The sequence below is a fragment of the Prionailurus bengalensis genome, chromosome X, assembly GCF_016509475.1.
Source record: "Prionailurus bengalensis isolate Pbe53 chromosome X, Fcat_Pben_1.1_paternal_pri, whole genome shotgun sequence".
NCBI classification, from domain to species: domain Eukaryota; kingdom Metazoa; phylum Chordata; class Mammalia; order Carnivora; family Felidae; genus Prionailurus; species Prionailurus bengalensis.
In genome coordinates, this window is record NC_057361.1 from 60,609,269 (window position 1) to 60,681,357 (window position 72,089).

At 38.7% G+C, this 72,089-nt stretch overlaps 1 long non-coding RNA gene across 6 annotated transcripts; it reads right to left on the reverse strand.

Annotated features, from left to right (window-relative positions):
* Positions 1–25,514: 25,514 nt before the first annotated feature.
* LOC122477532 lies at positions 25,515–59,974 on the reverse strand. Of its 6 annotated transcripts, none has more exons than XR_006295715.1 (7): positions 45,151–59,974; positions 43,596–43,688; positions 37,453–37,650; positions 36,806–36,947; positions 35,205–35,412; positions 33,918–34,047; positions 25,515–32,809 (listed from the first exon to the last, which is right to left on the reverse strand). It is a non-coding gene; the product is annotated as an uncharacterized LOC122477532 (long non-coding RNA). The 6 variants fall into 6 exon arrangements; XR_006295716.1 differs by lacking the exon at positions 37,453–37,650 and adding an exon at positions 35,502–35,504 and having other exon boundaries at positions 36,806–36,984; positions 45,151–59,030; XR_006295714.1 differs by lacking the exon at positions 37,453–37,650 and having other exon boundaries at positions 35,209–35,412; positions 36,806–36,984; positions 45,151–59,029.
* Positions 59,975–72,089: the final 12,115 nt, after the last annotated feature.

Genomic DNA, 72,089 nt, shown 5'->3' on the forward strand with positions numbered 1-72,089 from the left:
TTACATTCAGAGTAAATATTGAAAGATATTAATTGAATGCCACTGTCTTTTCTGTAGAGTTGGTGTTTCTGGTGATGCTCTCTGGTCCTTTCTAGTCTTTGTTGCTTTGGTCCTTCCCCCCACCCCACCCCCACTCAAACAGTCTCCTTTATAATTTCTTGTAGGGCTGGTTTAGGGTCACAAACTCCTTTAGTTTTTGCTTGTCTGGGAAACTATCTCTCCCATTTTGAATGACCACCTTGCTGTATACAGTATTCTTGGCTGCATATTTTTTCCATTAAGCACATTAAATATATCTTGCCACTCCTTTTTGGCCTCCCGAGTTTCTGTGGACAGATCTGCTGTGAACCTGACTGTATTCCCTTATAGGTTAAGGACTTTTTTCCCTTGCTGCTTTCAGGATTCTTTCCTTGTCTGTGTATTTTGTGAATTTGATGATGATATATCTTAGTGATGACCAGCTTTTTTTTTAATTTAATAGGAATTCTCTGTGCTTCTTAGATTTTTATGTCTGTCCTTCCCCAGAATAAGGAAGTTTTCAGATATAATTTTCTCACATAAACCTTCTGTCCCTTTTTTTCTTTGTTTGTCTTCTGGGACTCCTATGATATGAATGCTACTATGTTTTAATAAATTGTTGAGTTCCCTAAGTCTGCCTTCATGATCCCTGACCTTTGTTTCCCTTTTCTTTACAACTTCAATATTTCCCTTAATTTTATCTTCTATATCACTAGTTCACGCCTCTGACCTCTCCATTCTGTTTTATGGCCTCCATTAGGTTTGCATCTCAGTTATAGAATTTTTAATTTTGGCATAACTAGATTTTACTTCTTTTATCTCTGCAGAAAAGGATTCTCTGGTTTCTTCTATGCTTTTTTCAATTCCAGCTAGTATCCTTATAATTGTTGTCTTAAATTCTAGCTCAAGGGCTCCTGGGTGGCACAGTCTGTTGAGCATCCAACTCTTTTTTTATTTTTTATTTTTTTTAATGTTTATTTATTTTTGACAGATACAGAGACAGAGACAGAATGCGAGTGAGTTAGGGGCAGAGAGAGAGGGAGACACAGAAGCAGAAGCAGGCTCCAGGTTCTGAGCTGTCAACACAGAGGCTGACACAGGGCTCAAACTCACGAGCTGTGAGATCATGACCTGAGCCGAAGTCGGACGCTCAACCGACTAAGCCACCCAGGCGCCCCGAGCATCCAACTCTTGATCTCGGCTCAGTCCATTATCTCTCACAGTTCATGGGATGGAACCCTGCCTCAGGCTGTGTGAAGAAAGCTGGGATCCTGCTTAGGATTCTCTCTCTCTCTCTCTCTCTCTCTCTCTCAATAAATAAATAAATAAATATGTAAATAAACTTTAAAAAATAATAGTAAAAATAAATAAAGTAAATATGAGTTTGGACATCTTACTTATATCTGCATTGAGTAAATTCCGGGCTGTCATTTCTTCCTATTTGCTTTTTGAGGTGAATTCCTCCATCTTGTCATTTTGGAGGAAGAAGAAAACAATAATAATAATAATAGAATCAACTAAATTAATTAAAAAATAAAATAAAATAAGTTAGATCCTGCTGGGTTTTGGACTGCTTGTTAAGAGAAGCTTGATAGAAAAAAAGAGAAAATTTAAAAGAAGAGAGAAAAAAATTAAAAATTAAAAAAATAATAAAATAAAATAACTGGGAAAATTTTTGCTCTTTTTGTATCCAAAAAAACAAAGGAAAAGTAAAACAACAACCACAACAACAGAAAACAAAGAACAGAAGCAACAACAGAACAAAATAACAAACAAAAAAAAACGAATGAAGGTAGATCCAGTTTCCACTGGAGCTGAAACTTTTCGGGAGCCTATGGTCAGTAGACTAAGCTCATGGAAAGGATTTATGCTTCTAGGAGAAGGGCTTGCTGCTCTGATTCTCAGGCCAACTTGCCCTAGTGGAGTTGTGCCTAGAGGACATAGGGCAGGGATTGGTGTAACGGCTCCGTTCTCCACTTGATGGAGGTGTTTAGCACACTGGGGTTGATCACTATTGGTGGGCTAATGGTGAAAATGGCTTTATCCTATTCTCTAGTCTCCAGAGCAAGAAGTTCATACCCTCACAGACATACGATCAGTCACCCTTCCCGTGTCCCTGACTTCTCTCAGCTCCCTGCCTTCCCCTTGTCTGTGTCTGAGCTGTCCACTTACCCAGCAGTGCCTGTCTCCAGACTTTTATCTCAGGCATGGCTGTATTTCAAATCCCTACACTTCAGAGACCCCTGCAGTTCTGACCCTCAGTGATCTTCTGGGAGAAGGTCTCGCCACACTGTGGCCAGGGGCAGCTTGTCCCAGGAAACAGTTGAGTCAGTGTGCAGAGGCAACTGCTCAGAGTTTATGGTAGGTAAATCCTAACACAGACCCAGTGCCACTGTTTGCTGCCCTCAGCCGACATCTTTGTCCCTATACAGGTGAACATGGTGGCTTGATGGCGCCCACCAACTCTTTGCCTTGCAGGGAGGCAGTATCACTTCTACCAAACGCACTCCAACAGGGCAACCTCTTCTCCCTGAGCGACCTAGGAGATCCTCAGACTGCCTTGCCTACTCCCTGGGCTCCACCCTGCTTCCTCGCCTCAGCACCAGGAGAGACTGAGCTCTGAAACCTCAGACTCTGTGCTCCGCTATTGATTAAAAAAAAAACCTGGCAGTATTGAAACCTTCTTCTTTTTCCCCCATCAAAGGTTTGGGGGAATAGTTTTCTTGTGCAGTCCCCAGTGCATGTTTTCACTCTTTTTCTCTAGCTGCTTTGGGGGGTGGGGGGGGGTGGGGGGGGTACTTTCTTGTGCAAACCTAGTGCTGCTGTCTCTTCCCCTTTCACCTCTCCGTGAAAACAGCTCCCTCCTCTCTGTGGCACTGCCCTTCTGTCCCCCAATTCACTTCTCTGCGAAACAAACCTGCTAAGCTCTCTCTCTCAAATTATGCAGATTGTTTTGTTAATCCTCAGATTGATTTCCTAGGTGTTCAAAATGCTCTGATGTTGATCTAGCTCTGTTCAAGGGATGAGATAAGCCCAGTGTCTGTCCCCTTACTACTCCTCCATCTTAATTCCTCCTCCCCATCTTGTACTTTCAAAAAAAAAATCTTTTTCTTGTATTATTGCATTAGTGAGTTTGATGTTAAATAGGAGGTAAAGGCAGACATCCTTACGGCTCTAATATTTATTATTTCTTTTATTCTGCTTATATTGGATTTACTTTGCTTGTCTTTTTCTACTTTCCTGAAATGGAAGTTTAGATAATTGCTTTTAGATCATTTTTCTAATACATGCATTTAATGCTATAATTTCTCTTCTAAGCACTAGTTTTGCTACGTCCCACAAATTTTCATGATTTGTATTTTTATTTTCATTTAGTTCAAAATATATTTTACTGTGGTAAGAACACTTAACATGAGATCTGAAGTCTTAAATTTTTAAGTATATAGTATCATTAATGATAAGCACAATCTAGAGATAAAAAAATCTCTAGAAATTATTCATCTTGCATAACTGAACTTTCTTTCATACCTTTTGAATAGCAACTCCTTATTTTTTTCTTCCCTTTAGCGTCTACTCTCTGATTGTAACTATTTTAGATGCCTCATTTCACTGGAATCATGCCATATTTATACTTCTGTGACTGGTGCATTTCACTTAAAATGTGCTCCAGCTTCATCCATGCTGTCAAATATGGCAGTATCTCTTTCAATTTTAAGGCTAAATAATGTGCTGTTGTATTTGTATATCATATTTTCTTTATTCATTTATCCGTTAATAGACATTTAAGTTGTTTCCATACCTAGGCATTGTGACTACTCTTGTAATAAACATGGAAGTGCAATATATCTCTTGGAGATCCTGATTTGAATTTTCTTGGATATATACTCAGAAATGGAATTACTGGACCATATAGTAGTTTCATTTTTTATTATTTGAGGAAACCCTATACTGTTTTCCATAGAAGCTGGACCATTTTACATTCCCACCAACTGTGCACAACATTTCCAACTTCTCCACATCTTCACAAATAATTATTGTTTTTTTGCTTTTTCAAAAGTATTATTATAGCCATCCTAAGCAGTGTAAGGTTGCATTTCATTGTGTCTTTGATTTACATTACCTGGGTGATTACTGATATTGAATATTTTTTCATCCACCTGTTGGCAATTTGCATATCTTCTTTGGAGAAATGTGCATTCGCATCTTTTATCCATTTTTTTATCAGGTAAATTGTTTTTTGATACTGAGTTGCAGGAGTTCTTACATATTTTGAATACTAATCCCCTTTCAGACAAATTGTTTCCAAATACTTTCTCCATTCCATAGATTGCATCTCACTCTTTTAAATGTTTGTTTGCTGTTCAAAAGCTTTTGAGTTTGGTATATTTCCACTGACCTATTTTTGCTTTTGCTTCTTATGTTTTTGGTGTCATAACCAAGAAATAATTGCCAAGCACAATGTCATGAAGTTTTCCACTTATGTTTTCTCCTAGGAATTTTAGTTTCAGATCTTATGTTTAAAACTTTAATCCATTTTCAGTTGAAAACTTTAATCCATTTTCAGTTGATTTGTGTTTATGGGGTAATACATGTGCCCAATTTCATATTTTGATGTGGATATCCAGTTTTCCTGGCACCATTTCTTGAGGAGACTGTTCTCTCCCCATTGTATATTCTTGACACTCTTCTTAAATATTCACTCTTGACATATATGCATTTTTCTGCGCCCTCTATTGTATTCCTTTGATCAGTATGTCCTTTTTTAGTATACTATTTAAATTACTATAACTTTGTAATATATTTTGAAATCAGGAAGTATGATGCCTCCAGCCTTAATTCTGGCCTTATGAAATAAGTTTTGAAGTGTGTCTTTCTCTGCAATTATTTGGAAAAGTTTCAAAAGGATTGGTGTTAATCTTTAAAAGTTTGGTACAGTTCTCCAGTAAAGAACTTTATTTGTTGGGAGGTTTTTGATTACCAGCTCAATCCTGGGCTTTTAATTGAAGGGAGGGTGATTACTATTGCAATCTCCACCCTAGTTACATTTCTATTCACATTTTGTGTTTCTTCATGATTCATTCTTGATAGGTTGTATGTTTATAGGAATTTATCCACTTTTTCTAGTTTACCAATTTGTTGGTGTATAATTGTTCATTGTAGTCACTTTTGACATTTTATATTATTTTGGCATCAGTTGTAACATTTTCTCTTTCAGAAATTTCTGATTTTAGGGACATCTGGGTGGCTCAGCCAATTAAGTGTCCAACTTTGGCTCAGGTCTTCATCTCACTGTTTGTGAGTTTAAGCCCCACATCAGACTTTCTGCTGTCAGTGTGGTGCCTGCTTCTGACCCTCTGTCTCCCTCTCCCTCTGCCCCTCCCCTGCTCTCTCTGCCCCTCCCCTGTTCTTTTTCTATCTCTGTCTAAAAAATAAATAAAATTTCTGACTTTATTTCAAAATTTTAAAATTTCTCTTGAAACTTCTTTGATCAACATGTTATTTAGAAGTGTGTTGGGGCACCTGGATGGGTCATTCAGGTAAGCATCCGACTTCGGCTCAGGTCATGATATCACAGTTCATGGGTTTGAGACCTGCCTCAGACTCTATGCTGACAGCTCGGAGCCTGGAGCCTGTTTCAGATTCTGTGTTTCCCTCTCTCTCTCTGCTCCTCCCCCACTCATGGGCTGTCTCTCTCTGTCACTCAGGAATAAATAAATGTTAAAAAAATTTTTTTAAAAAGAACTGTGTTATCTAGTTTCCAAGTAGGAAATTCCAGGTGTCTTTCACTTGGTGATATTTAATTCAATTCCATTGTGGTTTCAGAGTATATTTATATTTATGTATAAAAATTACTTTTAATTGTTACTCTTTAAGTATAGTTCACATATATTATTATGTTAGTTTTAGATGCACAGCATAGTGACTGAACCCTTGTATACATTATGCAGTGCTCATCACAATAAGTGTAGCTACCATCTGTTAACATACAAATTTATTAAAATATTTTTTACTATATTCCATAAAATATTATTGACTATATTCCATATTTTTTATCCCCAAGACTTATTTTTTATTTTATTTGATCTTATTTATTTTTTTTTATTCCTCTCCCTCTCTGTTTTTTTTTTTAATTACAGTATATTTAACATAGAGTGTTCTATTACTTTCAGGTGTATAATTTAGTGATTCAACAAGTCCATACATCACCCAGTGCTCATTAAAACAAATGTACTACTTAATCCCCATTCCCTATTCCACCCATTCCACCCCACCCACCTCCCCTCTGCTAACCATTTGTTTGTTCTCTATAGTTAATACTGTTTCTTGGCTTGTCTCTCTTTTTTTTTCCTTTGTTCATTTGCTATGTTTCTAAATTCCACAATAAATGAAATCATATGGTTTCGGTCCTTCTCTCACTGACTTATTTTGCTTAGCATTATACACTTCAGCTCCATCCATGTCATTGCAAATGGCAATATTTCACTCTTTTTTACGGTTGAGTAATATTCCACTGCGTGTATATGTATATATATGTATGTATGTATATGTATATACAAATGTATATATGCAAATATACATGCAAATATATATATATATATATATATATATACCACAACTTCTTTATCCATTCATCTATTGATGGAAATGTGGGCAGCTTCCAAAATTTGACTATTGTAAATAATGCTTCTACAAACATAGGGATACATCTATTGCTTAGAATTAGTGTTTATATATTTCAGGGGGTAAATACCTAGTAGTGTGATTACTGGATTGCAGAGTAGTTCCATTCTTAACAATTGGAGGAAATTCCATAATGTTTCCAGAGTGGTACACCAGTTTGCATTCCCAACAGTCCAAGAGAGTTCTCCTTTCTCCGAATCCTGGCCAACTCCTGTTGTTTCTTGCATTGTTGATTTTAGCCATTCTGACTGGTGTGAGGTGATACCTCATTGTACTTTTGATTTATATTTCCCTGATAATCAGTGATGTGGAGGATCTTTTCATGTATCTGTTGGCCATCTGTATGACTTCTTTGGAGAAATATCTGCTCATGTCTTCTTCCCATTTTTTACTTGGATTATTTGGGTTTGGGGTGTTGAATTTTACAAGTTCTTTATAGATTTTGGATACTAACCCTTTATTGGGTATGTCATTTGCAAATATCTTCTCCCATTCTGTAGGTTGCCTTTTAGTTTTGTTGATTTCTTCACTGTACAGAAGCTTTGTATTTTGATGAATTCCCAATAGTTTATTTTTGCTTCTATTTCTCTTGCCTCAGGAGACATGTCTAGAAAAACGTTGCTATCGCTTGTATCAGAGACATTATTGCCTGTGTTCTCCTCTAGGATTTTTATGGTTTCAGGACTCACATTTAGGACTTTCATACATTTTCAATTTATTTTTGTGTGTGGTGTAAGAAAGTGGTCCAGTTTTATTCTTTTGCTGTCCAGTTTTCCCAACACTATTTGTTGGAGACATTACCTTTTTCCCATTGTATATTCTTTCCTTTGTTAAAGATTAATTGATCATATAATTGTGGATTTATTTCTAGTGTTTCTACTCTCTTCTATTGAACTATGTGTCTATTTTTGTGCCAGTACCATGGTGGCTAGATTTCTACAGCTTTGTAATATAACTTAAAGTCTGGAACTGTGGTACCTCCAGCTTTGTTCTTTTTTTGTTTGTTTGTTTCAAGATTGCTTTAGTGATTTGGGGTCTTTGTGGTTCCATACAAATGTTAAGATTGTTTGTTCTAGCTCTGTGAAAAATGCTGTTCATGCTTTGATAGGAATTGCATTAAATGTGTAGGTTGGGTAGTACAGACATTTTAACAATATTTGTTCTTACAATCCATGAGCATGGAATGTCTTTCCATTTCTTTGTGTCATCTTTAGTTTCTTTCATCAATGTTTTACACTGTTCAGAGTATAGCTATTTCATCTCTTTGGTTAGGTTTATTCTTAGGTATCATTATTTTCAGTGCAATTGTCAATGGGATTATTTTTCTTAATTTATTTTTCTGATGTTTCATTATTAGAGTATAGGAATGCAACAGATTCCTGCCATTGATTTTGTATCTTGTGACTTTAATGAATTCAATTATCAGTTCTAGTAGTTTTTTTGGTGGAGTCTTTTGGGCTTTCCACATATACTATCATGTCATCTGCAAATAGTGAAACTTTGACTTCTTCCTTTCTGATTTAGATGCCTTTTATTTCTTTTTGGTGTGGCTAGGACTTCCAGTACTATGTTGAATAAAAGTGTTGAGAGTGGACGGTCTCATCTTTTTCCTCTTATTTTTTTCCTGTACTTAAGGGGAAAGCTCTCAGTTTTCTCCCTTTCAGTACAATCTTCACTGTGGGTTTTTCATATACGGCTTTTATTGGGTTGAGGTATGTTCCCTCTAAACTTACTTTGTTGAGGGCTTTATTGTGAATGAATGTTGCAATTCCTAAATGCTTTTTCTGCATCTGTTGAAATGATCATATGGTTTTATCCTTTCACTTATTGATGTGATGTATCACATTGATCAATTTACAAATATTGAAATACCTGAGAGCATGATTTTTATTATATAAATTCTTTTAAATTTCTTATGGTAGATTTTAGTGCCCAAAATATGGCATAGCTTGCAGAATGTTTTGTGTGGACTTGAGAAGAATGTGTACTCTGCTGTTGTTAGATGACGTATTCTGCACATGGTAATTAAATCTAGTTGATTGATGAGGTTGCTCAGTTCAACTATTTTGTTACTAATTTTTCTGCCTGCTGGTTTAGTTACTTAATAACTGTGGGGTGTTGAAATCTCCAACTGTAATAGTAGATTCATCTATTTCAACTTGTATTTTCATCTGATCTGCCTCAAATATTTTGGTGCTCTTTCTTAGATGCATACGCATTAAGAACTGTTATGGTTTCTTGGAGAACTGACTACGTTACCATTGTGTAATGCCCCTCGTAATCTCTGATAATCATTCTTGCTCTGAAGACTGCTTTAACTCAAATTAACATAGCTGCTCCAATTACCTTTTCATTAGTGTTAGCATATCATGTCTTCCTCCACTCTTACGTTTAACCTATCTATGTCTTTAAGTGGGTTTCTTGCCAACAACATATACTTGGTTCTTCAGCATTTTTTTCCCATTATGACAATTTCTGTCTCTTAACTAGTGTATACCATTGCTGTTTAAAATTAGTATTTGTATTCTTGAAATATCTATTATATTTGTTACTGTTTTCTGTTAATTGCTCTGTTCCTTCTGTTCTTAAAACGTCTATTTATTTTTGAGAGAGAGAGAAACAGAGTGCAAGTGGAGGTGGGGCAGAGAAGAGGGAGACACAGGATCCGAAGCAGACTCCAGGCTCTGAGCTGTCAGCACAGAGCCTGACATGGGGCTCAAACTCACGAATAGTGGGATCATGACCTGAGACGAAGTTGGACGCTTAACCAACTGAGCCACCCAAGCACCCTTTTTTTTTTCTAAGTAAGGTCCAAGAACAGTGCAGAGCCCAACACAGGGCTTGAATTCATGACACCAAGATCATGAACTTATTGAGCTAAGATCAAGAGTGTGGCACTTAACCGACTGAGCCATCCAGGAACCCCTGTTCTTTCTTTTTGATTCTTTACATTCACAGGTTTTCCACTTTCTCTGGTTAAAGTACTTATTTTACCTTCATTTATTCCTTCTGTAATGTTATTTCTTTCTCTATCTAGGTCTGTTTCTGACTTACAAAAATTTCCCTTTTCATGAGGAACTTTTACCATTTCTTAAAAGGCATCTCTATTTCCAACAATTTCTTTCCATTTTTGTTGGCCTGAGAAAGTGTTATTTCTCCTTTACCTATGAAAGTTACTTTTGTTGGATACATAATTCTACACAGGGAGTTTTCTTCTTTTATTGCCTTAAAATATTGTACTGGGCTTTCTTCTTGCTTGCATGGTTTCTGAAGAGAGATCCAATGTAATTCATATCCTTGGTGTTCTATAAATAAGTTTATTCCTTTAAATATCTTCAATATTTTTCTTTCCCTTTAATTTTTTCCAGTTTGAATATGATACCCTAAGGTGTAGAAATTTTGCATTCTTATTGTCAGCTGAGATTCCTGGATCTGTGGTTTGGTGCCTATCATTAATTTTGGGAATTTGTCCCAGTCATAATTTCTTTCTTTCTTTCTTTCTTCCTTTCTTTCTTTCTTTTTTCTTTTCTTTTTTCTTTTCTTTTCTTTTCTTTTCTTTTCTAAGTTTTTATTTCCATTCCAGTTAGTTAACACACAGTGTTACATTACTTTCAGGGGTACAATACAGTGGTTCAACATGTCCATATATCATGCAGTGCTCATCACAAGTGTGCTCCTTAATCCCCATCACATATTTAACCCACCTGCTACTCACATCCCCTCTGGTAACCGTCACTTTGTTCTCTATAGTCAAGAGTCTGTTTCTTGGTTTTCCTCTCTGTATTTTTTCTCTCCCTTTGCTCCTTTATTTTGTTTCTTTTTTAAAATTTTATTTAACTTCAAGATAGTTTACATACAGCATAGTATTGGTTTCAGAAGTAGAACCCTGTGATTCATCACTTACATATAACACCCAGTGCTCATCCCAACAAACGCCTTCCTTAATGTCCATCACTCATTTAGCCCATCCCCCCTCCCCTCCAGAAACCCTCAGTTTGTGCTCTGTATTTAATTCTGTTATGGTTTGCCTCCCTCTCTGTTTTTATCTTATTTTTCCTTCCCTGCCCCTATGTTCATCTGTTGTGTTTCTCAAATTTCACATATGAGCAAAATTATATATTTGTCTTTCTCTGACTAATTTCGCTTAGCATAATACACTCTAGTTCCATCATGTTGTTGCAAATGGCAAGATTTCATTCTTTTTATGGAATAATAATATTCACATCTTCTTTATCCATTCATCAAATGATGGACACTTGGGCGGCTTCTATATCTTCAATATTGTAAATAATCCTGTTATAAACAGCATTATTCTATTTCTTTCAGTTAGTGTTTTTGAATTCCTTGGGTAAATACCCAGTAGAGTATTGCTGGATCACAAGGAAATTCCATTTTTAATATTGTGAAGAAGCTCCATACTCTTTTCCAGAGTGGCTACACCACTTTGTATTTCCACCAACAGTGCAAGAGGGTTCCTTTTTCTTCACATACTTGCCAACACCTGTTTCTTGTGTTGTTGATTTTAGTCATTCTGACTGGTATGAGTTGATATTTCATTGTAGGTTTTATTTGCATTTCCCTGATGATGAGTGATGATGAGCATCTTTTCATGTGTCTGTTGGCCATTCTGTATGTTTTCATTGGAGATATGTCTGTTCGTGTCTTCTTCCCATTTTTAATTGGATTGTTTGGGTTTGGGTGTTGTGTTGCATCAGTTTTTTTATATTTTGGATGTTAACCCTTTATCGGATATGTCATTTGTAAATATATTACAATCCTGTACATTGCCTTTTAGTTTTGTTGATTTTCCTTCATTATGCAGAACATTTTATTTTGGTGAAGTCCCAATAGTTTATTTTTGTTTTTGTTTGTCTTACCTCGGGGTACATATCTAGAAAAATGTCAGCTGATGTCACACAAGATCCTGTCTGCTCTTTTCTAGGATTTTTATGGTTTAAGGTCTTACATTTAGGTCTTTAATCCATTTTCAATTTATTTTTGTGTATGGTATAAGAGAGTGGTCCATTTGTTGAAGAGACTTTTCCCCATTGGATATTCTTTCCTGCTTTGTCAAAGATTAATTGACCATATAATTGTGGGTTTATTTCTGAATTTTTTATTATGTTCTAAAGATATATGTGTCTATTTTTGTGTCTGTACTGTGCTGTCTTGATTACTACGGCCTTGTGATATAAATTGAACTCTAGAATTGTGATACCTCCAGCCTTCCTCTTCTTTTCAAGGTTGCTTTGGCTATTAGGGGTCTTTTGTGGTTCCATATAAATTTTAGGATTGTTTGTTCTAGTGCTGTGAAGAATGCTGTTGTAATTTTGATAGGGATTGCATTATATATGTAAATTGCTTTGGGTAATATAGACATTTTAGTAATATTTGTTCTTCCAATCCATGAGAATGGACTGTCTTTCCATTTCTTTGTGTCATCTTCAATTTCTTTCATTGACCAGTCTTTCGTCTCTTTGGTTAGGTTTATTACTAGGTATCTTATTATTTTTGGTGCAGTGGTAAATGGGAGGGGTTTTCTTAATTTCTTTTTCTGCTGTTTCATTATAGGTGTATAGAAATGCAGCTGATTCCTGTACATTTATTTTCTATCCTGTGACTTTACTGAATTTCTTTATTAGTTCTAGTAATTTTAGGGGCAAGTCTTTCAGGTTTTCTATGTATAGTATCATGTCATCTGCAAATAATGAAAATTTCACTTCTTCCTTACCAATATACCTGCATTTTATTTATTTTTGTTGTCTGATTGCTGTGGCTAGTGTTTCCATTATTATGCTGAATAAAAATGGTGACAGTGGACATCTTGTCTTGTTCCTGACCTTAGGGGAAAAGCATTCAGTTTTCCCCATTGAGTATGATGTTTGCTGTGGGTTTTTCATATACGGCCTTTATTACGTTGTATGTCCCCTCTAAACCTACTTTGTTGAGAGTTTTTAATCATCAATGGATGTCATACTTTGTCAAATATTTTCTCTGCATCTATTGAAATGAGTCATTGTTTCATTGCTGATTTTCTGTTTAGATAATCTGTCCATTGATGTAAGTGAGGTGTTAAAGTCCCCTACTATTATTGTATTATTATAAATTAGTTCCTTTATGTTTATTGTTTGTTATTAACTTTTATGCATTTGGGTATTTTCGTGTTTGGTGCACAAATATTTGCAATTGTATCTTTTTTTAAAGTTTATTTATTTATTTTGAGAGTGAGAGAGCACACGTGAATGGGGGAAGGGTTAAGAGAGAGGGAGAGAGAGAATCCCAAGCAAGTTCCGCGCTATCAGCAGAAAGCCTGATGCAGGGCTCAAACTCACATACCATGAGATCATAACCTGAGCCAAAATCAAGAGTTGGAAGCTTAGCTGACTGAACCACCTAGGAGCCCCTACAATTGTTATATCTTTTGTATGATTGTCCCCTTTATGATCAGATAGTGCCCCTCTTTGTCTCTTTTTACAGTCTTTTTTTTTTAAATTTTTTCAAGTTTATTTATTTTGAGAGAGACAGAGACAGCACAAGCGGGGAAGAAGCAGAGAGAGAGGTAATGAGAATCCCAAGCAGGCTCCATGCTGCCAGCACAGAGCTTGATGTGGGGCTCGAACCCATGAAGTTGTGAAATTGTGACTTGAGCCAAAACCAAGAGTCGGACTCTTAACTGACTAAGCCACCCAGGGTCTTTGTTAAAGTCTAGTTTGTCTGATATAAGTACTACTACTCTGGCTTTCTTTTCACATCTTTTTGTAGGATAAATGTTTCTCCATCCCCTGACTTTCTATCTATAGGTGTCTGTAGGTCTGAGTATCTTGTAGGCAGCATATAGATGGGCCTTGTGTTTTATGCAGTGTGCCACTGTATGTCTTTTGATTAGAACTTTTAGTCCAATTACATTCAAAGTAATTATTGAGAGATATATATTTATTGCCAGTTTGTTCCTTTTCTGTTGTTGTTTCTGAAGATTTTCTCTGATTTTTTCTCTTCTCTTTTTCATGGTTTTGCCGAATTTCTTTAGTGATATATTTGGACTTCTTTCTCTTTATACTTTGCATATTTATTAGTGGTTTATGATGTGTTGTTACCATGAGGCTTATGTATAACATCATCTGCATATAGCAGTCTGTATTAAGTTGATGGTCCTTTAAGTTTCAACTCATTAGTTACTCATCTTTCCACATTTTAGTCTTATGGTGTCATATTTTACATACTTTTTAAAAAATATACATCAAGTTAGTTAATATATATAGTGTAATAATGATTTCAGGAATAGAATTTAGTGATTCATCACTTACATATAACACCCAGTGCTGATCCCAAGTGTCCTCCTTAATACCCCTCGCCTGTTTAGCCCATCCCCTCACCCAAAACCCCTCCAGCAACCCTGTTTATTCTCTGTATTTAAGAGTGTCTTATGGTTTGTCTCCCTACTTGTTTTTATTATTTTTGCTTCCCTTTCCTAAGTTCATCTGTTTTGTATCTTAAATTCCACATATGAGTGAAATCATATGATATTTGTCTTTCTCTGACTAAGTTCACTTAGCATAATACACTTTAGTTCCACCCACATTGTTGCAACTGGCAAGATTTCATTCTTTTTTATTGCTGAGTAATACTCCATTGTATGTATATACCACATCTTTATCCATTCATCAGTTGATGGACATTTGGGCTCTTTCCACACTTTGGCTATTGTCAATAGCGCTGCTATAAACATTGGGGTGCGTGTGCCCCTTCAAATCAGCACCCCTGTATCCTTTGGATACATACCTAGTAGTGCAATTGCTGGGTTATAGGGTAGTTCTATTTTTAATTTTTTGAGGAACCTCCATACTGCTTCAGAGTGGCTGCACCAGTTTGCATTCCCACCAGCAGTGCAAAAGGATTCCTCTTTTTCCACATCCTGGCCAACATCTGCTGTTGCCTAAACTGTTAATTTTAGCCATTCTCACAGGTGTGAGATGGTATCTCATTGTGGTTTTGATTTGTATCTCCCTGATTGTGAGTGATATTGAGAACTTTTTCATGTGTCTGTTATCCATCTAGCTCTCCTTCCATTCTGAATGATTGCCTTGCTGGATACAGTATTCTTGGCTGCAGATGTTTCCCACGCAGCACTATGAATGTATCATGCCACTCCTTTTTGGCTTGGAATGTTTCTGCTAAAACATCCACTGATAAGGGCACCTGTGTGGCTCAGTTGGTTAAGCATCCAACGTCAGCTCAGGACATGATCTCATGGCTCATGAGTTCAAACCCTGCTTCGGGCTCTGTGCTGACAGCTCAGAGCCTGGAGCCTACTTGGGATTCTGTGCTCTCTCTGCCCACTGTCTCTCTCTGCCCCTTACCTGATCGTACTCTGTCTCTCTCTTTGAAAAAATAAAGCAACATTAAAATTTTTTTAATTAAAAAAAAAGGAAGAAAAATCCACTGATAACCCTGTGTGGTTTCCCTTGTATTGTAACTGTCTTCTTTGCTCTTGCTTCTTTTAATATTTTTTCTTTATCACTATGTTTTGCCAATTTAATGTCATGTCATGGTGTGGATCTGCTTTTTGTTGATTTTGTTGGGGATTCTCTGTGCCTCCTGGATCTGGATATGTTTCCTTCCCAAGATTAGGGAAGTTTTCAGGTATTATTTCTTCAAATACATTCTCTGTGCCCTTTTGTCTCTTTTTCTCTGAGACTCCTATAATAGAAACATTATTACATTTGATGGAGTCACCGAGTTCTCTAAGTTTATTCTGGTTTTGCACAATTCTTTTTTCTCTCTTTTGTTCAGCATGATAACTTTCCATCACTCTGTCTTCTAAGTCATTAATTTATTCCTCTTCTTATTCCATCCTGCTGTTCATTCCAAGTGTGTTTCTTATTTTTTTTTTCATTGGACCCTTTATCTCTGCTTTGTTATTCCTTATTTCTGTGTTAAGGGTTCCACTGATGTTCTCCCGTCTTTTCTCAAGTCTAATGAATATCCTTATGATCGTTGTTTTGAATTCTTTATCAGGCATATTACTTATTTTTGTTTTGCTTACATCTCTGGTTGTGGCCTTGTCCTATTCTTTTGTTTGGGACAAATTTCTCTCTCTTCTCATTTGTCTAAATCTCTGTGTCTGCTTCTGAGTGTTATGAAAGTGATCTATATCTCCTATTCTTCACGGTAATGGATTTATGAAGAAGAGGTCCAATGGTGCCCTGTAGTGTAGTGTTCCCTGCTCCCCAAGGCCTGGTGCTCCTGGGAGTGTCTCCATTGTATGTTATGGGCTCTGCTATTGTGTCCTGACTGCTTTATCATTCAGGCTAGTCTTTTACAGAAGCTCTCTTTCCCTGTTACGGGCAGTTTGGTCCCTGGTCTGAATGTGGTGGGGTTTATCTAGGTGTGCCCTGGTCTGCTTATGAAATGAGACCTGTTACCACTGCCACTGGAACCGAGGCTCCATAAAATTCCTGGGTCAGAAGATTTGGTGTTGGCAGCGGTTTGAGGTGGTCTTCTGGGGGAGGAGGCCCACCAGGCTGAGACTGAGGCAAGCATGACTGGGAAGGGTGGTTCTTCCAGGCTGTGGGTGGGGCAGTCGTGGTGTAAACAAGTTAGGTAGCAAGGGTCAGCACTTCACTTGTTCCTACACATGCTCCGTGGCTCTGTGCTTAGGCTGAGGGGTGGGAGGCAAATGGCATCTGCCAGTTCCTTTGTTCCCAGAATGGCCTCTCTGTGAATGCTGCCTCTCTGGGACATGCTCTGAGGTGAGAAACTAACCTTCCCACTGTGTGCCCCAGGTACTCTTCAGATTGCTGTTTCCATGCTGTATGTTCACGGGCTGTTTGCCCTGCTTTTTCTCTAAGAGCAGCCCCAATTTCTTCCCAGTTGTCCCAGAGCCAAGAACATTGACCTTTAAAACTCCAAGCTTTAAGCCCTATTGGCTGCCAGAACTCACAAAATTTACCCCTTCTCACTTTCCAAGCCAATTGCTGTGGGTATTCATTTTCCCCTTGCAGTCCACTGTGCTAGTCTGTCTCTGGCCTTTCTCTGCAACCATGGCTCTCTCCCCACCATGGCAGCTATAATCCATTTCTCTCCCAAGCTGGTCTCCATATTTCCTACCTTCTTTGATGTGGCCTCTTCTCTACCTTTAGTGGTGGAGTCTGATCTGCCAGTCGTCAAATCAGGTTTTTGGATATTTGGGACAATTTGTTAGTTATTTAGTTGTCCTTGTAGGATGAAGTAAGCCTAGGGTCTTCCTCCTCCCTCACCACCATCTTCCCCTGTGTATCTCCCTTTCTTGAAGGTGGTGGTTATTTGGTGATCCTGAGCTCTTCCAACGTTCTATATAAAGGTATGTGCCATACCTTTTCAACTCTATCACCTACTATTCTTACTTTCTAGCCCAATGATTGGCAAAATTTATCTGTAAAATGCCAGATAGTAATTATTTTAAACTTTTGGGTGATATGATTTCTGTTACAACTACTTATCTTGTTTTGTATTATTCCAGTTTCTTTTAATCCCTTTTCCTGTCCATTCAGAGACTGAAGGCCTTCTGTTCTCCAGCTTCCTCACAATCTTCTTTCAAAATATGATCTTCTCTTTAAAATGTATCCTTTAGTGCTAGGACAATAAATAAATTTCATCTTGCATGCCAACTCTTAAATTACTAATAGTAGTTACTTGAAATGCTTTGTAAGAAGGATTGTGCGGCTGCATCCAGTTGTTTTGAGTTATGGGAAGAAGAATGGGCTACTGTAAGAATGAAAATCAACACTTCAGTGGTGTAAACAAATATTCTTTTTCTTACGTGATGGTCCCAATGTAGAAAATTCTGGTCAGAGGGGAAACTCTATTTCTTAGTCATTCAGGGACTTGCTTTCTTACCACCTCATATTTCCATCTTGTAGGGAATGATTTTCATCTGTATGGCTGAAGGTAGATAGCTATTATGTCTATATTGCAGCTGGTGGGAAGAGGCAATTATACACTAAGTTTTAAAAGCCAGGCCTACATAACGTTCACTCACATTTTAGTGGTTATAACAATCATCTGGATACACATAAGTGCAAAGTAGGCTGGGAAATGTAGTCTAGCTTAGCATCCACATGTTAAGCCAAGAAGGGGAGACTGTAATTTCGTGAGCAACTAGCAATCTCTAGGAACTAAGCTTAGCAGGAATAAGTGTCAAAATTGTTTAATACTATCTTCCATGGGTTGGGAGAAAGAAACTGTGATGTATTTGCTGATCTTGCTTATGTGTGGAATGAAAATCATGTTTTCTCTCCTAGAGTGTTCTGAAGTTTAAGTCAAATTCAACACATATTTGTTGAGCATCACCTATGGGCAAGGCACTGTTGTTAGATTCTGGCAGGTACAAAACCAAAATAAACATAGTCCCTGCTTTATCACATATTAAAGAATCAAAGACTCATCTCTAAATAATGGGATCTCAGACATCAGCTATGAGGAAGGGACTTGAGTAATGAAGCATTCTTGTCCCTTGGAAGTCACACCACACAGACAATATACAGCTTTCCCTATATGTAAGCATTACCCTATAAAAGTGAGATTGTGGTATTCCAGAGGTATTAAGAAATGAACAGGAAGCACTTGGCAAGGTAAAAGCTGCAAATACCAAGGTGAGAAAGGATCAGAATACAGGCAAGGGTTACAGAAGCAACTAAAAGGCATTGGTACCTGGTTAATCAGCCTATCAAATAAACGTGCAGACTCTCCTCCCCAACAAATTAACATGTTTTGGGCTTCTAGGATATGGGAGTCCTTGCTTGATAACAGGGTCCTTCTGTCTTGCTTTCCTAAAGCCTGGTGCCCGTTCTGTGACTTCCCTTACAGGCTTATGTCCTCTAACACTGGCCATTTCTCCAGCATGTATTATTCCAAAGATACATAGGTAAAAAACGAAACAAAGCAAAGCAAAGCAAAGCAAAACAAAACAAAACAAAACAAAAAAACCTGATGGAGGAAAAAGTGTACAGGGATTGGTGTTGGAAAGAGGGAATTGAGCACTGTTTCTGGCTCAATTAAGAATGGCATAAGATGGGACAAGTGCCTGACTTAACATAATCATTGATATTGACTAGAAGCATAATCATAATATTGACTACTCTATTTCTTTTTCTCCACGTGGTATATTTATACACTGTTTAATCTAAGGGCTGCTTGTAGATCATCCAGACTTTCTTCTGGTCATTGCACTCTCCTTAGCAATGTAGGGAATGGACAAGAAATAGAAGGGACAAAATAAAGGGACTTCTGATTCCAGATTAGATTTGGAAGGGAAGTCTGTGGTTAGGGCTTTGCTTTGGCTTTTTATTAGGCTTTCCAGAGTAGCTAATGGTATGACTATTGTACATTTGAGTGCTAGTAATCAATCTAGTGCTTAAGTAGGCCATTGTTATTAGAGCTATTTTCTGTGAACCATGTAGAATTCCAGCACACTCTTTTTTTTTTTTTTTTTTTTTGCTGAAAATGGCAGGATTTACTATTTATCCTGAATTTTCCCCAAAGCCAACTTGCCATCTATAGTAATCAATGGTAATTTCTATTTGGCAATAGTTAAGTCCCAAATCTTATGTCCAGCTTCTCAAGCCTTAGCTGCCCATGACCCACTGTCCTAGAACCCAAAAATAATGTCTAGTGGTAATATCAAGAAATAGGTAGTATCTTTTAGAGAAGGTCTCCCCTTTCAGAGTGTGGATGAGCCAATATCAGTCAGTCACAGCTATATTTTTTCTCCATTCCTTTTTGAAGGCAATAGCTTAGTAAAGACAAGATAGCTAAAACCACTTCTGATCTTTCACTACATCTTGGAGCTCAAGAATAACTTAATTCCCAGCTAAGCCTTATTCTTTCCAATGATTATTCAAGCAAGAAGGGGTGATGTGAGAAGATGTATTTGGGATCATAAAATGGTTTCATGCAAGCTACTCGGACAACTACCTCTTTCTCATGGTCTTACTACCTCCCTGCAGACTCAGGTTTAAACCTTCCTCCTACACACCAAATACCATTGGTTGGATATTCAACCAGAGAAAGCCTCCAGTTCTTCAGGCAATAGCACCTGAGAGTACTCTAGCACAATGACTGGATTCTCACCTGAGCAAGTACAAGGGTGTACCTCAGACTGTTCTCAGTTCAATTCTTGCCTACCCGCAGCCACTTCTTATCCTGTTTTGTAGTGATATAACAGTAAAAAAAAAATGGATATAAAAAGAGATGTAAAAATGAGGAAGTGGAGCGAGAAAAAAGAATTTGATAGTTTCAGCCGCCTAGTAGTAATAGAAGAAAAATTATTTTTTCCCTGCTTCAGACCTTACCCCTTTCTGAACAAAAGGAAGTATGGGTCAGGATAGGAGGAAAGGGTATGAAGAGAACATTTTACCTTCCTTCAAGCTGTTCAGATTTCTTTGTAATAGGCACCAATACAAGGAACCACAACCACCCTGACTCAGCAGGGCAGGAGACATCATTTGCAGGACCCTCTAGTGTCTGGGAGATCAAAGGTTATGATCCTCTTATAGGGGATCTTTAATCACCCATTTTTGTCAATGTCTTCAGGGCTAGGAATTTATATAAATGCCAAAAGGAGATCCTTCATAACCTCTTCCCTTTCAACTCCAGGTTCAATCCTGTTCCAAAATTGGAAGATTCATCTTAATTAAAGGTGCCTCATTCTCATAATAATTTGGAGGTCACTGCATTTTTTCCCACTTGATCTTTAACAGGATTTGCTGGGAAGTCTCCTGCATCTGCTTTGAGTTGAGGTAAAATATGAGTCCCCCATGAAGAGATATAAAAAATACTCTAAGTTTTGAATCTTGTCCTTTATAGAAGGCTAACATATTTTTCACAATTCTCTCATTTGAATAGAATCTGTCGCCTTGGAACCATGTTATTACACACAGGAAAATGGCAACTTCTTCCTTATAGATCTAAGATGACCATGTGCATAAAAATAGCCTTAAAATCATAGGCAAAATGTGGCTTCTCCAAGGCTTTTTGGCCTATCCTTTGGAAAATGCTCGCCATATGTCTTTCAACCCCCAATCCCAATAAGAATTCATTTATAATGAGCCAGGGTGAATTACCAAAAAGTAGTCATACCCACTTCAACCTTATAGTTAAATTATTATTTCTAGCATTCATTTGCTTACTATGTGACACTGTTGTACTTACATGTATTTTCTTAAATTTTTTTTTCAACGTTTATTTATTTTTGGGACAGAGAGAGACAGAGCATGAACGGGGTATGGGCAGAGAGAGAGGGAGACACAGAATCGGAAACAGGCTCCAGGCTCCGAGCCATCAGCCCAGAGCCTGACGCGGGGCTCGAACTCCTGGACCGCGAGATCGTGACCTGGCTGAAGTCGGACGCTTAACCGACTGCGCCACCCAGGCGCCCCCTTACATGGATTTTCTAATTTAAAACCCAGTACAATTCCATGAGATAGGTACTGTCATCATCTCCATGTTGAGAAAACAAAAGCAGAGATTTAATGACTTCATATTCAGTAAGTGGCAACAGCAAAATATGAACTCAGGCAATGATTCCCAAAAATGTTGTACAATTGCTATAATCCTTCTTTGGGTAGTCTGTAAAATTTTATTTCTCCATAAACATAATGACATGAAGTACTCTGCTGGAGGTTAGTTGTAATTAGGGAGCACTATTCCCAACTATAAGGTATCCATAATCCAAAGTCTTTTCTCATAAGAATGTTTCCCTTCTCATAAAAGAAGCTATATGGAATAGTGAGAAAAGCACTAATTTAGACATCAAGTGATCTTAGATCTGGATTCACCTCAGCTAGATTTCTATTGTGACACTAAGTTCCCTGGACTTCTGATGCCTCATCTTTATTATGTGCATTTATATACACAATTTTTTTAGTGGTTTTTTTTTTTTGAGAGAGAGAGACAGAGACAGAGACAGAGTGCAAGCAAGGGAGGGGCAGAGAGAGAGGAAGACACAGAATCTGAAGCAGGCTCCAGGCTTTGAGCTGTCAAGACAGAGCCTAATGCTGGGCTCAAACTCGTGAACTGCGAGATCATGACTTGAGCTGAAGTGGGACTGAGCCACCCAGGCACCTTTATATACAATTCTAAATACTCTGAGAATTACATGGCTAACACCCTCCTGTACAAAATCCAATGGAATTTAATTGAAGTGAGGGAATAAAATTTCCACACTGCAGATGAGACTATCTGCAGTAATAAAGGAGCAGTTTCTTAACCTCCAGCATTATTGCCAAATGTCCCCTGATAATGGGAGGGCAGCATAGTTCACCATTATAGATGGATCCCACATCTCTTCCTCTATTCTCAAAATGTAGATGTCATTCCAGGGATATTGTCAGAATCATTGACTTAAATTTTGGGGGGAAAGGAAAAGATGAGGGGATTTATTCTAAGTCTGGGAGGATGTATCTAATCATTTCCTGTAGATTATAAAAGTGAGGCCCTCAAAAGTCATCCTACCTTTAACATTCTTCTTCCATGTATTTTTCTTCTGAGAAACAAAGGTTTTTTCATTATACCTGTAAATTCTGCTTCCTCACCACCAAGTTCCCCACAGAAATGATAGGTTTTATGTAAGTAGCTATCTGCAAGTCTGCTTAAATCCAACTTCTTTCCTACCTTAGTCTACATTCCCCTATTCCTTTGATCTTCTCTTATGCATTCAAATGATGAGAACTTTCATCACTTTAGCACTTTAGAGAAGTTATTATTTTGATCCAGAGTACACGTGGAAAAGAAATCAGAGTGGGTAAATGGAACATCACCATTAGGAATGCTGGTTAGTACTGGAAGAAAGACTGTGGCAAAACCCAGGAACTGAGGGCAATAAAAACCCCTCAAGAATTACCTTTATACAAGATATGGAAGCAACCTAAGCACCTACCATTGACAAATGGATAAGGAAGATGCGATATATGTATACAATGGAATATTATACAGCAATAAAAGTGGTGTGATCTTGCCTCGTGACAACATGGATGGACCTAGAGGGTATTGTGCAAGTGAAATAAGTAAAACTGAGAAAGACACATACCCTATGAATTGACTCATGTGGAATCTAAAAACAAAAAACAAAACGAAAAACAAAAAAAATGAATAAACAAGCAAAAAGCAGAATCAGACCTATAGATAACAAACTGATGGCAGCCATAAGGATGGAGGGGGTTGGGAGATGGCCAAAATGGGTGAAGGGAAGTGGGACATACAGGCTTCATATAAAATGAGTAAATCACTAGAATAGGGAACATTGTCAATAATATTGTTATAGCATTATGATGATGAATGGTAGCTCACTTGTGGTGAGCATAACATAATGTATAGAGAAGTTGAATTACTATGTTATACACCTGAAACTAATGTAACACTGTGGGTGAACCACACCCAATTTTTTTTTAACATTTATTTATTTTTGGGACAGAGAGAGACAGAGCATGAACGGGGGGAGGGACAGAGAGAGAGGGAGACACAGAATCGGAAACAGGCTCCAGGCTCTGAGCCATCAGCCCAGAGCCTGACGCGGGGCTCGAACTCACGGACCGCGAGATCGTGACCTGGCTGAAGTCGGACGCTTAACCGACTGCGCCACCCAGGCGCCCCCCAATTTTTTTTTAAAGATCTCCTTTATCAAGCCAAGAGAAGCAATATAGTTAAAAGGTTAAAAGTATGGAAACTGTTCCTAGGTTTCCCCATTTACCATGTAACTGTCTTAATGCTCCATCATTTGGCATAATTCCTAAGAACTGTGTCAAGGTCCTTCAGTGGACTTTCATGGCCTCCATTTTTTTAAAACCCAGTGTCTTAAAGGACCCAGCACCACGTGGACCCTGTTCTGATGTAGAGCCACTCCACCCTGTTGATAAAAAGCCTTTGGCTGGCACCTGCAAGGTCTTTTGTCCTTGGGGAGGCAATAAACCCTCTTCCCATAGCACTCAAGGAAGGGGATTGTTCTCTCCCAGTGCACCCTTGAGAAACGCTACACCTCGCCTGGTGTTCTAGGGCCAGCTCCCTCCTCCCCAGGAGTGTGGCTGCTCCAGGATTCTCTCCGGAGAAAGTCGCACACTTTTGAAACCTCTGAGTTTCAGTTCCTAAGATTGCAAAATAAATGTATTCTCTAGACCAGTAGCTACATACCAAATGAAGTGTTTTTAACTCGCCCTCACTGATGAGGATTAAAGAAGGTTGTTTGCAAAATGGAAACTGGCACTCTCAGTATTTCTCATTCCCCAGTCGTGGTCCAGAGGTTTCCCTCTTGTGCTAACTGGATGCCAACTTTTACAAGCACTCGCTTTTGACTTCACAGAAAGCATTCCCTCCCCTCCATGCTTATGCTGTTTTATCTGCAATTCACATACACACACCTAGATCCTGCCAAGCCTTCTCCCTCCAAGTGTGGTGATCTTTCTGCCTCCGCAGATCAATTTCCTGGGTGTTCCAAGTGATCTTACCTCAATATAGCTGTGTTTGAGGAACAAGGAAAACCCTAGTCCCTACTTCTCTGCCATCTTAAATCCCCTCCTCCTTCATCTTTTTAAAAGTTGCACCTATAACTAGCAGTTTTTATGCCCACTCATTGTGAACAGAATATGGCTGGCTCGATTTTAGACCCAACTTAAATTACACAATGTTCAAATTGAAATGCTAGGTTTCCTAAGTCTACTAGTTCCAGTAACACTACCTTTTCCAAAGAAATAACTGAGAAAAACTTATAACCAAAGGCAAAATAGTGACCTATTTAGGAGGATCAAGTTAATCTTGTTTGGCTTGGAACAAAACAGTAGAGGAGCACACAGTGATCACCTCATCCTTACCCCACAGAAAATATGAAAGGTGGAAAATACTACCAAATGCTTTGTCATTTTCTAAATATTGCTGCTGCCTCATTAAACTTGGCATATCTGACCTTTTTTCATTAAGCAAGACTTGATGCTTTTTATTGCCTCTCCATCCGATTGTAACTGAGAACTTTGAGGACCAATGGTATGACAAACCCAGGAGCAAGCAGAGCAAAATGACAAGGAGACTGGTAAGTCAGCCCATGAGGGAATCAGAGCTACCTAAGGAAACAGAGCCTTGCAGGACACCCAAGAATAACCTCAAGGAGCTCTTTCCTAACCTCTCCAGTTTCCCCACCAGCTTTCTCCCTGTCCCACACACCTAGTCTTGCAGGGAAATGAAAATAACCACTAAGGGCTACCTACGTACATTCCCTTTCAGAAGCAACACATCAGGATATGGGCCAATTTTATGATCTGTCACCATACTCATTTATAAGGTTAAATGAGTTTCCCAGGCATCAGTATTAAAAGCACATGTACTGAAGTTACTTGGCCCTTAAGGACTTAAGACTTTCTTCAAAGACAATATTTATTGCCTGTAAGCACTGCAGGGAGTCATACACCTATGAAGTCACCAATCTAACATTTGAGTATTTAATCATTCAAAATTCTAGGAACACCAAAGATCTCTTCACCTACTCAGGGATTGGGACTGTAACTTCTTTAATTATAGTGATTTCCTGCACAAATACATCCTACTTCCCACATCCTTACAAAAAGTTTTGTTATACCTTACTCCTATACCACCCTGTACCTTAATAGTTTTTTGCTTCTCACATTTTTTTAACTGGGTTTCTACTTCTCAGTGTCGCTGACCAAAGCAACTGAAGGAATAAAGAAATGAGACCTCAAACCATGTATGTAAACTGGGTAATTAAGGTAATAAAAAAAAGGAGATTACTAGCGTACCTAGGAACAGTGAGGTAGAAATTATCACATCAAAATACAAAATTTTCAAAACAGTACATTTTATTTCACATTAGACAACACATTCCCCAATTTGTCTCAGTTGTGACATGTCGATAGCTTTAGATTGCTTTTGGTGGTCACCCATGCTGAGCAAGATTTTTCAATCTTCAAAACACTCAAAAATCAAAGATTCTGCATTTTCACATCAGTTCACAAGTCAAAGTGTATCTTCCCATTTATTGGAACATTTGGCATAGATTCCCTTTTAGGCAGAAGGGTAGAGATGAAGCCATTTCCTTTAAAAATGTATTTGTTCATAATTTCATTTATGCCATAAAAATTCAGATGATAGTATATTCTTATTCTTATCAATAGCAGTAGTCTTAGGATGTCAGGAACTGTGAAAGGAAGGCTTTTAGTTACTTTCTCCTGTCTAATTTCCAATAACGTACTCCCTGACCCCAACTTGAAAATAGGGGTGTTACAGAATCCATCTGATACCACAGTATTGAAGGCCAAATAGTATTTCAGATATATCTGATGCCTAAATAAAAATGTACAAAGTGAAAACTAGAAACATCACACCCAATTTGTCTTCAACTTTGTTCCCTCCACCAATTATCTTTTGCCATTCACCTATTTCCTTCTTCATTTACAGATGTAAACTAAAAGTTATATAAATTACTGTGAACAATAAAGTCCTCCTCTTTTGCAGTGAACGTTGACTTTAAAACTACCTTCTGATGGAGGTTACATTGATTTAATTAACAAATCCCATAATTATCTAACTCAAGGTTTAGTTGATAACTAGCTCAAAATTGTTTCTCAAAGACTTACAGAAATTAGTGGGGGACAAAGTACCATGTCTTCATCTCAATAAGGACTACTGATCAGAATTGCATTAAACTAAAAAAAGCAATCCCCTAGTTAGACTTGGAGGTAGTAATGTTCTTAAAACCAATACCAAACACAGGCAGGCTGCCCTTAGAAACTGGTTTGACCTTTTCTTTCACTCTTCCTCCTATCCCACCCTCTGTGAGTGATTTAAAAATAGAAAAGGTCAAAACCCAGTTGGGCCTAGATTGAGGATTGTTGTTGATTCCCTCCAATTTTTGCCAATTACTTCCAATTTCTATTATTCTGAAATTTTAAACATGGTAAAATTGTTAAGCTATTTTAATTAACTGATATTATTCCACTATTAAGAAGTCCTTTCTTGAACATGTTTTGATGGTGACATTTCTAAAGGTTAAGTTGAGATACTATTGCAAAAGAGAAATCATGTCTCCATCTCCAATTATGTTATGTATTTCAAAGACATCTATTTAGGCAGCACATATTTGTCAGAATGTAAAAATGTAAACAATTAAAAACAGACAAAACTGGTAAGTGCATTTTAAAACCAATTGTGGCTAGAGTATGTTTCCCCAATGCTGGTACCAATGAAACTGGAATTTGGGAATTAGTTGTTTGTCATCCCTCCTTCTGTCCAGCAGCGGTCACAGTCATTTTTCATTAGGGATGGGCCAGGAAAAATAAAGTGCCTATTATAAAGAAAGTTCCTGCAACTTAAAGAGCAAGCTCAATAGAAAACCCTGCTTATTGTAGTGGCCAGAGTGGTAGAATAAACATGGAACAGCAATTAAAACCCACAACATTATTTACGGACTATGCCATGCCCTTAACCAGAAAACAGGCCAAAAGAAAAGCTTTAAAAGTTCTCTAGGAAAGCATTTATTTTTTGTTTTTGTTTTTGTTTTTTTCATGTCTCTCGGGCTATCTGGGAACATAGCAAAGAGCTTTATACATAATAGGCATTCAAATGTACTTGTAGAATGAATAAATGAAGAAATGAACAGTAATCTCTTATATTCTAGTCTCAAAGCTAACTAAAAAGTATCTTTCAGTCAAGATCTTTTTTGTTTTCTGTCTAGCAATTAACACAATGCCTTGAAATAGACACTTCCATTTAAAGAAGAATTTCATTCCTTTTTGTTTTGTTTTGTTTGTTTTTGTTTTGTCCTATTGCATCTCCAAGACAAAATAAGTGCCTTTCTTACCAGATCTGTTCCAATTTAACATCACCTTCCTCAAAGTTTGTATAAATGAAAAGTTCTCTCTTATTCCCACTCTATAAAACATGCCAAAGAGAAGGTGATCATTTGTTCTCAGTGTCTTACTATCACAGCTGCTCAATAAACTGAAAGAACTGCAGTCTCTTATTAAATTAGTTCCTATGTTTCCACCATAAACTAGTGAGATTAAAGTACATTTTGGTATAGGTCCTTTAAGTCTCTTCATTCTCTGCATTTGAGAACATTATACAGGGTAAATAAATTTTTACAAAATACAGAAAATCTAGAAAAAAATATTTACTGCTCAAGTGGCTTCCTGACTCTATGCTAGGCCAATAAGCAAATATTTTTAAAACCAGTTGTTTTATCTTAATTCTCATCTTAAACCATCCATCTATAATCAAAACAGAATGTTAAAGTAATGAATTAAAGGACAAACCCTAAGTTCCCTTATTATCAGTCTTCTGGCTTCAAACTAGGTCAATGAGCAAGTGAAAATTAGAAAGAATTAGGAAAAAAGTCTTCATTTAACATTAAAAGAATCATGCCTTATTTTTCTATTTTTTTTTTTAATCTCTAAGGCATGTCGATAGGTTTTCTGGACCAGGCCAACTCAACTAATTTATCTAGCATAATACTGTCCAGAAAACAGGCACTCAAATATCTACTTAAAAATCAATGATGTTTTCTTATCTTCATCTATAATCTGTATTCTGATGCCCTTTTGACTTAGCCATTTCACTTCTCTTAGGACCTAGAATGATGTATTCCACATAAAAGATGCTCTAGGTTTATCATATGAATCTAAAATGAAACCTGAGCCATTTAATTTTAAGCCAGGCAGGGTGGACCTCATTCACCTCCACCTTCAGCATTCAACATTTTAAAGACTGATAGAGAACTATAACATCTTCTTTTTTAAAAACATTTCCCATCTCTTCAGTCTAGCTAGAGAGCAAGGACACCCTCTGATTCAGATATTATCTTTCCACAGCGTTCAGCATTTAGCATACTTCCTGGCACAATTCCATTTTTCCCATGTTTTTATTAAATAAGCTTAGTAGTGCTTAACTTTTAGTCTGGATCTCACTTATTTCCTTATTTCTCAATGGATTTCCTTATTTCTTCCTATGAACACCTCATAAGAATAAAATCATTTTTATATCCTTAGGCATGGCATAGTTCTAAGCCTCATAGAAAGTAATCATTCATTAAGCCAAGTTATTTCCTTATATCTGTATAGAACAGCAGGCTTGTAAATTTACACAGATCTCTGTTGTAAGTTCAATAATAATGATAATTTCTGCATCCCCGTTTGTTGTCTCCACAGATAAGACAGAGTAAATAATCAATGTTCATTCAGCAGATATTGCTTATACATATATGGCAATTTAAGACTTATAAATTGATTTTACACATTATCTGCTGCTACCCAGGACACAATAAAGATGGTTTATCTTCACATCCCTAATGCCTAGCAAGGAGACTGGCACGTAATAGACAATTATTAACCAGTTTTGCATTTACCAGATATTTAATCCTTTGCATCTTATATTCAGAGTGTTTAATAGTTAAGAACTCTTCCTCAGATTTTTCCAACTTTTTTCATAGTATAATAAGTGTGATATAATTTTATAAGCCCAGTACTCAGCACCAAATCAGAAAATCAGTAGTTACACTTATATGATGCTTTAGAGTTCCCAAAATGCTGACACATGTATCGGCTTATTCTCAGCTGTAAGCACATTGAAATGATAAATCTTTGTATCTCTTTAGTGCCTATAATAGTGAGTCCACATAGTAAGTAACTGATATTCATTCATTCATTCAACAAGTATTTAAACCCTCAGTTTCTATAACTATTTATATTACCTTTGTCATAGTGGATGTCAGGAACACGAGAATTTTCTGGAGACAATGCCTATCTCACAGAAAGTTTTATTCACACAGAAAACAGCTAATGTCTTGTATTTATATAGCACTTTAGAAAGTGCAAGTGCAATCTCAATCATTACATTTACCTGTTACCTGGTAAAATATACTGGTGATAATTTAATTTGACATCACCATTAAAGTCTTGATTGATTAAAACAAGCAATATCCAATTCTTTACATCTAAATATAAGCCCCCCTCTTATTACTTGGAAGCATTATCTTAGATTTCAGAGTACCCAAAATATACCTGGCCCATAAAAGGCAAATAATATTCATAAACATGTAACACACTGGTATCTATACAGTGCTTTAGTTTACAAAGTACTTTAATATGCACTTCATAATCTGACATTTTTAATTCCCTACTGAGGACACTGTTTTCCCTTTGACATCTGTAGCACTTAGCATGGTATGTGACATGTTATAAGTTTTCACAATAGCTTAATCCCTTGTGTTTGCAGTATATTTTATGCTTTAAAAGCAGCTTCCATGTGTTTGCTTTTCTGCTACCTGGAATACTGTACTTTTACTTAAAATTACCAGAGCAGCGGAAACATGATGGCCACAAATATATGAATTATTCATTTATCAAACAATTCTTAATATCTTCATAGTATTACATACTTCTGACAAAGTACTTTATTCAGGCTTCTTTTAATCTTTGTATTCACAGTGTCTAGTAGAATGTACAGAATGTACATACTGTGTAGTCAATATTCATTCATCAACTCTGAAACTCATAAATCTTTAAGTGCTTTACAGTTTACAAAGCACATTTACATATTTTTCTTCAGGTCACCTGGATGTAATAGTAAATAATTATTGCATCCTTAAGTGTCTAGCTCAGGGACAGGCACACACAAGTATTATTCAGCACACAGTCCCTGGTATGTACATCAGGGATGATAGTATGGCCCACAGACCAAATATACTTGGTTCACATGCTAACAGTAGTTTTTCTTTGTAAAGGGTTAATTTTAAAAAATGTGTCAGAGACCATATGGCTCACAAAACCTAAAATATTTACCATCTGACCCTTTACAGAAAGGGTGTGATGACCCCTGATTTACATAATGCTTCACAACTGACAGTACACTTTAAATGTCAGCTGTGCATGCCTGCTGATATATTATTAATGAGAATGCCTTGCACTTTTTTCTCTGCTTTACAATGCTTTCACATATATTCTCAATTGTTTAAATTTTTTTCTCTCATGGGGGGGAATCAAGGAAAGGATTAAACCTGCTAAGTAAATATTCCCAAGTTCTCTCACCTTTAAACCTTGAGGTGGGTATTAAACTCAGGAGCAGTACTGGCACAGTCTACCAAATTATTAGGCCACTACTATGAGCAGGGAGTTCAAACTGCCTCCTTGGGGCCTCACTCTGTCCCAGGACCAATCATCTGTTTTTTTAACCATCACTAGGAATCCCAAACCCCAGGAATCCTGCTCACCCAAGCTCAAAGAAGTAAGGTGTTCCTGGCTGGTGCTTCAACAGTCTGGCACATCTGGGTATTTCTTGTCTAATTCTTCTCACTGGCCTGGAACATCTCTTCACATTTTCTCTAGATAGCTTAGCACCTTTTTTCCCACAACAGCCTGATGCTTGCCTTTGCTCATCAGCCTATAGCTCCTAAAGAAAAGGGACAACTGAAATACAATCTTACCTATATGTCTCTCTCATGTGAATTGGAGGCAAAGACAAATGGAAATTTAAAAAACAAACAATAAATGGCCCAAAACTGTGATAAAAATTGGCTTAAGACTGGACCAAGCATAATATTGCCAATGTAAAGATATGTTTCCTTAAGGTAATGGCAACATCTAAAAGGGCATCTCAAAAAAGTGGGCTTAAATGGAAACATAAGAACTGTCAAGGGAGAAATGAAAATGTCCAAGAGTAGGAAGGATGGCAATAGAAAAAAGCTGGGGTTTAGCGTTCTCATCTTGGGATTTCCTTTGGTCTTGGGGCTTCTATCCTTCTTGGATTCTGTGTCATGGGCTTCTAGCTTCCCACCTAATTTAGCCTTGAGATAGATTTCTCTCTTTGACCTTCTGTCCATCTAGAGGCTGGAGTCCTGGGTCTTTATGTGTGTCTGGGGCCTTCCATCCTTGGATCTTAGATCTTCAAGCTAAAGTTTTTATCTCAGGTCTTAGACATGGTGTCTTATGTCTCAGGCTTTCGATGGGTCCCCATTCTTAGGCCTTCAGTCTCCTACTCTGGGTCTTTGGACTTCTATCTAACTCAAGTCTTGAACTTTCCATCCAACTCAGTAAGGTCTTCTATCCAACAAGGGCCACCTTTTTACATCATGGTTGTCAGGACTTTGGATGGTCTCAAGCCTGAAGTTTCCATCTATCTTGATACAGGTTTTCCATTTTTGTCTTTAGGTCTCAAGTCTCAAAACATCTGTCTTTTACTTTGGGCCTTCTCTCCATTATGGGCCTTCCACTTTCTGTCCATCATAGGTCTTGGGTCATCTCACAGGGTGTCCTGGCATAACGAACAGCTCTGCAATGTGTATTTTGATAGTTGACACACTGTACCTATTGGGAAGGGGTTAGGAAGCCCCTTTGTCACAAAGACACACACATGATCATACAAATGCACAAAAATATGCAAGGATAGAGGACTGCATAAAGTCAAAGAGGGGGAATCACAGACTCACAAAGAGGCTGAAATACTCAAAGGTGAGTAGAAGGGGAAAAGCAGAGAAGAAACAAGAGAACAGAGATGAATGCTGAAATGGAAAAATCACAAAGAGCAAGGAGACACTGAGACAGAGCAGAAAAAAAAACAGAGAAAAAGAGACACTGAGACAGAGCAGGAAAAAAAAACAGAGAGAAAAAGAGACACTGAGACAAAGCAGGACAAAATAGAGAGAAAATGGCCCAAGAGACACAGAAATTTGAGATAATGAGTAGAAAAAGTAGAAGGGAAGGCAGAATGAGAAAAAGGTGAAATGTGAAACCAATAAGAAGGGTAAGGGAAGACAAAAAATCAGAGTTCACAACAGAACAAGAAGAGAGGTATAGGCAGAACAAGAAATGAACAAAAAGCACACATCATGTGACACAGAGACACAAAAGGAAGAACAGTGAAAGAAGAGCCAGATCTAGGAGAACAAAGAGAATCACTAACAAAATGAAAAAACTAGAGAGAGACATCCAAGACAAGGCACAGACAACTCTTAGGAACAAGAAAATGAGACAAAGATACACAGAGAAGAAACTAACAAGAGAATCATGGAATGGCTGAGACACACTTTAGACAGAGAAGGAAAACCAAAGAGATTCAAGAAAAAAAATAGACAAAGAAATACACACTTATGAGTGAAAGAGGTAAGCAAAGGTAGACATTCAGAGGAAGAGGGTAAGAAGTAAAGACAAGATAAAGTAAGGGGCACAACAAGAATATGAGAAGCATCACAAAAAGAAGACAACAAAAGAAAACCAAAAAGTGCATTAATAATTAATATAAACTATCATCAGTACCAATACTACTTATATTACTAACAATAATTATTATAACAACCACCACCAATATAGATGTTTTCTATTTACAAACTTTTACCTTACAAATTTCTTACATAGAATCAAAACATGCCAACTCTGCCTCCCACTAGACGGTATTAATGGTCACCTGTATCGTGTCAAATGAACTTACAAAACTTCTTGGGTTGCCTTTTACTTACCATGTGCCAGACACTGTACTAAACACTTTACATACATGATTTCACTTAAGCCTCACATACGAGTCTAACCACAAACTAAATTGACAAAAGCCATATACCTATTGAGTAGCAGAAGATTTAAATAGAATGTGTACCTTTTAATATCCTGTTTCAATTGTTTACAAGGATTTTCAAAAGAGCCAAATAAGATGCCACAAATGAGTGAATATTATGATAAAGGGCCCTTAGAGAGCATCTAGTCAATCCCCTCACTTTATTTCATCACCTTTCCCCATCCCTTTAAAAAACTGACTTCATTTTCACACCCTTCCCAATTATAATGGCAACTTCAGGGACTGGGCTTCCTTTAACACTAAATCTTAACTGCAGTAGATGCTTTCACAAGAGAAGGTGAGAAAGAACCATGGAGGAAAAAAAAAAAACATTTCAGAAAAAAAAACATTTTTTTTGTTTTAGGCTTCTATAGTTTACATCTCTAAGAGTATCAAGGCATTTATGCAGTGAAGATAAGAAGAGACAAGGTGAGACTCAATTACTCTGACACAACTGTATGCAGACTGTAATATCTTTGAATTGCTTCAGTGAACCTAGTTGGTAATACAGGTTATTGGTTATCCTCGGAACTCACTTTTAGCACCCCCTGCACGTTAAACCATCATACTTCATCCTATACAAACCTGGAACAAACAACTATTAGCTTTAAAGTGATCCTCACAGGATTATAACACTAACGACTTACTTCATTCTGCTGTTCTAAAATGTTAGCATGCCAGGCATGTTGATCTTCCTTTGATGTGTTCAAATTTCTTGCTCTCTGCATTGTTTTGGGGATACAATGATTTGGCAGATAAGAAGGGAACAATCAGGAGCTACAAAAAATGAGAGGGAAACAATGTAAATGCCATAAAGATGTATTAATTGAGTACTAGGCAAGAGTTATGGGAAAATTCAAATTAATGAGCTATAGAAACGGGTCTCTACAAAGCTTAGAAACATAAAGTTGAGGTTTTTATATCTTTAGAGATAAAACTAACACACGTTCTTCATTCAACAGAATAGGAAACTATGGCAAAAATAGGCAACTATGTTGCCTAATAACACTCACTGAATCACTGCAAACACCATCAATCCCAGTCTTATTCTTTTGGTTGAATAATCTGTACAAAATCTATATAATCAGGGCTTACTACTTACTGATGCTTACCTCCATCTCCCAACCTACATCCCCCTAATCAGCTTCTCTTATCACCAACCTAGAGTATGCAGGGTCCTGGTTCTTTAGACCCTACATCCTAGATGTGTGGCGACAGATAACTGTGCCATTTCTGGTCAGGTTCCATCAACCAGCAAGTACAGCATAAAAAGATACAGCTCCTATGTATCTTCGCAAACAGTTTGTTTTGCATTTTATCTCAAAGACAGCCCAAGGCATCTTGAAATATGTAAATGATTGTCAAGATTCCCCAATAGGGCCTCAAGAAAGACTCTGGGGACCAAAGGGTCCAAAATGATGATATGCCATGATAAATGGTACAGATGCAGCAGTTGTTTCCCATGCTCTCCTTAAAGAAAGAATTTAGGGGAGCCTGGGTGGCTCAGTCGGTTAAATATCCAACTTTGGTTCAGGTCATGTTCTTGTGGCTGGTGAGTTCAAGACCCTCATCGGCCTCCATGCCTATAGCCTGCCTCGGATTCTGTGTCTCCCTCTCTCTCTGTCCCTCCCCTGCTCGCACTCTGTCTCTCTCTCTCTAAAATATAAATAAACATTTTTAACAAAGAACAATTTAACTATAAGCCTCTACCACACACTAGTCCTACCCTAAACATCCTAACTCATGCAGCCTACTACTGTCTTCACATTATTTTCAACCATCTCACACCCAGTTGCTTCCCAGGTTAGTTAGGAAGCTGTTTTGACCAAAATATACACAGTTGATAATAATGGAAAAAATCTTAATGGAAAACTAAGTGCAACGTAAAACAAGATCAAAATTAAAAGCTACTTATCCTTTTAGGGACAACTTACCCACCTCTGATGTGTGGCGGTTGTTGTGAGACTTCCTAACCTGGGCTCAGGAAAGAATCTTGGTAAAGCCTCCTAGCCTAGGGTTGTTGCCCAGTGATAGTGAGCTTTTCCCCTGGAGGATCCTCATGCCCCATCTCCACCTAGGGATCGTCAAAGGGAATGGGTCACTAACACTGTAGAGCAACAAGCCTATTCTTCAGAGGAAGATCTGGAGAAGAGATAAAAGAAAAATAAGTTACTGAAATGAAGAACACTGGAAAACTCTGTCCCAATTAGCAATTAGTCATTAAATTAAACCTTCTCTGCCCTTTTCTTCAGATGGATTGAGGGGTGAAAATTTAAAACTGTGTAGCACTCCATATCCTACCTACCAGCCTAACAACATGCAAATGCTTCTATTCATTCCAGTTCCATTCCTTGCATTTCCCTTCATCTCCAAGAGCAATTTAAAACTGAGTACCCAAATTCCGATACCGTGCTTTATTCTACAGTATCCATTGATGAGCATTTCTCTAGGGTGTATTATTAATACCTTGTTATTCTCATCATAAAATAGGATGGGGTTCAAGAAATCAAGGGCTTGAAAGTAAGAGAGGTAAGGTTTTCTCAACCAAGTGAGCCATCGAGTCACTTAGAAAAACTCCCATGTGATCTGACTCTGAGTTCTTTAAGAATTCTTCACATTGCCTCAGGCTTTTATAAAGCACTATTTTAAGAACTGAGCAATCTATCTCAATCAAAGTGCCTCTCCATCTAGTTTTATATAGCATTTCCCTCTTTTAATTTTTATATCAAGTATTAACATACTGTAACAATGCCAAGGTAAACAAAACTGTTTTCTACTCAATCCACATAGTACATTTTCTTGAACAGCTCATATAAATGGGGCACCACCAGAATCCCAGGATATTCAGAGAAATCAATAATGGTTACAGGCATATAAAACACCGGTTATAACAACATCTAAGCATATCTATGCAAAAGGAAAAACAAGATACAGAAAGCTAGGAATCCAGTAAATAGCTTACACAGGCCCTTGGATCTCTGTTATTCTACCTTTCAGCAATTTTATGGTTCTTCAAATTAACAAATTCTCAACTTTTTAAAACAAGGGAATGACAGTGGCAATGGAATTGGGACTGCCAAAACAGGGCTAGGACACATATCAAGTTGGTACTATGCATCAACAAATACTCAACACTTACCTACTAGTCTATCAAAGGAATGTGGAAATAATTTCAATTTCAAGGCTTGCTAATCAGAATGTATAGGTTTGTTCTATCTTTCCTACTAAGTAGCTATGATATGCAAAAGGAAGTGATTTATTGTTTTGCGTCTCTCATTCTTTGTTTTTGAAATGGGGATCAAGTATGCTTGCCCTTATAGACCTCACTGGAGCTTAGCTCTGGAGGGATAAATGAAATAATAGGCCACACTCATCTGTAAAGTCAAAATATATGTGTATATGACCAAAAAAAATGTAGGAATTGATTAAAAAAAAAAAAACTGGCTCATGTTCTGTTTTAAAAGCAGAGCTGCAAGAAGTTAAAGTCTATAAAGCCAAAGACAGAATTCCCATAATGATGAGCTCCCCAAACTACCTTTTTTTTTTTTCCAGGTGGCCTGCAAGCCATCATCTTAGATTATTTGGAGTTTATCCAGATTCTCAAAAGGAAAGATCTGCTGAATGTGAAGCTGCTTAGAGCTACTTGCAGTCCTCAGGTTTCACATGCTCAGAACATCCTTGAGAAGAAAGACAGGACTCAGGAAGACACCAAAACTGTTGAGAAATCCACAATAAAAACAAAGCACTTTGTATGGTATGGTGTGGAAAGCACCAGGTATGGCTTCCAGATTCCTGATCAGGAATTACTATATGACAAGTACCTTTATATCAATATCAAACAAATTCTAACAGTAGTATGTAAAAGATCACTTATTCAACTCTACTCCCTAGATAAGATATCCAGTGAAACCAAACCAGTGTTCTATGATGTTCTTTCTCAATATGAGCAGAATAGGCTTCAAAATCTCTTGGCAACATCCTTTCCCATCCTTAAGATTAGATACTTTATCCCCTAATACAGGCCTCCAGTTAAACATGGCAATTCATGCATAGCTATACATATTTATTCTGCTCCTTCTTGAAACCCCATTAATGATGGTAAATGGGCATTCCATGTACAAGTAAATTTACTCAAAGAATTTTTAAATTAATGGATTGAAGTACAAATTCATTTATACACACCCCAGTTAAGATACCTAAAAGGAAATGACTAGTCCAATCTCTCCAGATCTTCTGATCCACTCTGAACCATATTTACTGAGTATGGCTACATTAGACCAAAGCCTTCTAGTTTTGTTTTTACACTGATGACATGTTCAAGAAGCATTCCCTTTCCATCAAAGGGAAGCTAAAGCCAGAGAAAGTGATTACATTTTGGAACTGGTAAAAAAGAAAAAAGCAAAACAAAACAAAAAAAAACCATATTTTAGGATTCAATACTCATTGACAAGAATTTTAAGACTCTCAATCTGTCATCTTATAGCTCAACAAAACGTCAACGTACTTTAGACCTAAAACCCTAGTGTCATAGCTGGCCAACTGGTTCAAGTACTCCAACACTAGCCAAGTCACAGAATCATCACAGCTAGAAGGGGTATTATTGATCATGTAATTGGACATTTTCATTCCCTAAATAAGGAAACTGGGAGCCCTGGAGATGAAATTCCATCAATGTTATACAACTAGTTAGTAGGTGGCCAAGTGGTACTTAAACCCAGGTTATCTCTCAATTCAGAGGTCTTTTGCCTGTGGGGTATGGGCAAGGATACTCAGGGGTATAGGAGACTTCTACAAAATTTTTTACCACATTTATATTTCACCATAAAAATAGTCTAGATCATTTAGATGACTACCTTTAAATGGAAAAATTCCAGTGCCAAATTAGTGGCAAGTGGTACTACTTTTGTTGCCTGGAGTTTAAAGAAAAGGACAGAGGAAAACAATATATAAATGAGTATTGTGCCAAATGAAAGACAAATAGCACTGCTATGTGCTATAACAAGATCTTGCAGCAGCTTGAAAAGGGTAATAATTTGGTTAAGGGTATTAACAGCACATGAGAGAAAAGACATGCCATGCTGCAAAGAAGCAATACGATAATAGTAACATTTTCACATTTTAGTAGCCATTTATATACTATTACTTTGTATACTTGCTGTGTTTTACAGTTTTTTATCGATCTAAGCACAAAGACTTTACTCTTATTTTTTTCATGCTCTTTAGCTTAAAAATTATTTCCATGAACTCAGAAGGGGCATAAGAATTTTTTAAAGAAAAGTTTAATCAAATACAGCAAAATGATAATTGTAGAATCTAAGTGGTGAGTATATTGGTGTTCACTAAACAAATTTTTCAACTTTTCTGAAAATGTTCATAATAAATGTTGGAGGGGAAAGAGGAAAAAATTGAGACAAGAGCTCCCTACTGTCAAACTTGTACAGATTTCAGAAACAGTGTCTCAAATATCTAACATAAAATATAAAAATTATGCCCAATACAAATTAACATGTTACTACTCCATATGCAATACAAGTGACACATCAATCAGAACACTTAAAAATTAGCACACCAATTAGCTTGAATAAAATTCAGTAAAATTACAATGTTGAAAATTGCATTTGGGTTACAAATTGCCAGGAAAAAATCTACTCCTTGGGTCTTATGTAGGTACTTTGGAGAGCTAGCTGGAGGTCACTAAATGGATTTTCTCTACCTCACATAGGAACATGCCCTTCTCTTCCCTCCCCGCCTCCAGTGTTCTCAAGGTACTATAGCTAATCACAAAAAAAAATACTGAGAAAATAAATGCATACCCAAGAAACAGATTACCTAACTTTATTAGAGTAATTTAACCTGAAAATGAGGTGCAAAATGTGGAAATTGGGATAGAGCCTAGTTGTTAAGAAAGGTTTGTTTCTGCAACCTATTGTAAGTTTCAAAACTTAGACAAATATTTAGGGTAGAACAGTCATAATTAATTTCAGAAACTTTTAATCAACCTATGGCTAAACTCCCTAAACTCAACCATAGAGGCAACTGTCAATGTACTCACCTACCCTAACATGAACATAAAAAAAAAAAAAAAAAAAAAATCTCCTAACCAAGCCAGGCTGTTGGAGTAGAAAGTAACAGATAATGCATGAGAGGAGACTATAATGATTCATGGGATAATGGGCTATAGTTGGAAATCTCTGTATAAACCCATGTTCAGCTGAAACTAGAGATTATTACACATATAAATACTAATAGATATGTACATATACATGAGTTAATATGCATATATATATATATATATATATCTTTTTGCTCTTATCAATTCAGAAGGTATAGAAGCAATAACACCCCAGTAGCAATGAGCACACATAGCACCCACATCTCAATTTCTAATACTGCTCTCCAATAAAAAGGATAGAACTCATTGGAGAAATGGTAGATTCTGGGATGAGAGACATACACATGAGCCTGCAGCATCTTGTAGTGCCAGAAAGAGCTCAAACAAAAAACAAAAATTCACAAGGATGGGGTTATATTCAAGGAACCAACTGAAAGAACTCCCACTGGCCAAAGCTGAAACAATATGAACCAAAATAAGTAATAGTGAATCATTATCCAGCATATAAAATAAATATTCATGAGTCCACATTGGTATATGTGAACTATTAAATAAATACATAAACTGGAGGAGAAAAGATACATTTTCTATGCAGAAGAATTCCAAATAATTTATGTAGATACTTGACCATCAAAGAGGTGGAGCAAAACTCCCCATTCTTTAAGCATATAGTGAGTTCCTTTCAAATACACTATGATAAGGGAAAAAAGTAATTTTTTTAATGTTTATTTATTTTGTGAGAGAGAGCGTATGTGAGTGAGAGTGTGAGCATGAGTAGGAGAGAGGCAGAGACAGAGGGAGAGAATCACAAGCAGGTTTCGCAGTCAGCACTGAGCCCAATGTGGGGCTCAATCCCATGACCTTGAGATCAAGACCTGAGCCAATATCAAAAGTCAGATGTTCAACCAACTGAGCCACCCAGGAGCCTCAGGGAAAAAATAATTTTATATGTTAAGTGGAGAAACTTGGCAAACAGTACCTTAGCCAAGTGATAAGGATCAATATCAACAATGATATGTCATATTGATAGTATGTACTCAAGAAGTAAAAATGGCAATCTATTTCTGTAGTCTTCCACCCAAAAACTCATGCTGAGTCTTGTCATGAGAAGAACATCAGACAAATCCAATAAAGGGACATTTTACAGAATACTTGACCGTTAGTCCTCAAAATTGTCAAGGCTATCAAAAAATAAAGTCTGAGAAATTATCATAACTAAGAGGAGCCTAAGGAAGACATGACTACTAGATAAAATGTGATATCTTGGATGGGATCCTGTAACATTAAAAAAGCATTAAAGAAAAACTGAGGAAATGTAAATAAAGTATGGACTTTAGTTAATAATAATGTAGCAATACTGGTTCACTAATTGTGACAAATGTATCACAGCACTATAACATGTTAATAGTAAGGAAAAATGGGTGTGGGGTATACAGAAACTCCCTCTGTACTATCTTCAAAACCATTCTGTAAACCTCTAAAATAAGCAAGTTTTTTTTTCTTTTAAATCTTCCAACCAGATGCTGAAGGCTTAAAAATCGCAGGGTTTTTGTTTTGTTTTATTTATTTTTTAATATGAAATTTATTGTCAAATTGGTTTCCATACAACATTTTTTTTCAACGTTTATTTATTTTTGGGACAGAGAGAGACAGAGCATGAACAGGGGAGGGGCAGAGAGAGAGGGAGACACAGAATCGGAAACAGGCTCCAGGCTCTGAGCCATCAGCCCAGAGCCCGACGCGGGGCTCGAACTCACGGACCGCGAGATCGTGACCTGGCTGAAGTCGGACGCTCAACCGACTGCGCCACCCAGGCGCCCCCAACATGTTTTTTTTTTAAGCAAGTGCAAAATGGACCTGAGAACTGGTAATTCTGTGTTCCAGATTTTGCTACAGTAGGTATCATCATTGTTGGCAAATCTGGCCTAAAGACTTGCTTTTTCTTTTCTGTTTATAAGGATTTAATTGTACTTAGTTTTAAAGTTGAAACATATGAGGCCCAAATATGAAGAATCCACAATGTCAAAGTTATTAAAATTAGCAATTAAACTCTTGTTCTTGTTCATCAGACTTTATGGAAGGACCCAGTCAATCCATTACAAAACGAAGGCAGTGAGTTATAGACAGTTTTCAGTCAGGGAAACATGTAAGGCTAAAAAATTCTAATGGTATATAGATCATAGAATAATTGCACACCAATGCTAAACAATGGCAAGCATACTAACAAACAAAAAATATAGTATGCCATAAGTTTTCAAAGCTATGAATTAAAGTAACCTAGGTATTTGGTAATGAGTCCAGTAATGTAAAAATAGAGTATGACAAAAGTTTTCACCTCTATGGATAAGGTAACCTAGAAATTTTATGAGACATGGTAATGTACACTGATCTCCCAGCAATATCCTTACTTCCAAACTGTTACAAACATTCAGTTACATATTTTATGCAATAAGAAAGTATTACTTGGATCTGCTGCATAGCCTCTAACATTTCTGGGGAAACTAGAATAGCATTCTAGTTGGTCAAACAAAATAATAAGTCTACCCAACATCTAAGAAATCTAGCACTGGCCAAATTTAAAATTTGCTTCAATCTCTCATCTTATCATGAAGAAATCAAAAGCTCATTTCCAACGTAGTCATCAGAATGAAGGATAGAGTTCTTTAACAAATTCATTTGCACAGGGAGCACAAGGAGCCTAACATTCGATGTCTCAGTACTCTAATTTGGAGAGATCAAGGAAAAGCAATCCAGTAAAACCTAAATCATCAATAAAAAGTCAATACAATATCATCAATATAATGATATATAACTATGCATGGCCATTGAAGTTTAACTTGTTAAATTCATTGCGTCAGCTAAGTCTCAAACAACTACTTAAGATTCAACTTGAGTTGGATTTTGAGGGAAACCAGTGTTAAGTGCTATTTGTCTATGCCAAAACTATGGTACTGAGAATATCAAGTTTTCTTCCAATCCAATCTGCAAGGCTTGAGGCAGAGGAAGGCATTAGCTCTGTTTAACCATACACCATCAATACTCTGTCACCAACCAAGTTTATAAGGTTTGGGGGAACAGTTACCTCAGTTCAGATATCAATTTTCTTCTCTTTAATATGGCAAATTTCCAGAACACTTTCACAAATAAGAATATTTTAGCAGACACCACAGATTAACTTTTTAAATTATTTACTTCAAGTCAAACTCCCATGCAGGTGTACATTTGCTAACCAGGGCCGATATCCTGAAAAAAATTATGAATGCTTAATCATAGCAGCCCTAGGTCTTATGTTTTCCTACAATTTAGGGAGGTGGTTAGAGAAATGGGTAGATAAGTTGTAGAAAGTTAGAAAAACTAAAGGGGTATTTGGGAAAAGATGCACAAAACAAGGATCAGAAAACTTCCTCCAATCCTATATATTAAGGTTCTATAAGAAAGTCAGAAATGAAATCACAATAACCACTTAGAGAAATGCCCCAAAAAAACCTTAAGTGCCTTCCAATTTTGCAAATGACAAAATGTCATTTTCAGGGATTGAGACATTCGATTCAAGTCTCTGTCTTAATTTATTAGCCATCCCTAGACTGAAGTTGAGACAGATGGTGATTTTATCCAAGGACCAGGACCAAAGGCTAGATGTTCCTATTCCCACTTCTGAACTTTTTCATAAATTTGCCAGCATCTCATTCCTTCTGTCTGCAAACTCATGAAAAAAAGTGACTCTATCTAAGAAAACATGTGCTTCATTAAAATACACTTGCAAAAAGCAAGAAATACTGAAGTTGTGTCTGTAAGCCTTTAGCCTACATATCCCGAGTAAACTGATCAAAGTGCTCCCTAGTCATACTTTGCATTTTCCCCTTGCCATCACTTTGCTCAATAAGAGTGTTTCTTTCACTCTTCTTCCTCTGTGCCCCACAGAACTTCCCAACATGTTTATGCTACTCATCAAATTGCCCAACAGCATAATTATTTGCTCATTTTAGCATCCTTGTTGACAGGAATCGTATCTATGGTTTTGTTATTTATTCCAGTGTATAACCCAATAAGTATTTGTTGAGTTAACACAAAGATTATATCAATTTTGAAGATGCCCACATTTTCAGAGCATCCCATTTTATAAATGCTAGAGACTTTATTTCAAGCAATGAATTGAAATATAATATAATTAATTATATTATAACTATAATATAATATAATATCCAAGATTCACCTTTGGATGCTGTCTAGTGCAGGCTTCAATCCACTTAAAATTGATCCATCCTTCCTCTTCAGTGGGGGTATAGAACCAGCTAAGAATTGATCCCTTTAAAACAAATTCCAATAAATATTTATAGTTGTATATCAATGTTGAATAATTTTATTAGCAACAAAAAAAGGTCTCAAGCATAGACCAGTGTTTCTCAAATTGGGGTGATAAGAACCCTGGGGGTTTGTGGATATATTCTCAGGGATCCCCAAATCCTACATAAATTATATAAAACATCATATACCTTTAATAAAGATATCTTAAAACTGGAAAACACGTTTACATTTCAAATAACCTTGTTAAGTCACTGTTTCTCAAAACATATATTCTTTAGGATCTCAAGAAATTTTGTTCCTTTAAAACGCATTTTATCCTGACTAATTACTTCAGTTTGAGAAACAACGGCATAGACCACATTTCCAAGGTGGCTCAGAATCATTTGTATACTACTACCAGTCAGACTGGGGGATGTCTTTAGGTATCGGTGGAAAACAAGCCATGAGGAAATATGGATAGGAATTAAAATGAGCAGTAAGAGAAGCTCCACTCATTAGTATGGTTCTTCTTGCTACTGCCAGGATGCATGGGTAGGCACAAAAGTTTCGAATTTGATGTTAATATTTTTTTTCAGCTGGACCTTTTTCAGTTTGTTTCATACCAGGGAGGCTAAGCTTTTTAGCTTAATCAAAACATCTGCTGAGAAAAGGGGAAGGGGAAATGGTATATTTAACTTCATAAAAGTGGGCAATGCCATGGTTTTCTTATAAAACTTACATTTCTCCATTGCCTTCTTGCAAAGTAGGTTCTACAAATATCTCAAACTAAAAAGGCATCACTACTCTCATGTTTTGGGGCAGAGATAGAATAAAAAGGTACAAAATGTCAACGTATCAGATTTATACCCCCAATCCCTGAACCTTGAAAAGTTCAAGCTTATAATGAGATTTGACAATCAACAATTCCCCAGCCTTGGCATATAGCCAAACACAACAAGCTAGGTCTTGTCTCTTTAATCACTTTTCATACCTCTAAAAGAGGTAAAAACAAAATGACACTAAAATAAACCAACTGGACTACACATATGGCTGCAATATTAATCATATCGTAGACCAAAGAGAAAAAGTAAACCCACCTCCCTCTTTAAGTTGATCCAACTAACTTCAAAGCCTAGTGGGCTCCCTTTTTAAAACTCTGTAACTTACAATTCACACCACACAGCACTTGATTATCATTCCCTAAAGGTATTTCAAGTGCGCTTATATTAGCTTCCCAGAAATACAACCATCGCAGAAATGATATTATATAGGACTACATCATTTCTACCCCTCACTTCAGTGTAAACTAGCATAAAGTGGAGTATACACTATTTCTGGTGGTTAACTCATATGGTAACTCATATATAATTGCAGATGAGACAGGAACAAGGAAGGAGACCCTCTGACTTTTCTACGACTAGCATTTAAGAGAAAGAAAATAGAACATGGAAAAGATTACTTAATAGCTACAAAGTAGTACTTACAGTATTCTAAAGAGCCAGAGACTCTTCTTACAGCTGTCCAAGGAGCTAGTAGTGCATACTGCACCCTGAGCTGGGCCGATCTTTTGACATCCTTGTCAGAGGAATAGTATCCTTTTTCAGTGATTACAAAGAACTGCTGTTGTGACCACTAGTTATTTGCTTCAGGAGTTCCATATTAAACACTTATCTGCCACACCCTGCACACTAGAGACTAGGATATTATTCATTTTACCAAACAGCTGTTGAAATTCATGTCCAGAAGAATGATTAGATCTTGGCTTATTTTTCAATCTAAAACAGGGAAATTGGACCCATCATTTCTAATCCCTCACTTCAGTGTAGTGCTTCAGGCTAGTTTAAATTAGCAGATTTAAATAGTGTGCATTTTATTTATGTAATAGATTAATCAAGTAAGATGAATTATGGTTTTCAAAAGTGCCTCAGCATATGTTCTCTCATTTCATTCTTTTACAGCAATCTTCTTGAAATAAGTAAGGGGTGGTAGATGCTTCAGATGAAGAAATTTAAGGATTAGAATGTTTAGGTAGTTTTTCTAAAAGTGAACAGTGGTAAAGCCCAAATAAATAATGGGTTTTAAAATGGTGGTAGAACACAAAGATATTGCTCTTAAGAGTTCCACTCTAGAAGTCTTTTGGGAATACCAAAATAGCAAGAGTCACAGTGGTCTATCCACAGACCCAGCACCCTTAGTAAAATGAGAGACACTGGTCATCAGGTACATGGTATAAATGGGTTTTTGGACCTCAAAATTCAATGACCAGGTTTACAATTCCACCTTGCAAACAGTATTTTTTTTTTAATTGTACGCTGGCAACTGGCACAGTACAATAGCAATATACAAGAGGAGAAGCGAAATTCTTGGCCAGGCAATCTGCTCTGGAAGGAAGAATACACAGACAATGCTAATCTTTCTTCCTGGGGAGACAATTTTCAACTGATACTTATACTGGAAATCTAAAATAAAAGGTGGCAATCCAGCTTTCTAGGCCTGACTTGCCTTGAGCATTTTGCTCAGTGAAGCAGTAACAGAAATGGTCAGGGATGGTTCCTATCCCAGAATGTAACAACTGGAATTGGGATTATTAACAAATGCAGACAAAGGAGTGAAGGTCCATCCACCTAATTCAGGCCTGTTTTGGGTAGTCAACACTGCACAAACACATCAAAATGGTAGGAAAATCTTGGGCTGATGACCTGAAAAAAATGGGACAATCAGTACTGTGTTAATAACACAGAAAAGACTTTGGGTACTCAGCATTACTCAGAAGCAATGCAAAGAAGTGGAGGGGTCCATGTCTGATGGGAGGGACCAAGGATAGTGCAACTGAGGCATTACAGCAATACAAAGTGAGTAATGCAATGACATCTGGGATTGTTAATGTTTTAAATCCAAGAGAAAGGGCCTTGCCCAGTCAACATTCCCCAGCAATAATGCAAAAGGGGTAGGGTGGCGTTGGGAGGGAAAAAGGAACACAATCTTATTTAGTGGCCCAATACATGAACACCTGAAATTGTGAGAATGGTGCTTATGCACCTTGGATGGGTCCAAGGGTGAGCAAGGGGTGGGAAGAGGGAAGGAAGGGGAAGATCATGACTACTTGGAATTTTATACATAGAAGCAATACAAAAGGAGAGGGAGTATGGGGTACTATTTGATGGACAAGTTCACAGCATACTGCCATGTTTATACTTTATTATGCCAAGGGAAATTGGGGCTGGGAGTGTTTGCCTAACAAGGCCAGGAAGGAAAAACCCATTGCTAATTGCCATTGTGCCCACTAATAGTCCCACTAATTGCCATTGTGCCCACTAATAGTTTAATAACTCTAAACTAATAGAGTTTTGTGTGGTCAGCAACCCCTGCATTAATGCAAAGGGGGTTTAAGGGAATGTTATCCTAAATCTAACAGAAGGGAACATAGACAATTGTACATTGACAGTCCAAGAAAGGGGCTTTAGTACCCCTGATGTATACAAAGCGGGTACAGAGGTCCCATCATTGCTAGTGGTGCACATTAATTGTCCAAGAGCTGAGGTCATGATAGCACTCCTCAGCAGCAATCCAAAGATAGTGGTAAATGCATAGGGCATCCTTTCACACTACACAAATCCACAGACACATACAAGTCTGTACAATTATAATCTCAAGAGAAGAGCTCATTTATGGTTAACACACCCCGGATACAAAGGGGGTTTGAGGGAATGCAACCCTAGTCCAACAGAAAAGATGGACAATTGCAATTATGCACATTAGAGTCTAAAAGAAAGGGCATTAGGTAAATAACATCTCCTTACTCCAAAGCAAAGAGGGGTTCTAGTATAAGACACACTTAGCAAACTGCATTTATACACATGAACTTTTCAAGTGAAAGAGTCTTAAGTAGTGGACACTACCTGCTGAACCTGGTAAGGAAGTAGGCAGGATCCTTACTGAGTGCACAAAATAGGAAAAAATGCAATTGCACATATTACCACTCCAAAAGAGGGCCTTGGTTGATCAGTACACACTGCTGTACTGCAAAGGGAAGCTGAGGGTGTATAACTATTTCAATTATGAATATTAATGGTTTACTAGAAGGAACTTGGGGAGAAAACAGTATCCCCTGCAGCAGTGCAAAGCAGATATGATAGTTTTGAAAGTGATAGGGTTGTGGAAACTACAATTCTTCACATTAACCATCCAAATGTAAATGTCACAGCAGTGAGCACCACTTACTGGAAGGCATAGAAGTAGGGGTGGAGGATGTCCTCATCTAGTGCACAAGAACCCAGACTAATGCAATTATGCACATTAACAGGATAAGTTAGGGATCATCAACCCTAGCATACAGCAAATGACATACAACAGAGTAGGATGAACTAAGTTGCAATTATGTACATTAATGTCCAACAGACATGGTATGATCAACTAAAACCATGTATCTTGTACAGATACAAGGATCTTAAAATAATGGGCACTCCTTGCTAAAGATAAAGGGAGTGGGAGAGGGGTGTCCTTATTTGGTGTACAGAAAAATGTACAAATGCAATTATGCATAATCACAAGGCATGAAAAAAAGGCCTTAATGATCAGTACCCCTTCTGGGGTCTGAGAAGGTAGTATCTTATTCAAACAGGATGAGCCTGTGCAATTATGCACATTAATGTCCATGGTGCATGGCTGTGGTCAATTACAATTGTCTTCCTTGACTGCTCAACAGTCTTGTACAGGGCACGGTCTTGTACAGTGGGCACTCCCTGCTTGAAGATACAGGGAGTGGAGAGAGGTTTTCTTCTCTAGTACATAAGAACCCAGATAAATATAACATGCATCTTAACAGGCCATGAAACGGAACTTTATGGGTCAGAATTCCCTGCAGTACTTCAAAGGGAGTGTAAAGGGGAAGAATCCCAATGTAATTGTCATTATGCACATTAACAGTTTGAGAAAGGGGCCTTAAATGGACAGTACCCCATGAAGTAAAGCTTAGAGGCTGTGAAAAGACTCAGGGACCCAAGTTAACTCAAAGGACAGTGGACAACCAATACTACACACATCCAGAGTCCCAAGAGAAAGGCTTTAAGGTGGTCAGTCACTTCTGCTTCAGTAATTGCAGGAGTCTTGAACTAAAAGGTACAGTTGTGGACAACTGAGTATGCACAAGACAACAAAGGCTGTGCACATTAACTGCATTAGTGTGTAAAATCTTAAGTAGGAGGCACCTCTTGCTGGAATATAAATAGTATGGGGAGAATCCTTATCTAGGTATAAGAGTGAATTTAAGTATGCACATTAACAGTCCAAGAGAGTGACTCTTGGCTAGTCAGAAGCCCCCACAGTAATGTAAATTGGGCAAGGAAATGAGATCCCATTCTAACATAAGGGACCATTGGTTACTGTAATTATGCACATTTAAACTATAAAGGAGAAGCAGTTATAGTTGGTCAGCACGCCTGACACAGAGAAGGTGTGATGGGGATGGGATCCCCAATTTGGGGATGTGCAATCTGGCACATTAACTGTCCAAAAGAAGGACCTTAGGTGGTTAGTACCCCCTGCTATAATACTAAGAAATAAAGATATTAGCTTATCAAGAGGGTATATGCACATTTAGAGTCCTAAGAGAAATACTTTGAGATACTAACATCCCCTGATGCAATACAAAAAGGGTGGGAAATTAGTTAAAAGTGAAGGACCATAAACACTGGAATTTTGCTACAAATAATCCCCCCCCAAAATAACTAACGTAATTAATACAGAGAGTACAGGGGACTTAAATGAATGACAGTGTGGTCAATTACCATGGTTCACTTTATTGTAGTACAAAGGTCTTGAATAAAGGGCATTCACTGCTGAATACAAGGGAAGTTAGTGAAATCTTATCTACTGCAGAGAAAGATGAACAAATGCAATTATGCACATTAACAATGCAAAAAAAAGGGGGTTTTGGTATTCAGCACCCCTTACTATAAGGCCAACAGGGGGTCAGAGAATGAGATACACCTGAACAGTCTCCAGTACCTTCTGTGGTAATGCAAAGGGAGTTGCGGGGCGAGGGGCAAGGGGTGAAATCATAGACTAAAAAGGGGACCACTGTTGTAACTGAGCATAAAAACTGTCCCAAGCACCCTCTCTGATAATGTACAAGGAGTTGGAAGGCATGAGATCTGAGACTAAGAAAAGGGACCAAATCTGCATTTGAGCACATTCATAGTACCAAGTGCCCTCAGCAGTAACCCAAACAAAGTTTGAAGGGCATGGATCTCAGAGCAGGAGAAAGGACCACACCTGCAACAGCGCCCTTTAATGGTCCCAAAAAACCTTCCCCAAGTATTGCAAAGGGAGTAGAAGAGAATGGGATCCTAGACTAACAGAAGGGACCACAGCTGCAGTTAGCACCTTAACAGTCCCAGATGCCTTTCTAGGTAATGTAAAGGGGCTGGGAAGTCATGGGATGCTAAACTACAAAAGTGACACAGCTGCAATGAAGCACTTTAACAGTTCCAAGTACCCTCTGCTATAATGCAAAGACAGTAGGAGGGCATGGAAAAGTATATGAACAGAAGGAACCACAGCTAAAATTAAGTACTTTATAAGTTCCAAATACACTCCCAGATAATGTAAAAAGGAGATGATGGGCATGGGATCCTACAAAACAGAAGGTACCACAGCTGCAACAGAGCATGTGACAGGCCCAAGTACGCCCTGCTGTAATGCAAATAGAGATGGAGGTGTGGGATCCTAATCAGAAGGGAACACAGGCTGCAATTAAGCACCTTTCAGTACCAAATCTGATCCCAGGTAATATAAAGGGAAGAGGTGGTCATGACCAGCAAAATGGACCACACCTGTATGTAAGGCACATTTACAGTCCCAAGCACTATCTGCTATAATGCAACGGGAGTTGGAGGACATCGGATCCTAGACTAACAAAGGGGACCCGCAGCTGCAAATGAGTACTTTAAAAGTCCCCCAAATCCTCCCAGATAATGTAAAGGGAGTAGAAGGGGGTGGGATCCTAAATCAACAAAAGTGACTACACCAGGAATTAAGTACTTTAACAGCCCCAAGTATCCAAGGCTATAATGCAAAAGAGTAGGAGGGCATGGGAAACTAGACACACAAAAGGGACCACAGCTCCAATAGAGCATTTAAACAGTCCCAAATACATTCTCAGGTAATGCAAAGTGAGTTGGAGAACATGGGATCCTAGACTAACAGAAGGGACCAGGGCTGCAATTAAGCCATTAAAAGTCCCAAATATCCTCTGCTATAATGGAAAGGGAGTTAGAGGGCATGGAATGCTAGACTAACAGAAGGGACCACAGCTGCACATGAGCATATTAATTGTCCCAAATCTGTTACCAGGTAATGAGAAACCAGTTGGAAGGGACTGGAAACTAGATTAACAGAAGGGACAACAACTGTAATTAATAAGCATGTTAACATTCCCAAATCTGCTCCCGGTAATGTAAAGGGGGAAGGACAAGAGATCCTAGACTAACAGAGGGGACCCCACCTGCAGTTAAGCACTTTAACAATCCCAAGTACCATCTGTTGTAATGCAAAGAGAATAGGAGGGCATGGGAAACTATACTAATTTAATTATGTGGTCTCTTTTAACAGTCCCAAAAATCCTCTCAGGTAAACAGAGTAGGAGGGGATGGGACCCCGGAATTACAGAAGGGACCACAGCAGCAATTAAGCACTTTAACAATCCCAAGGACCCTCTGTTATAATGTAAAGATAATAGGAGGGCATGGGAAACTACTAACAGAAGAGACAACAGCTGCAGTTAAGCAACTTAGAGTCCCAAATACACTCCCAGGTAACACAAAGGCAGTTGGAGGGCTTGGGATACTAGACTAACAGAAGGGACCACAGCTACAGTTAAACCCACTAACAGCCCCAATGACCTCTGCTGTAATGCACAGGGAGTTGGACAACATTGGGATCCTATAACAGAAGGGACCAGAGATGCAATTAAGCATTTTTTAGTCCCAAGTACCATCTGATAATACAAAGGTAATACAAAGGATCCTAAACTACTGGGACCACAGCTAAAATTAAACATATTAAGAGTCCCAAGTAGCCTCTGCTGTATGCAGAAGGAGTTGGAGGACATGGGAACCCAGACTAACCAAAGGGACCACAATTGCAAATGAGCACATTACTAGTCCCAAATCCACTCCCAGGTAATGCAGTGAGTAGCAAGGGATAGGACCCTAGACTAAGAAAAGGGACCACAGCTGCAACTAAGCACTTTAACAGTCCCAAAGATAATACAAAGGGAGTTGAAAGATATGAGATCCTAAACTAACAGACAGGACCATGACTGCAATTAAGCACCTTAAAGGTCTGAAGTACCCTCTGCTGTAATGCAAAGGAAGTAGGAGTACATGGGAAACTAGATTAACAGAAGGGACTATAGCTGCATTAAGCTCATTAACAGTCCCAAATCCTCCATCTGCTCTAATGCAGAGGAAGTGAGAAGGCATAGGATAACTAGATTAATAGAAGGGATTGTAACTGCAATTAAGCACATTAACAGTCCCAAATGTCCTGCCATTAATGTAAAGGGAGTAGAAGGGGAATGGGATCCTAGACTAACAGGGGGCACCACAGCTACATTTAAGCACCTTAAAGGTGCCAAGTTCCCTCTGTTCTAATGCATAGGGAGTTGGATGGAATGCTACATTAACATAAGGGACAGAGCTGCATTTAAGCAAATTAACAGTCCCATGTACATTGTGTGCTAATGCAAAGCAAATAGAAGGGGATGGCATCCTAGACAAATTAAAGGGACTCTGGTGGCAATGAAGCACATTAACAGTCCCAAGTATCCTCTGCAGTAATGCAAAGTCAGTAGGAGGGGATAGGATCCTACACTACTAGAAGGCACCATAGCTGCCTTTAAGGACCTTAAAGATACCAACTACCCTCTGCTGTAATGCATAGGGAATTGGAGAGGATGGAATACTATACTAATATAAAGGACAGGAGCTGCAGTGAAGCATATTTACAGTCCCTTGTACCCTCTGTGGTAATGCAAAGCAAGTAGGAGGGAATGGGATCTTAGATTAACAGAAGGGACTGTAGTACCAATTACCTACATTAAGAGTCCCAAGTATCCTTTGCAGTAATGCAAAGGAAGTAGGAGAGAATGGGAACATAAACTAATAGAAGGGGCCATAGCTGCATTTTAGCACCTTTAAGGTCCCAAATGCCCTATGTTATAATGCATAGGAAGTTGGAGAGGATGAAATCCCTATGCTAACATATGGGCTGTAGCTGCATTCAAGCACACTAACAGTACCATGTACCCTCCATGATAATGCAATGGAGTAGGTGGAGATGGAATCCTAGTCTAACAGAAGGGACTATAACTACAATTAAGCATATTAACAATCCCTTGTACACTCTGTGATAATGTAAACTCTGTAGGAGGGGATGGGATCCTAGACAAACAGAAGGGACTATAGCAGTAATAGGGCACATTTACAGTCCCAAGTGTACTCTGTAGTAATACAAAGTAGGAAGGGATGGGAACATAAACTAACAGAAGGGGGCATAGCTACATTTAAGCATCTTAAAGATCTCAAGTACTCTCTGCTGTAATGCAAAGGGAGTTAGGTAGGGATGGGATCCCAGACTAACAGAAGGCACTGCAAGTATACTTAAGCACTTTGAAGGTCCCATCTGCTATTAAGCATAGGGAGTTGGAGAGGATAGAATCCTACATTAACATAAGGGATCACAGCTGTATTTAAGCACATTAACAGTCCCAAGTACCCTCTGCAACTATGCAAATGCATTAGGTGGGGATGGAATCCTAGGTGAAAGAAGAGCTGCCTTTAAGCATAAACAGTCCCCTTGTACTTTTTGTGGTATTGCAAACCCTGTAGGAGGGGACAGGATCCTAGACAAACAGAAGGGATTATAGCAGCACTTAAGCACATTATCAGTACCTTGTACCTTCTGTAAGTAGGTAGAGGATAGGATCCTAGACTAACAGAAGACACCATAGCTGCATTTAAGCACTTAATTGTCCCTTGTGCCTCCTGTAGAAATGCAAACGTTTAGGAGGGGCTAGGCTTATAGACAAACAGATGGGACTGTAGTGGCAATTAGGCATATTAACAGTCCCAAGTATCCTCTGCAATAATGCAAAGTGTAAGTAGGAGGGGCTGGAAACACTAACAGAGGGGTTGTAACTGCATTTAAGCTTCTTAAAGATTTCCAGTACCTTCTGCAGTAATTGAAAGGGAGTTAGGTAGCAATGGGATCCCAGACTAACAGAAAGCACCATAGCTTAAAAGCACCTTAAAAGTCTCAAGTACCTTCTGTTGTAATGCACAGGGAGTCGGAGAGGATGAAATCCTACACTAACTTAAGGGACCGTGGCTTCATTTAAGCACATTAACAGTCCCAGGTACTCTCCATGATAATGCAAAGGGAGCAGGTAGGGATGGGATCCTCATCTAACAAAAGGAACCACAGCTGCATTAGAGCACATTAACAGTCCCAAGTAGCCTCTGCAATAATGCAGAGTTAGGTGGGGATCGGGTCCTAGATTAACAGGAAAGATCTTAGTTGCATTTAAGCACATTAACAATCCCTTGTACCCTCTGTGGTAATGCAAACAGTGTGGAATGGGACAGGATCCTAGATTAACAAAAGGGATTGTAGCAGCAATTAGGCACACTAACATCCCAAGTATCCTCTGCAGTAATGCAAAGCAAGGAGGAGAGGACAGGAACATAAACTAACAGAAGGGGCCATAGCCACATTTAAGCACCTTGAAGGTAGAAACTACTCTCTGCTGTAGTACATAGAGGGTTTGGCAAGGATGGACTCCTACATTAACATAAGGGTCTGTGGGTGCATTTAAGCACATTAACAGTCCCGTGTATTCTCCGTTAAAATGTAAAGGGAGTTTGTGAGGGTGGGTTCCCAGTCTAACAGAAGGGACCAATGCTACAATAAGTTCATTAGTGTCTCAAGTACCCTCTGCAATAATGCAAAGGGAATTAGGTGGGGATGGGAACCTGAGTTAACAGAAAAGACAGTAGCTGCATTTAAGCACCGTAACAGTCCCTTGTATCCTCTGTGGTAATGTAATCCATGCAGAAGAGGATGAGAATCTAGACAAACAGAAGGGACTATAGTGGCAGTTAGGCACATTAACAGTCCCAGGTAGCCTCAGCAGTAATGCAAAGGAAGTAGGAAGAGATGGGAACATAAACTAACAGAAGGGGCCATACCTGCTCTTAAGCACCTTAAAGGTCTCAAGTATTCTCTGCTATAACACAAAAGTAGGAGTGCATGGGATTAACAGAAGAGACTATAGCTGCAATTAAACTCATTAACAGTTCCAAATACCATCTGCTCTAATGCAAAGGAAATGGGAAAGCATAGGATCTTAGACTAACAGAAGGGATTGTAAGTGCAATTATGCACAGTAATAGTCCCAAATGCCCTGCCATGTAATGTAAAGGGAGTAGAAGGGGGATGGGATCCTAGACTAACTGGGGGGACCACAGCTATGTATAAGCATCTTAAAGGTGCCAAGTACCCTCTGCTCTAATGCATAGAGAGTTGGAAAGGATGGAATCCTACATTAACATAAGGGACAGAACTACCTTTAAGCACATTAACAGTCCCATATACACTGTGTGCTAATGCAAAGTGAATAGAAGGGTGTGGAATCCTAGAGTACTGAAAGGGACCACAGCAAAAATTAAACATATTAAGAGTCCCAAGTAGCCTCTGCTGTATGCAGAAGGAGTTGGAGGACATGGGAACCCAGACTAACCAAAGGGACCACAATTGCAAATGAGCACATTACTAGTCCCAAATCCACTCCCAGGTAATGCAGTGAGTAGCAAGGGATAGGACCCTAGACTAAGAAAAGGGACCACAGCTGCAACTAAGCACTTTAACAGTCCCAAAGATAATACAAAGGGAGTTGAAAGATATGAGATCCTAAACTAACAGACAGGACCATGACTGCAATTAAGCACCTTAAAGGTCTGAAGTACCCTCTGCTGTAATGCAAAGGAAGTAGGAGTACATGGGAAACTAGATTAACAGAAGGGACTATAGCTGCATTAAGCTCATTAACAGTCCCAAATCCTCCATCTGCTCTAATGCAGAGGAAGTGAGAAGGCATAGGATAACTAGATTAATAGAAGGGATTGTAACTGCAATTAAGCACATTAACAGTCCCAAATGTCCTGCCATTAATGTAAAGGGAGTAGAAGGGGAATGGGATCCTAGACTAACAGGGGGCACCACAGCTACATTTAAGCACCTTAAAGGTGCCAAGTTCCCTCTGTTCTAATGCATAGGGAGTTGGATGGAATGCTACATTAACATAAGGGACAGAGCTGCATTTAAGCAAATTAACAGTCCCATGTATATTGTGTGCTAATGCAAAGCAACTAGAAGGGATGAGACCCTAGACTAATAGAAGAGATTGTAGCTGCAATGAAGCACATTAACAGTCCCAAGTAGCTGCTGCAATAATGCAAAGGAAATAGGAGGGGATGGGAGTATAAAACTAACAGAAGAGGCTATAGCTGCATTTAAGCATCTTAAAGGGTCCAAGTACCCTGTGCTGTAATGCATAGGGAGTTGGAGACAATGGAATCCTACAGTAATATAAGGAACCACACAGCTTCCTTAGAGCACATTAATAGTCCAAAGTATCCTTTGCAATAATGCAAAAGGAAGTTAGGTGGGGACAGGATCCCAGGTTAACAGGGGAAACCATAGCTGCCTCTAAGCACATTAATGGTCCCTTGTACCTTCTATGATAATACAAACTGTGGGAGGGGATGGGACAAAGAAAAAGAAAAGGGAAAGTAGTAATTGGGCACATTTAGAGTCCCAAGTATCCTCTGCAGTAATGCAAAGTAGGAGGGGATGGGAACATAAACAGAAGGGGTCATAGCTACATTTAAGCACCTTAAAGGTCTCAAGTACCCTTTTCTATAATGCAAAGCAGGAATAAGTGGGAAACTAGATTAACAGAAGGAACTATAGCTGCAATTAAGCTCATTAACAGTCCCATTGTACCCTTCATGATAATGCAAAGAGAGTAGGTGAGGACAGGATCTAACAGAAGGGACTGTAACTACAATTACACACATTAACAGTCTCAAGTACCCTCTGCAGTAATGCAAAAGAATTTAGATTGGGATGGGAACCTAGGTTAATAGAAGAGACCATAGCTGCCACTTAGGCACATTAACAGTCCCTTGTACTCTGTGTAATGCAAACTCAGTAAGAGGGAGGAGATTGGGATCCTAGACAAACAGAGAGGACTCTGGCAGCAATTAAGCACATTGCAGTCCCAAATATCCTCTGCAGAAATGCAAAGGAAGTAGGAGGGGGTGGGATCTTAGACTAACAGAAGGCACCATAGCTGCCTTTGAGGGCCTTAAAGATCCCAACTACCCTCTGCTGTAATGCACAGGGAGTTAAAGAGGATAGAATCATACACACTAACATAAGGGACACAGCTGCATGTGAACACATTAACAGTCCCATGTACAATCTGTGCTAATGCAAAATGAGTAGGAGGGTATAGGATCCTAGACTAATGGAAGGAATTATCACTGCAGTTAAGCACATTAACGTTTCCAAGTATTCTCTGCAGTAATGCAAAGGAAGTAGGAGGGGATGGGATCCCAGACTAACAGAAGGGACCATAACTGCCTTAAGCACCTTAAAGGACCCAAGTGCCTTCTGCAATAATGCAAAGGGAGTTAGGTGGAAATGGGATTTTAGGTTAACAGTAGGAGACATTGGGGATTGCAATTTTGCACATGAACAATTTTAGGAGAAGAGCCTTAGATAATTAGCACTTTTTAGATATAGAGATGGTGCAGGGTTCCTGATACAAAAGGCTCAGTCTAGCCAATTAATATTGTACACATAAAATATCCTAGTGTATTGTTCTTGAGTAGTAAGGGTCCCCTGCTAGAATACAAGGGGGGTGGGTGTGGCTAGTTCACAGAACATGTGCCAATGCAATTATGAAAATTATCAATTCAAGAGAAGTGTCTTTGAGTGATCAGCCCACATTATAGTATGCAAATGGAATACAGTGGCTCTTTCAAATGGACAGGACTCTGCACAACTCCAACTGTGCAAATTAACTGTCCAACAACTGAGTTCCTGAATAATCTGCACTCACTAGCAATATCCCAAAGTGGTTAGGACGGGGTGGGATTCCATTTTTTATTGCGCAGCACCATGGACATATGCAATTATGCACATCAACTGTTTAAGTGACCTTGGGTAATCAGAACCCCTCATAAGCAATGGCATAAAGATAAAGTTATATCCTAGACTAACCGTTGGGACAGTGGGCAATGAGGATTTTACATATTAATGCAGGGTAGTAAGTAGTCTGCACTACCTAGGAGTAAAGAGAAGAGAGCATGGGTGGGTCTTACCTTTTAGGCAGGATCTTGAATATTAATGATTGTATTCATTAATATCCCAAAGTAAAGGACTTTGAAGATGAGCCCATCTGCTATAGTGCAAAGGAGTTGCAAAGGACTTGTGTAATGAACAGGGGTGTGGACAATTGGGATTATACTCATCAATCATTCAAGGAACGTGGTCCCAGGTAGTCAGCACTGCCTAGTGGCAATGCAAAGGGGATGAAGGGTCATTGATTACTGGGCAAGACAACGTACAATTACAGTTTGGTACTTTAATTGTCAAAGAACAGCAGGCCATCCCAGAAGCAGGACAAAAATGGTAGGGTGCCTTTGTTTAATGGACAAGGCTAATACAATTTGGGACTGAGCATGTTAACTATTGAACAAAAGATTCGTGTTTTCTGCACCCAGTCCTGAATTCAGCAAAAGGACTGGGATCTAATCCAATGGGCAGGACAATTAAAATTTCACTCAGGGTAGAGTTCAGGTGACCAGCACAATATTATGAGCACTGCCCAGAAAACGGGGACTGTGACTACTGCAGCAATGACAGAAGAATGGTTTCTCCTTCCTTAAGGGCAGGGAATAGAGATGATGAGTAACTAAAATTATGAACAATAGTTATCTGATATTAAACTCAATTAACTAACATTTCTAACATTGACACAAAGGTGAATAGATTGATTGTTCTAACGTGGGACAGTGGACAAATGGGACTGTGTACATTAATTGAAAATGATAACTCAGGTAGTCAACTCGGAAAGTCAGCAAATGCTAGAGGCACACAGGGTTATTCCAGTCTTATGGATGAGCAATGGACAACTTTTAGCACCAAATCAATGCAGATTGGAGTGACTTTAGGGAGAAGCAGGGTTAGGGTGATGGCTGGGGCTGGGGCTGGGGCTGGGGCTGGGGCTGGGGCTGGGGCTGGGACTCGGGCTGGGGCTAGGGATAGGGCTGGTGATAGGGCTGGGCAGCTGGAGCTAGGGCTGGGGCAGGGCTGGAGACAGGGCAGGGGCAGGGCTGGACACAGGGCAGGGGAAGGGCTGGTGCTAGATTGGGGGGCGGTTGCTGGGAGCAGGGCTGGGGAGGAAATGGGAACTATGGAGGCAAGGCACCACAGAAAATTGAAATTATGGGCATTGACACTCAAATATAACGTTTTTTTAGAGGAAACAAGTCCACAGTAAGTCTAGTTTCCTGCATGATAGTTTTTACTCAATTCGTGCAGCATTAAGGATGGGAACAAAGCGAGGCCTGGACTGGAGTGGACCTTCAAATATTCCTTATTACATTTGGTCATAAAGTTAAAATTTTAATTAACTACTTCTGTACTATAAGACTTTTACAAAATCCAAAAAGATGTAGTTTATTAAGTCAAATTCAGAGTAAAAAAGTAGTAAAAATTTTTTAAATAGCAATTTGAATTTGAATATCTAAAGCCAAAAAAACTTAAGGAATTAGTAAAACAAATTGAAAATTTTTACTTATTTTAAGGAACTCAAAAATAAAAACTCATTAAATGTAATTGAATTCTACAAATAAGCAAAGCCCCTAACTACATTTCCAGAATAGTAACTTAAAGCCTAAAACTAATGCTAGCAGACCACATAATCAAACTACATAGGACTGTAATCCAAGAAATAAATAAAAATCAAAATCCGACCCCAGCAGTAGCCACGGGGTAGGTGTTCCTCTTGAGGAAGGCAGGGATTCCTCTTCTGCCACCTGCTGGCCAACGATCATCTGTGATCCATTCTGGTTCTTGCCAGGACTGCCACCATGTTCACACCCAGCAGGCTTGGAGCACTGTCCCTGGCCAAATTGCAGAAGAGCAAAGGCGGCGGCGGAGGGGGGGGGGGGGGCGGGGGAGGGGGAGGAGGTGGGGGAGGGGAGGGGGAGGGGGAGGAGGTGGGGGGAGGTGGGGGGAGGGGAGGGGGAGGAGGTGGGGGAGGAGAGGGGGAGGAGGTGGGGGGAGGGGAGGGGGAGGAGGTGGGGGGAGGGGAGGGGGAGGAGGTGGGGGGAGGGGAGGGGGAGGAGGTGGGGGGAGGGGGTTGGAGGGAGAGAGTAAACTAGCCTTGGGCCATGGCACCAATGCAGAAAAATGGAGGTAAGGTTCAGCCAACAGAGCCAAATATCCAACACTGCAGGAGGCAATGCTGGAGGGGAGGGAGCAAGTGAGAGGGGAGGGAAGTGTAAAAAGGAAGTGTCCTTGTAAAGACCTTGAGTACCACCCACTGGGAGAAGACGTACAAACATGGCTCCTCTGCTTCCTCCTGACTGGATGAATAAAGACCGCGATGAAGTGCTATGCTAACTCACACAATCTAACTCCCTCCTCCAGTAATTGGCTGTGCCCAATCCTTCCACCCTTTCCGATTGGGTGGGTCATGCGGCAATCCAACATTGTCCATCCCACCTTTCTCTCACTTTTCGCGGCAAACACGACAAAGCCCGCCATCTTTAACAATGCGGCAGGCCCATCTGGTGCAAAGCCCGCCAAGAATGTACCGGTAAAAATCCCCGCCAAGACGTCCACGTGACAAATTGCCATGACATCCAAATGACAAGGTCTGCCATATTGTCCCTGCGGCAAAACCTGTTAGGAAATGCACACGGCAAAGACAAAAGCCCGCCATGTTTTACACTGCGGCAAGTACTCCAGCCGCCATCTTTTACTATGTAACAGAATATTTGCACCGCCATGCTGTGCACTAGAACAAAGACACCACCATGATATGGCCTTCCCGCCACATGAACACTGCGGCAAAACTGGGTCCGCCATTTTGGACACTCTAACAAAGCAGAGAGCCATGCTGAGCAATACCGCAAACCCAAAATCGCCATTTTGAACCCTATGCCTTAACCTTCTCCCTCTCATTTTTGACCATCCTCTTGTAACATGACAGAAGACCATCCTGTTTTTCTACCTCATGATACCACAGTTCATGCAAAGCTCCTAACAAGCCCCAAATCAGCTCATTCAAAACATGTAGCTAATGCAATGCATGTAACTGCCTCTGCCTGTCCCGCTAGCCATCTTAGCTCCCTAATTTATACTTGGCACAACTAACCCTCAGCCAAGCGGCTGAAGTGGCCGCCATCTTTCCTCCCCAGCCTAACTCCTTGGCCTAACTGCTAAGTCATCTCCCAGCTAAAGCCGTAGGTCCACTCACACAACACCAAACGATTGATTAGCAGCATAAATTTGTAGACATTCCAGACAGTACAACGAACCACAAAAGCCAACATTTCCATCCATAAAAGGCCCCGATGGGCCATGAGAAAAAAAAAATCTAAGCAGGTATCCACAGCCCCGATGGGCAAAGGAAAATAAATAAATAAATAAAGCAGGTATCCAAGGCCCCGATGGGCAAGGGAAAAAAATAATAAAAGCAGGTATCCGAGGCCCCGATGGGCCAAAAAGGAACTTTTTTTAAAGCTGGTATCCATTGCCCCGATGGGCCAGAGGGTTAAGGGGAGGGAAGGAGACACAGCAGGTATCCGAGGCCCCGATGGGCTAAGGGTGAAAAAAAAAAAAATTAAAAGCAGGTATCCGCTGCCCCGATGGGCAAATTAAAAAAAATAAATAAAAGAAAAGAATTAAAACGCAGGTATCCACAGCCCCGTTGGGCGAAAAAAATGATAATAAAACCTGGTATCCACAGCCCCGATGGGCAAAATGTAGAAAAGAGAAGGGGGGAAAAAAATTAAACCACGACAAAGCAGAGGCATCAACCAAAAATCATCCCAGTGAAAAATTCCTTTAAAATGGAAAATTACCTAAAAATATTCCAAATACCTGAAAAAATAGGGAGGAGATGTCAAGAGAACACTCGGAGAAAGTTTAGAATTGTTAAAATATTTTATGGAATTTTCGTGAATTTTTTAAAAGAAATACGCCATAAGGAGTGGTCGGGGCTGGAAAATGTTCCAGAAAGAACCACACGGGCAAAGATATCCACTGTTAGCAAGCTTCCACCCCGGGAAAGGAAGAAATATGGCGGCCGCAGCAAATTGCAGTGCTTTAAGAAGTGAGGGGGAGGGGACCTGAGGGCGGGAAGGAGTAGAAGAGGAGTGGCCTAGAAGATTGAAAGCCAGACATCTTTGTGGTTTAACTGGTTCAAAATTTAACCAGTAACAAGAAAAAAGGGGAGATTTAGAGAAAACAGCAACATATTAGAAAGACAACACTAGGCTAGAAGTAGGCTTCATTTATTGACCACAACTTCAATGGGTTTTCAATGGGTTCTTATCTATACATAGGGACGTTAGGTAAATCAAATTAGATAACGGATGCTAAAATTCTCCACAAACAGCATAACAAATGAAAGGGTTTTAGTTCAGCTTGGTTTTGAAATGGGAAGAAGGGGGAAGTAAAGCTTTGATATGCTGATAAAGAATCCCAATACCTCTTTCAGCCAGAATGTATAACTACCCCACCAAACTCTTGAACCAAGGAAGTTACGAAGAGCACTACATTAAGGTTAGAACCCTCTCTGAGGGACTTTCCCTTCCATTATCTAATGAGATAATACCGGTTTATTCCTGTTTGATAGATAATGAAGCTGTTACGTAATATGCGTATGGTCGGTCACACAGCAGTATTTTGAGCCAGTGTCTTTTCTACTCCAGAACTCAGCCTTTGTATGGCCCCTGATCGTAGAGATTAGAAGTACTTTTAAGTCAATTGGTGAGCAAGACAAAGGAAAGAACAGAAGGTAATTCACAGAAAGTAATTTTGACCCCTAATTAATCAAGACGCTATACTATTTGTGACCTGTTTGTAATTTTTTAACTGTGAGTCCTTAATCTTTAGTATTTCCCTACTTCCTCCATGAATCTGATGACCCCCAACGTTGAACCAATTATGAGGGCACAGAAGTGAAGTTCACCCATTGGCAGTATCTGATAGGCAAAAGCTCGTATAAAAGACAAAGCTGACCCCACAAACCTGGCTATTTCAGTGAGAAGCATTTAATCTCATAAACTCTCCTATATTGTTTATCAAAGAAATAATGGAGAACCAGAGGGAGACAATGTAAACTAAATATCACACAACAACTCCTAGAAAGTCAAAGGATACATTTTCCTCCTACTGGCTAAACTGGAAAATGTAACTATTAAGGCAAATACTACCAGGTAAGCATGTCCTCCAGTCTCCAGATAAATGATAAAGTATGTAAAATTGTCTTCCTTTAGGATACACTCCATCCTCTAAGTGCTCTTGGTTCACACACAAAAAAGTATCTGACTTGTTATTCAAAATGAGGGAAATTGTGTTGTACATGTGGTACCCCTGAGAAGACAATGCTTAACACAAAGAGAATCTAGTAACAGAATTTCAGTCTGGAAGATAATTTTCCACAGGAGACTTCCTGAATACCCAAAAATTAACTATGGAGCAAACCCCTACAAGCAAGACCTGCTGTGCTTTCCAGGTTTGGGGAAGATAGTGGGATTATAATTCTGAATGTCTTTAAGATTTCATTCTAATTTAAGCTTTCACAAGTTTCTAGTGAAAGGAACAGGGGTAAAGGAGTCTTATTTTATAGGTTAGTAAATTGAGATTGAGGGATATTGATTTCTTTGCATTTGGTTTAAAAGCTAGTGACAGCATGAGGATGCCAGAGTAGAGGTCCTTGGACCCATAGCTTTGGTGGTGCTTTAGTAAAACAATTCTGTTAACAAGACTGCCTTGTGTATTAGATCTCTCTAGTGAGAATTGTGTAATTTGTGTGGAGTTCTAAATCACTTTAATGATCATGGTATATTTGAAAAATAACAATCATACCTATAAAATTTAGTAGCTACAACCACTTTGATATCACTCAGTCATTAGAGAAAAAAGGTGATTATATGATTAGTATTCCCTTAACACCTGGGCTCTCAGCATAGCCTAACCAGTAGGACTTAAAAAACAAGCCGGTTACCATCAGCAGCAATGCTATCAGGTCACCTGGACAAATCTTAAACTCTTTCTCTATAGGCCATGAACTAATAGTATCACCAGGAATCTGACTCCACTCTAGAACTTACCTGTTTCAGCTTATTGTGTCTTTAGCCTAGGCTACCAATCATTAGGATAACTAGACCTGCCTAATACGGCTCTGTCTGATAGAATTTTCTACAATTGTGGTAATGTTCTATACTTTTTAGACCTTGGGTTAAAGAAATTTTTCTTAAACAAGACTCAGATCATCAACTGCAAAAGACTGATAAATTTGACTTTCTGAAATTAAAATGTTTTATTTCACATAAACACCTTAAAAGGTAAAAAGACAAGATATAAACTGGTTATCCTGGAGTTCTGCAGCCAGGCCCTGGTTCCTGGAGAACAGCCAGGCTAGCAGATTACTCCCATTGGCTCTCATAGTAATTTCTTTCAGGGGATTGGGTGAGATTATGCTGCCAAAATGGTGACAACATGATGATTCTGGATGACTGTCACTCACATCAGACACAGGACATTTTCAGGCTCTAGGCTACTAAGAACAGTTGATACAGATAAAAGAACTGCAGAGGCAAGAAACTATACTATTTTGATACAAACAGGTCATTGCATTGGATGTTGTCACAGTGTTGCTACTTTTTCTTTTAAAGGGAGGTATAAAATTAGCCAGGTATAGTGCATTTGACAATAAAGAACTTGAACAAGTGGTTTCTGGACCTGGAAAGGAAGAGATGGTACGAGGACATTAGAAAGAATTTTCACATGAACTGTTGAATAAACAAATATGTAACTACCTCTTTCTACCCATTATTCTATCTATCTATTTATTTATTTATTTATTTATTTATTTATTTATTTATTTTTGAGAGAGAGAGAGAGCACACACACACAGGAGAAAGGGGCAGAGGGGAATGACAGAGAGAATCTTTTTTTTTTAATATGAAATTTATTGTCAAATTGGTTTCCATACAACACCCAGTGCTCATCCCAAAATGTGCCCTCCTCAATACCCATCACCCACCCTCCCCTTCCTCGTGAGAGAGAGAATCTTAAGCAGATTCCACGCTCAGCACAGAGCCTGACGCTGGGCTCGATCTCACGATCCGATCTGTAAGATCACGAACTGAGCTGAAATCAAGAGTCAGACACTTAACCAACTGAGCCACCCAGGCACTCCACTACCCAATATTCTAAATCTTCATTGCTACAGTAACTACTATACCTCATATAGGCTCATGAATATTATAATTTATATTATTTTAAAGGTTTATTTATTTTGATGGGGAAGGGGCAGAGAGAAAGAGAGAGAGAATCCCAAGCAGGCTCCATGCTGTCAGTGCAGATCCCAATGTGGGGCTCAATATCATGAACCATGAGATCATGACCTAAGCCGAAATCAAGAGTCTATGCTTTGACTGAGTCACCCAGGCGGCCCTTTTATAATATATTTAATCAAATTACTTAAATAGGAAGAGACTCTCTGAATTTTTTGCCTAAAGTGCCATGTGCTTTGAAGAAACCCTGCTCTCTCCTGTCATTTATCACCTTTGGGCTTTACTTATTCCTCCCCCACCCCACCCCCTCTCCCTGAGACTTCAGTCCTTCACTTCACGTTCTTCCGTTGCCTTTACTGCTACTTGGCTTTGTCATATAAACTTGTTGGGATAAAAGGGAGATGACCCAAATAGATAAAATCATGAATGAAAATGGAATTATTACAACCAATCCCTCAGAGATACAAACAATTATCAGGGAATACTATGAAAACTTATATGCCAACAAATTGGACAACCTAGAAGAAATGGACGAATTCCTGAACACCCACACGCTTCCAAAACTCAATCAGGAGGAAATAGAAAGCTTGAACAGACCCATAACCAGCGAAGAAATTGAATCGGTTATCAAAAATCTCCCAACAAATAAGAGTCCAGGACCAGATGGCTTCCCAGGGGAGTTCTACCAGACGTTTAAAGCAGAGATAATACCTATCCTTCTCAAGCTATTCCAAGAAATAGAAAGGGAAGGAAAACTTCCAGACTCATTCTATGAAGCCAGTATTACTTTGATTCCTAAACCAGACAGAGACCCAGTCAAAAAAGAGAACTACAGGCCAATATCCCTGATGAATATGGATGCAAAAATTCTCAATAAGATACTAGCAAATCGAATTCAACGGCATATAAAAAGAATTATTCACCATGATCAAGTGGGATTCATTCCTGGGATGCAGGGCTGGTTCAACATTCGCAAATCAATCAACGTGATACATCACATTAACAAAAAAAGAGAGAAGAACCATATGATCCTGTCAATCGATGCAGAAAAGGCCTTCGACAAAATCCAGCACCCTTTCTTAATAAAAACCCTTGAGAAAGTCGGGATAGAAGGAACATACTTAAAGATCATAAAAGCCATTTATGAAAAGCCCACAGCTAACATCATCCTCAACGGGGAAAAACTGAAAGCTTTTTCCCTGAGATCAGGAACACGACAAGGATGCCCACTCTCACCACTGCTGTTTAACATAGTGCTGGAAGTTCTAGCATCAGCAATCAGACAACAAAAGGAAATCAAAGGCATCCAAATTGGCAAAGATGAAGTCAAGCTTTCGCTTTTTGCAGATGACATGATATTATACATGGAAAATCCGATAGACTCCACCAAAAGTCTGCTAGAACTGATACAGGAATTCAGCAAAGTTGCAGGATACAAAATCAATGTACAGAAATCAGTTGCATTCTTATACACTAACAATGAAGCAACAGAAAGACAAATAAAGAAACTGATCCCATTCACAATTGCACCAAGAAGCATAAAATACCTAGGAATAAATCTAACCAAAGATGTAAAGGATCTGTATGCTGAAAACTATAGAAAGCTTCTGAAGGAAATTGAAGAAGATTTAAAGAAATGGAAAGACATTCCCTGCTCATGGATTGGAAAAATAAATATTGTCAAAATGTCAATACTACCCAAAGCTATCTACACATTCAATGCAATCCCAATCAAAATTGCACCAGCATTCTTCTCGAAACTAGAACAAGCAATCCTAAAATTCATATGGAACCACAAAAGGCCCCGAATAGCCAAAGGAATTTTGAAGAAGAAGACCAAAGCAGGAGGCATCACAATCCCAGACTTTAGCCTCTACTACAAAGCTGTCATCATCAAGACAGCATGGTATTGGCACCAAAACAGACACATAGACCAATGGAATAGAATAGAAACCCCAGAACTAGACCCACAAACGTATGGCCAACTCATCTTTGACAAAGCAGGAAAGAACATCCAATGGAAAAAAGACAGCCTCTTTAACAAATGGTGCTGGGAGAACTGGACAGCAACATGCAGAAGGTTGAAACTAGACCACTTTCTCACACCATTCACAAAAATAAACTCAAAATGGATAAAGGACCTAAATGTGAGACAGGAAACCATCAAAACCTTAGAGGAGAAAGCAGGAAAAGACCTCTCTGACCTCAGCCGTAGCAATCTCTTACTCGACACATCCCCAAAGGCAAGGGAATTAAAAGCAAAAGTGAATTACTGGGACCTTATGAAGATAAAAAGCTTCTGCACAGCAAAGGAAACAACCAACAAAACTAAAAGGCAACCAACGGAATGGGAAAAGATATTCGCAAATGACATATCGGACAAAGGGCTAGTATCCAAAATCTATAAAGAGCTCACCAAACTCCACACCCGAAAAACAAATAACCCAGTGAAGAAATGGGCAGAAAACATGAATAGACACTTCTCTAAAGAAGACATCCGGATGGCCAACAGGCACATGAAAAGATGTTCAGCGTCGCTCCTTATCAGGGAAATACAAATCAAAACCACACTCAGGTATCACCTCACGCCAGTCAGAGTGGCCAAAATGAACAAATCAGGAGACTATAGATGCTGGAGAGGATGTGGAGAAACGGGAACCCTCTTGCACTGTTGGTGGGAATGCAAATTGGTGCAGCCGCTCTGGAAAGCAGTGTGGAGGTTCCTCAGAAAATTAAAAATAGACCTACCCTATGACCCAGCAATAGCACTGCTAGGAATTTATCCAAGGGATACAGGAGCACTGATGCATAGGGCCACTTGTACCCCAATGTTCATAGCAGCACTCTCAACAATAGCCAAATTATGGAAAGAGCCTAAATGTCCATCAACTGATGAATGGATAAAGAAATTGTGGTTTATATACACAATGGAATATTACATGGCAATGAGAAAAAATGAAATATGGCCTTTTGTAGCAACGTGGATGGAACTGGAGAGTGTGATGCTAAGTGAAATAAGCCATACAGAGAAAGACAGATACCATATGGTTTCACTCTTATGTGGATCCTGAGAAACTTAACAGGAACCCATGGGGGAGGGGAAAAAAAAAAAAAAAAGAGGTTAGAATGGGAGAGAGCCAAAGCATAAGAGACTGTTAAAAACTGAGAACAAACTGAGGGTTGATGGGGGGTGGGAGGGAGGAGAGGGTGGGTGATGGGTATTGAGGAGGGCACCTTTTGGGATGAGCACTGGGTGTTGTATGGAAACCAATTTGTCAATAAATTTCAGAAAAAAAAAAAATAAAAAAAAAAAATAAACTTGTTGGGATAACAGCTTGTGGAAAATAACACACAAAAAATAGGTGACTTGCTCAAATTCAATTAGCTAGTCAGAGTTGGACCGAATGGGAATGTTCCAGTCACATTTTCTGCAGCTATACCCGCGCTGTGTCCACATTACTTCTACTTTGGGCTCCCAAATACGTGGCATACAATAGGAATTATATGGAGTGAAGAAATCAAGACCTCTTCCTAATAGATCTCAAATATACCACTTCTAGCCTTGTATTTTGTTGACCTATACTTCCTCTCCTCTGCTCAATTAGTTCAAAAAACAAAAACAAAACAAAACAAAAAGGCAGGAACTACCTGATTTAGCCAGTAGATGGCAGCATGAAATTATCAAAGAAATACAGGGGCGCCTGGGTGGCGCAGTCGGTTAAGCGTCCGACTTCAGCCAGGTCACGATCTCGCGGTCCGTGAGTTCGAGCCCCGCGTCAGGCTCTGGGCTGATGGCTCGGAGCCTGGAGCCTGTTTCCGATTCTGTGTCTCCCTCTCTCTCTGCCCCTCCCCCGTTCATGCTCTGTCTCTCTCTGTCCCAAAAATAAATAAACGTTGAAAAAAAAAATAAAAAAAAAAATAATAAAAAAAAAAGAAATACTGAGCCAGACTGCAGGAAAGGAGCCAAGTTGTTAATACCGACCTCAACTAAGGTCTGAATTGAAGGGGGAAATATCTTATTCATACAAGTTCAGTAACAGAAGAAAGAGTGAAAGAAAAATAGTCAAATCCCTCTAATTTGAATAGTCCCCTGAGTGGGAGTTTGTCCTTGACTTTAATGCCATGCCCCTTAAAGAGGATTTTCATAAAGCATTCAAAGTCAAATTAACAGACTGGTGGGGACCCTAAAAGTCATCATTAGTGAAAAGCAATTAAAGGAACTAGGACATATTATGGACATGAGAATACTTGGGAAAGGACTCTTTACAATTCATAAGGACTGTCTACAGTGGGAGAAAATGATTAGATTTGTTTTGTGTAACTTTATATAAAAAGGATGTCTGAATACTCTGAGCTATCCAAAGATGGGACAAACTACACCCAGAACTGGTGAGATGCCAGTCCTTGAAGGTAGGAAAGCCAATGATGTATTTCGTAGGTATGCTATGAGGAGAATCATTAGATAGAAAAGTTAGGCCCCATGCCCTGTAAGGATCTTCTTCTTTTTTTTTTTTAATATGAAATGTATTGTCAAATTGGTTTCCATACAACACCCAGTGCTCATCCCAACAGGTGCCCTCCTCAATCCCCATCACCCACTTTCCCCTCCCTCCAACCCCCATCAACCCTCAGTTTATTCTGTTTTTAAGAGTCTCCTATGGTTTGGCTCCCTCCTTCTCTATTTTTTTCCTTCCCCTTCCCCATGATCTTCTGTTAAGTTTCTCAGGATCCACATAAGAGTGAAAACATATGGTATCTGTCTTTCTCTGTATGACTTATTTCACTTAGCATAACACTCTCCAATTCCATCCACATTGCTAAAAAAGGCCATATTGCAGTCTTTCTCATTGCCAAGTAGTATTCCATTGTGTATATAAACCACAATTTATTTATCCATTCATCAGTTGATGGACATATAGGCTCTTTCCATAATTTGGCTATTGTTGAAAGTGCTGCTATAAATATTGAGGTACAAGTACCCCTACCTGTAAGGTTCTTCTAACTAGCTCAAGATCCTATGTATGGGACCTTACCTTTTTTTACTTTAGTAAGGTTGTAATAAGTGATTACCATTATCACATAATAAGTGACCACTATGATCACATAGTAATAAGTGATTCTTATGATCAATTGAAGATCAAAGATTTATTTATTAATTTTTTAAGTGTATATATTTATTTAGAGAAAGACAGAGACAGCATGAGCGGGGGAGGGGCAGAGAGAGAAAGAGAATCCCAAGCAAGCTCTGCACCATCAGGACAGAGCCCAACGTGGGGCCCAAACTCATGAAACCACGAGATCATGACCCGGGCTGAAACCAGGAGTCCAACACTTAGCCGAGTGAGCCACCCAGATGCCCCTGAAGGCCAAAAATTTAGATAACCTAGATGAAAAAGACAAATTCCAAGAAACACACAAACTACCGAACTTGCCTCAAGAAGAAATGGTAAATCTAAACAAACCTATACCAAGTAAGGAAATTGAATCAGTGACAAAAAAACCTCCCAACATAGAAAAATCCAGGACCAGAGGGCTTTACTGGGAAATCTACCAAAATTTTGAGAAAGAATTAACACCAGTCATTCTCAAACTCTTCCAAAATATAAAGGAGTAGGAAACATCTTCTAACACCAAATTCATTCTATAACACCAAATTCAGACGAAGACACCACAAAAAAAGGAAAGCTACAGACCCATATTCTTTATGTACATAGATGCAGAAATTCTCAGCAGAATAGTGACAAATCAAATCCATCACCATATATAAAACATTTATACACCATGACCAATCAGAATTTATCCTGGTAATGCAAAAGTATTTCAACATATGCATATCAAACAATGTAATATATCACATTGATAAAATGAAGGAAACATGATCATCTTAATTGATATAGAAAAAGCATTTGATAAAATCCAACATTTTATCATCATAAAAACAGTCAACAAGCTAGAAATAGAAGGGGACTTCCTAAACATGATAAAGGGCATTTAGTTAAAAAAAAAAAACCCACAGTTAATATTACACTTGATGGTGGAACTCTGAAAGCTTTCCCCCTAAGACCAAGAGCAAGACAAGAATGTCCACTTTTACCATTGCTTTCAATATTGTCTTGGAAGATCTAACCCAAGTAATTAGGCAAGAAATGGATATAAAAGACATCTAAATTGGAAAAGTAGAAGTAAAACTCTTTCTATTTATAGATGACATGATGGTATATATATGTATAATCTTAAAGCAATAAAAATACTATTAGTGCTAATAAATGAATTCAGCAAGTGGTACAGGATACCAAATCAGTTGTATTTCTATACATTAACAATGAACAACTTGAAAAAGAAATTAAGAATATTATGTGCAACAGCCAAAATATGGAAATAACTCAAATGTCCATCACCTGATGAATGGGTAAACAAAATGTGGTATGGCCATACAATGGAATATTATTGAACAATAAAAAGAATAAAGTACTAAGATATGCTACAAGGTAGATGAACCTCAAAAACATTATGCTAGGGCCACCTGGGTAGCTCAGTTGGTTAAGCATCCAACTTCAGCTCAGTTCATCATCTCATGGTTCATGAGTTCAAGCCCCACATTGGGCTCTCTGCTATCAGTGCAGACCCTGCTTCAGATCCTTTGTCTCCATCTTCCTCTCTGCTCCTCTGCCCCCTCAAAAATAAATAAACATTAAAAAATTTTTTAAACACTATGCTAAGTCAAAGAAGCCACACACAAAAAGGCCACATATCGC